The 72089-nt window shown below is 36.3% G+C and overlaps 1 long non-coding RNA gene across 1 annotated transcript; it reads right to left on the reverse strand.

Moving 5' to 3' along the window:
* Positions 1-6069: 6069 nt before the first annotated feature.
* Positions 6070-47857, reverse strand: LOC145509584 (uncharacterized). Its single transcript, XR_014056213.1, has 8 exons — positions 47533-47857; positions 44397-44480; positions 41668-41813; positions 23058-23176; positions 22395-22565; positions 16763-16814; positions 8932-9071; positions 6070-6843 (listed from the first exon to the last, which is right to left on the reverse strand). It is a non-coding gene; the product is annotated as an uncharacterized LOC145509584 (long non-coding RNA).
* Positions 47858-72089: the final 24232 nt, after the last annotated feature.

Consider the following 72089-nt stretch of genomic DNA (forward strand, 5'->3'; position numbering starts at 1 on the left):
TCAACCCCAGCGGAGTCAGACTGGCACAGATTTGCAACCCCATTTATCTTCATAAGGACAGCCTGACTGTGACACCTCACCTTACATTCTTCAAAGAGGCTACATGTAATATTAAGGGATTTTTACAGAAAATCATGCAGTTAAAAAAACAAAAAACAACCTCTCTGTAACAAATCAATGCATTCCAATGCATCCACTCAGTAGCTGTGGCTTAAATATGATTTGACAGATGTTGCAAAAAAGAAAAGGAGAGAAGGAAATGAAGGCAAGAGAAATGGGAAGGAAAATGAAAAAAATGATACCACCTAGCTACAAGCTGTAGAGGGAAATTAATATTCAAAAGGTTAAGGTGTCTGTGAAATGTATGTAATGAGTAACACTCATAGTTTGTTACTATAGGTTCATTGCCTCTAATGTTGAGGACAGCACATGGATAATTTACGATTCCCATTGTCCCCTCTGCAGGGATTAATTCTGAATTATTTATGTACCTATATACGCAGAGAACTGAAACATTTTAGTTAAAGTCAGCCACTCACTCATAGTCTTGAAATTATGCAGCCCTTGTTGCTAAAAATGATGTTAGCCTCTTGTGATTTAAGTCATAACATTTTATTTTCAGTCCCACTGAGAGAGAAGGCATACAGGAGGGGGAAAAAAGATATAATTTTCCAGAATATATTTCAGAATGCATTTTTTAAAGATGTAAATAGATAATGGTAATTTTGTTGAGTCAAATTATTGTTGTAGAGAGCATGTAAATAAACCTTTATTTTATTCATGATTTGTGATTTTGTGTTGGAATACTCTAAGTCTTGTTTTCATACTGGGATCTTTAAATACAAAGCCTCTGTGTTTCAGTAAAGGGAAATCCACCTACGTACTAATTAATCAAAGAATGAAATTTCATTTTTGGAAAATTGTTCTAATCCATTCAAATTTCACACCAAACCATTTCATTTAGTCAACTGAATTCAGAAAAAGTACTATTTCCACTTACACTCCTATGATTACTCACTGCTATTAAAGGTTCCTTTGACTACCTGAGAGTTAATGAAAAAATGCACGTATTACACACTTCCCTGAAAAAAAAAATAGATTATATTCTGAACTGATAATGTGCTTGATAGGTGCTAACCTTTTCAGCATAAGGCTATCTTATGATTTTTAATAAACTGAATTTTAAAACAGTGTGTATATATAACATGCATTTTTTTTTTTGCATCTTTTAGTGTAAATTAAAGGTTTCAATAGCAAAATTTCAATTGAGAAAAGTAAAAATGTCTTCTATGCAATTCTTTTAAGAAAATAATCTTAATTCAGAAAGTCTCCAAACAACTGACCCTGGGCCTTTGGAATTCAGATTCCTCAGTCTCTTCCGATCTTAGATTCATGTTTCCCTAATAATTAGGGTACATCTCAAGTAGACACAATGCTGGATAGGGTATTGAATATGAAAATAGGTAAGGAATTTGAAGTTTGCAAAAGCCAAAGAATTTATACATACATACATACCACCCATAGGACATCAATTTCCCTTTTAGCACCCACCCCATACAATTCAACAATTGCTAATAAATTAGGAGGAGGGGCATATTGATGTACTGCTTGACTCTAACACAAAGAAGTGTAGTTAGCAAAAAGCTGCAGTGGGTAATGAACAGTATTTTAACTCGGCAGTTTAACCTCCTTGTCTGTCAGCTGTGACCTTTTACCAACCCCAATGAGAGTCTGATTTCTCACTTTTGCTACTCACTGCTGGATGAGTGAATGTAGAATTTGACAGCGAGAGGTTTTACATGAAAAGGAAAGGTACTTAAAAAGCATGTTTTGTGATGATAGGCTACATTTATTCACTGTTCATTACGCTGGGTGCAGCAGCAGCCTTGGTGGATTGATTGGGTGTGAGCGGCTTGTCTGCTGTGGAAGTGAAGAGGCATTTATTGACCTGCATGGGAGCCGGAGTGACCTCTAGATGACCCCTTTTTCACCTGAAATTGACCTTGAAAACAACCTAGGGTTAATTCCTATTTTAAATACAGGGAAATTCTTCAAACAGCATGTGAATTATTAGAATTGATATATTGAGCATTTCCTTTTTTCTTTCCTCCCTATTTTTTTTTTTTTTTAACTTTTGCAGAGGTAAATGTATGTAGGGGGTAAGGCGAGTGTTGGCTTTTAAATCTCCAGACCCTGCAGCTGCTCTGCTTGGTGTTTGTCCAGATTTATGGAGGGGGCCAACCAGACTTTGGACTGCTTGATGTAAAATTTTACCATTCATCATTATTGATTAGAGTCCACACTCTGTGACAGAATCCAAACCTTACTATGACAATTGCTATTTCAGTTGTTATGGACCATAATGGGCCATAGGGATGATTTAAAGGAGCACAATAGCTATCTGTAATTACACATGAATAATCCATGAATTCTACACCACAATGCTTATAATTAGACCCTAACAACCAAAGCTTGAAACATTTATTCTTGTTCTTTCTTTGGCACCTGTGCCAAAAGTTGCCCATTTACAAAAATTTCAGCACAACAAACTTACCCCTCCCATGTTGAAAGTTAAGTTTTCATTCTTAGTTAAAAATAAATCACACTGTAGGAAAGTGATATAATACTGCCTTTTTACAGATGGTAGACACAATAATTGAACTTGCTTATTAGGAAAAGATGCTCATTATTTCATCTATTAGCATTGAGTAAATACATTATTTGGTAGAATAGAAGGTAGAACCAGAAAAGAGAAAAGAGAATGTTTCTTATTATTGTTTTCACTTTTAAAAAAATGTTTCACTTGAAGTCTTTAGTCTTATATTTGGCCAAAGAGTTAAGGGGAATAAAATGAAGACCATAAATTATGTTTAAGTACAATAGAAATGTCTTACACAAGTTTTAATAACTGTTGAAACTAATACACTAACCGAGGGAGTCACATCTTATACCTCAACAATAAATTATTCTCTAATTTCATGTGGAATGAGGAAATGGAGAAAACGTTAGCCCACTGAGCTTAAGTTTTTGTGCAAGCCCTAAGGTCTGGAGGGCTGGCACAAACACACCTAATTTTTAAAAATCACGTATGTTAGTGTCTCCTTAAGATATTCCCATGTCTAGAATATATCTTGAAGTGAAGCCCACTCTATGGATATTGTAGTTTTACAGATATTAAGAGTGGCCATTTTTTCCCTTGGTATTTCCAGAAGACTCCAACACTTGTAGATCCAAGAATGGAAATCTACACAAAGTTTTTGCCAGCTTGCTTCTCCTAGCTCTTAGAATTCGCACAACCAACTGCTAGATTTAGTCCATTTTGAGATTTTGACTTCCTGACAATTTAGGGAACTAGTTTTGGCAGTGTTTTGGGTCTGTCTATCATGTACTCCAGAAAAGTGTCCCTTCTGCCTAGTTTATGACAACATTTCAGTAGTTCAACCTATCTGGGGCATAATAGTGTTGTTTAACTCTGAAGCATTTTTCATACTGTTCAAATATTTACATGCAGGGCTACAGGCTTATTAGCAATCTGGTGAAGTATTTGTAAATCTGGATCAAAATTCTGACAGGATATTTACTGCATCGACTTGACCTATTTTCTGTCTAAAGCCCTACTCCATAATTCTTGTTTCATTTTATGTTAATCCTATGCATAAAAGGCAGTAACCACGACATTTGTACAGTTACACTCTAGCATCCACACAGGAGGATTCCACTAATCTGATGTCCCTCCACCTTCCTCAGTGTGTGAGGTACTTACACCTGTGACTCCTTCAAAGCTCCATGAAGCCCTGGTTTAGCCAATGCATGTTATCTATTACATTTTATCTTCCTCTGCTCTCATTATACTGATGAACCACTGCAAGGGTCCTCAGCAGGTTAGAGAACCTGCAAATTGCAATTATTCTAATTTAGAATTATAGCATGCTTTTTCAATCCTTGGGAACGTTTTTTCCCTTTCAAATCATTCTAATATTGAAATGTGTTTTGAGAATTCCACTAAGTGGGTTTCACTGCAAGACTGAAATATAACACTTAAGTTTTTAAAAGTAACTAATTTAATATTAAATAAAAGATGACAGTTTTTTTTTCTGAGTCATGTAAATAATTTTTTTTGAACACTATTTTTTTGAGTGCTATTTTCTTCTAACTGTTCCTGTTTGTCTACACATCAAATAAACTCAAATCAGGGGTGTGTTTTCTTCAGCAGCAAATTCTATATGGAATACAACAAAAATAAGGACTTGGCAATTCTTATGACATTAGAAACCCATGTACTTATCTAGTCGGCTTCTATCTCATCTTTGTTCCTACCTCTCTATAAAGGATAAGGCAGTTTTGCCCAAAGGAAGAAATAAAAGGGAATCCTCGTTAAAAGGTACATTAATGGAAAAAAAAAAAGAATGGCTTTATTGGGGACATGTGCAAAAAGGGATGTTTGAGTGGTAAATGATAATTTACTTTTGAGGTATATTAAAAAGGTTTAATCTTACTGATCATGAGTTAAATTGGATGTTTTAATCAGTTAGCGAGTGCCAAAAATAATTATGCCAGAGCGCTTAGTCTGCAGAACGTGTACACAAAGCATATAAATCCTTTGCTTCCCCAGGGGTTTCTCAGAATAACACACAACTAAGAGACAAAAGCGATATCAAACTCATATAAATTAACATTGCAAATGATCTGAAAAATATAATAAATAACATGATCCCATCACTTTGAATATGCAGCACAGGGAAGGGTGTCCAACACAAATATATGCATTAATCTTCTGTATCCTTACTAAACTTTTTCAGTAAACTTTTCTTCCTTTTACTTTCTACAGTTCAATTCAAGGTCATTCCTTTCATTGAGAGAGAGCTGGGCAGGGTGACAGAGCATAGAAATCTGTGTTCCCTTTAGCAACGAATGTGAAAAATAGGATTATTTTCCTAATGAGTCTTTATTGAGGAAGTAAAATAAAGGAGTTGGACCCAAGGACCTTGGGAGTTCTTTGAAGTTCTAAAATTTCTATGATTTTAAGATTAATATTAGCTATAATTTTGATACTATCAAATAAGTAAGAGACTATAAAAATATGGATAAAATCATTTAAACTCTTGCATAATGAGTTTTGAACTGAAATATTTCTAAACTACAGGTTTAAAAGTTGGGATAAGTCATAAACTTTATTTAATTTATATCAAAAATATAAATAATATGTATAATTTTATGTGTTAAATTTGCCACATCTCCTTAAATCCTAGTTTAGATTTCTTTTTACAAATATTACATGCACTGAATACATTTTGATAGTTTGGTTCATTTATAACATTATAGTTTGAAAATACTGATATCTTTACCATTTTTTCTGTTGATAATCAGACAACATTTTATGTGCCAACAGCATTTCCTAACATAAGTAATAAAATCTTCTGGGGCATAGATTATTTCCAGTTACTGTTTAAAAGTATTTTTGAAGTTTAAAAAGCAAAGTTTAGGTAGCCACTCAGAAAAAAAAAAAAAGTTCCTAAAATGTGTGTTTCTCTTTAAATAGCAGAATTCGCTCTGGAATATTTATTCATGTTTGATGTAAAAGCTTATCATTTTCTGGAGATTGATGATTACTGAGAGCTAAAAGAAGAGTGGGATGAGGTTAAGTGAATCATCAGTTATAAATCTGATGCTTTTCCCATTCTGTAACTTAATTGGTTTACACTGATTTCGTACTAGAGTATTCAGGGACAACGTGGGGGCTTTTCTGCGGATCTGAACAGCTGCCTGATTTGTTAATGAACAAGGTTATCAGTAGCCAGTTGCTCACAGTTGAAAAAATGCATGCTCTTGGTTAGTCCATTGGAGAGAGAATTTTTTACACGTGGCTTTTGTGTTTGACATTGTCGCTTTTCAGGTGATTTGGGTATATTCACTTGTCCCTTTTGTAACTCAGATTACAAAACAGAATTACTACATACAAATTTTTACTCTGTGCAATGGGTTTAAGTATGCACTAGAATTATTCCTCTTTAGAGCATAGGAATAAATGTACCCCCCTTAACATACATCATGGATCAGTTATCACTACTATTTTTGTCAGCCAAATATCCCTTTGGGGAGCTTATAAGTTAGGGACCTCTACCAAGTTTGTGTATAAATACACAAATACAAGTGCAAAATTTTTGCAAGCAATATGAAGATATTCATATATGTTGGGTTAAGAGACTTTCAACAGAATTATTTTGAATTGACTTCGTTTAATGCCCAAAGAATGCTACTTTAAAGAGAAAATAATTTCGAACCAATCATATGGGAAAGAAGTACTTAGGTACCATCTTATAAAGTCAAGAAAATAAAATTTTTTGCTTCAAATAATGGGCCATCCCTCATGGACAACAAAAAATACATTTGCAAAAGGAATATGTACATTCGTGTTACCTCTTTCAGGACAAGGATCATTGAAAAGCTATTTTTTCTTGTTTGAGAGATATGATACTTTACTGAATATGCAGTTTTCACTTTTTTCTAGATTTTTAGTATAATTTCAATGGTAAGATAAATAACAGATATATTCGTATATAGTTCTAATAACCATCCTGAAAATGAAATTTTAAAGTGAATTTAATGCTCTTCAGTTTGTTATTTGTTATTCTTTCCTATTCCATTGATTTCCTTAAATATTATCTGATCCAGAAGAGATACCTCAAATGACTGGAGGAGTCATTTGAGGAGTCACTGGAGTCATAGACCTCATTTTAAATTTCATTACTTTACTTACCCTGGTAGTTAATAATTCTTCCATTCAGTGAATTCACACTAAATAATCAAATGCTGAAATGTCAATGGTGATATATTGTTGAAGTTCTAAAGAACAGATGAAGAAATTTCATAAACACATTTGAACTTCAAATTTCAAATTAAACTTTTATTTGGTATATTATTATTAATGAATACATTATTATCATCATTCCATTTCCAGAGAATATTAGTTTACAAAAATAAGAATTCTGTTTGATTTTTTTTTTTAACAAAACTCTATGGTCAAGCATCACAATTATTTCCTTGCATGTACCTATAATTCCTGTGCCTCTCTCCTGATTTTGGTTAAAACCAGATTTATTCTTCCTCTGCTCCCACATCTGTAGAGTTGAAACTAGCTAGAGAAAAATACCCCATCATGCTGACTAGTCTCACTTTATATTGCTGTTCATAGCTTACAAGTGGACCATTAATGATGTCATTAAATATGTCTCCAGTCCATTCACACTTGTATTCTCCTAGACAAGTATTTGACATCTTCTCACTCTTTAGACCTCAACATCCTCTTCCCTGTCCTAACTCAGCTGATCATTTTTTTTCCTTCACTGATAAAAAATTGAAGCAATCAGAGAACTTCCAAAGAATCCACCATTCACATTCCCCAGTACATAAACTTGAATACTCTTCCTTCCTGCCTGATGTTATTCATGCAATTTCCAAGCTCTTTCCTCGGTGAAAGTCTGAATTTCATACAAGTTCCCATCTTTGACTCCTCTTCGAGAGCATAGCACCAGAAATTCTGCTCCTCACTTTCTCCTATAACATCAACTACTCACTGTGTGCTAGACTGCCCTGGTGGCTCAGACAGTACAGAATCCACCTACAATGCAGGAGACCCGAGTTTGATCCCTGAGTTAGGATGATCCCTTGTTGGAGGGAAGGCAACCCACTCCAGTATTCTTACCTGGAGAATTCCACGGACAGAGGAACCTGGCGGGCTACAGTCGATTGAGTCACATAGAGTTGGACGCCACAGAAGAGACTGAGCTCACACAGCACTCCCTCTGCTAGACCACTCCCATAAGCATATGGGAGATACTATGCTGATCGTGATAATATTATTTGTCACATCTTAGTACAAACTTACTATGCTGATCATGATAATATTATTTGCCACATCTTAGTACAAACTTTTTTTTCATCTTTTTGCTCTCTTCAGCAAAACTCCTCAACAGACTTTTCTATTCTATATCTAATTTCTCTCCTCCCATTCTGTATTAATGTTGCTTTAATCTGGACCACCACCACTGCTGCCAAATTCCTCTTTGGTCACAACTCCATAATTTCAGTAGTAGACCCACTGATCAATTCCAAGTCCCTGTCCTACTTAGTTTATCAGCAATCCAGAGCTGATTACTCTCTCTTCCTTGAGACATTTCCTTCACCTGAGTTCCAGGTCACAGTCTTATGATATTCATCCTCCTGGACTAGTGCCTCCTTCTCTGTCTCCTTTACTGGTTCTTCCTCTTCTCCTAGGCCTCTTAATTTGAATGATTCCCAGAACTCATTCCTTGATCTCCTCTTTTCCACCTATGCCTCATTCCTAGGTGATACCACATTGCTCCATGGCTTTAAATAGCATCTATGTACTTATATTTCCAGTTCAAATATCTCTCCTGAATTGATGACCTGACATAAACCATGTATATTTCTAATAGACAAATCTAATATATGTCCAAATCTGATCTTCTCTCTCAAATCTGTTCTACCTACAGCCTTTTAGACTCCAGTCAATGACAACTGTATCCTTCAGTTATTTAGGCCAAAAACCATGTTTAATCTATCTGCAAATCTCATTGGCTCCACCTTCAACTATCTAGGATCTAGCACCTGTTACTTCTCAACTCTCTGCTACCATCCTCATCAGAGCTCTATCTTCTCTCATCACCATGGCAGGTCTCCCAGCAGGATACCCCTCTTCCTGATAGTTTATTTAGTTTATTAATACTACAGCAGAACAGAGCAGTACAATGTAGTCATGACCATGTTCTATCGCTGTTAAAACTCAGTAGTGAAATGACTCTCCATTTCAAGTTAGAGTAAAAGCCAAGATCCTTACAACAACCTAAAATTCCCGACATAAACTGGAACCCACTTCCTCTCAATCCCACTTTCCATTCTTCTCCCTCTTACCTGCTCATCCCACTCCGTCTCCATTTAATCGCTTGGGGCCATTGCTCTAGTTATTTTCTTTATCCAGACCATTCTTCTTGCAGATATTCATTAAACAAATACTTTTCTTTCAAGTCTTTGCTCAAATCTTGTTATGTGGCCTAGGAAACACATTCAATGCTGAAAATGTAACTTCTTTCCTCCAAACTATTGATCCTCCTCAACCTGCTCTATTATCTTTTTATATCTATAGCGCTTATCTACTTATAATTTATTATATGATTTACAAACTTATTACATTTATTTTTAATTTGTTTCCTCTTATCACTAGACTATAAATTTCAGAAGGCACCAGGCATTTTCTGTTTTATTAACTGTTGTATTACCACTTTTCAAGACCACATCTGACACTTATCCATGAATATCTGTTGAAGAATTTTTGTTTAAAAATTAGCAGGAATGGAAAACATACGTATATTTCATGTCCTTTTGAAAGTTCTCATTAAATATCTCAAAAATGCTTTTGGTTTGCAAATCTTAGTTTTAAACCTAACATTTCAGTTAAATAATCCACTAGTTTCATTTCTTCAAATATTTATTAAACCCAGTCCCTGCAATAGCAGAGTCTAATTTCAAGGAATTCATAATAAGAGAGAAGAGAGAGACAAATGTCTACCATAGCATAATAAGTGCTGTCATAGAGTTACACACAGGATATTACGAGAGTATAGAAAACTTAACCTGAAGAATTCTCCACCAGCTGGCAAAAAGAGGGTGTTGAATTGGAGCAGAAATAGGAGGTGACATTTAATCAGTTAATACATAGCGGTAGTGGTGGTGTAGTCGCTAAGTCTTATCTGACTCTTGCTACCCAATGGACTGTAGCCTTTCCAGGCAAGAATACTGGAGTGGGTTGCCATTTCCTTCTCCAGGGGATCTTCCTGACCCAGAGATCGAACCTGGGTCTCCTGCACTGCAGGCAGATTCTTTCCCAACTGAGCTGCCACGGATAGCTGATACATAGTATGCACATACTACATGTCAGGTGTAGTGAGAGTCATAGTGCAGAAGTTGTTCCAGCAAGCTGATTCTGAAGTACGTATGTGATATCTAAGTCACAATAACCTGTTGACTTTTTTATGCACAGGTCTGAAGCCCAACAGAGTTGTTTGGGCTGGAAATCATCACTATATAACTAACTAGTGGTTGAAGTAGTAGGCATTTGTGAGCTTTCTTAAAGAAATAGAGCTATAGACAGAAATTAGAAAATATAAGATCTATCATAATTTCTAAAAACATTTGCTTTATTAAGTATATAATTCAAATCAGATAAACATTAAAAAATAATCTTAGAAATGAGGAGAAAAAATCACACAGCATATATCCTCTTCCACTCTCCCAATTCTAAGCCAGATAAACTTTTCTAAGGCTTTGAAAATTTTTTCTGAATGTGTATATATTTTATAGTGCTAATTTTAAATATTTTATAGAATACATAGTTTAATGACATTTAAGAATTTTAAATGTATTTATTAGGATTACATATTTTGTGACAATATTTTTCTAATATGTTTTATTTAATAAAGTGATACACCACTCTCTATATACTGTAAGTATACATTCAGATCTTTGATAGTTAAAGCTTATCCATAACAGACAACAAAGGTAGAGTATAAATTTCCAAGCTATCCATATAATACAGTATTTAAAATAAAGTGAATAAGTCAGTTAAAAAAAATAGGTCCTATCAGGTGGAATTAAGTTGATTCTGGCAGTCCAAAGTTCTCATGGAGAACAATTGGGAGAAAGTGATAAAACACATAAATCATTTGTTTGAAGACACTGGAGAGCTGCTGAGCCACCAAGAACTGGAGGGTCTAAAATTCCAGAGAGAAGAGAACCTTGAAAGATGAGCTGACTTTTGCAGCTACTTGGACATCAGTGCTGGGTGTTCAATGGAAGGACTGATGTTGAAGCTGAAACTCCAATACTTTGGCCACCTCCTGTGAAGAGTTGACTCATTGGAAAAGACCCTAGTGCTGGGAAGGGTTGGGGGCAGGAGGAGAAGGGGATGACAGAGGATGAGATGGTTGGATGGCATCACCGACTCGATGGACATGGGTTTGGGTAAACTCTGGGAGTTGGTGATGGACAGGGAGGCCTGGCGTGCTGCGATTCATGGGGTTGCAAAGAGTTGGACACGACTGAGCGACTGAACTGAACTGAACTTACTATGGGGCTTTTGCCCATTCTAGGCTTGAGCAAGACACTGAGAATTGGGGTTTTGAACTAGTAGAGTGTTACTTCCAGGAAACAGAAAAACCAAAAGAGCTTCTGATTGAGATTCACAAGGGAGGCTAAAGTATATGGCTGGGCTTTACCTCAAATGACTGACCAAATTCTGGGGCTTTACAGAGTAGGAGATTAAAAGCTAAAGCATAAATTCTCTGAAAAGTAGTTTGAGGATTTTATCAGCTTCATAAAATGAAAGAGAATGAGACCTGCCAACAGAATGGGGCCACAAATTCTAGGACTGAAAAATGAAATATCTGAAATTCATATTAAATGGTATCAACAGAATGTTAGAGATAGCAGAGAACTGTTCAACAGAAAGAAAATGTGCAGGTTAGCAGAATATATCCAAATGACGAATAAAGGCAGGGAGGAGGAAAAATACATTAAAAACAAGAAAAGGCATAAGAAGAATGTGGGAAAAGTGAAAAAACTCTAGCATATAAACAACTGGGCTCCTAGAAGGAGAGGAGAGAGAGAGAGAACAAGAAATTGAGGGGGGGGAGGGTGCAGAGAATGGGGGTGGGAATGGGAGACAAAGAATATTTGAAGAGACATTGGCTGCAAATTTTCCAAAACACAAAAGACATCAGCCCATAAATTTGAGAAGTGTTATGAATACCATGCAGAATAATTACTAAGAAAGTTATACCAAAGGACACCCCAAGAAGACTGCTCTAAAGCAAAGACAGCTGAAAATTAATCAGCAGTGAAAATGAATGAAGCACCCCATACACACACACACAAAAAAATCTGAGTCTAAAGACATATTTCTCTATGTTCTGCATAATTGCATTTGTATATAAAAAGTTCAAAAATGGATATATGCAATCTTTAGTGCTAAAAGTCATGAGGGAGGGCAGTAACTACAAAAAGGTACAAGTGGTATCTGAGGTCTAGTAAAGTTCTAATTCTTAATCTTGGGACTGGTTTCAGAGGTGTGCTCATTTTGCACAAATCCATGATAGATGTTTAGGATACTTTACTTTTCTGTATGCATTTTATACTTTACTGAAAATTAACATTAAAAAAAAAAAAAATGGATGCTATAGGAGCAGAATACAACCCCAGACCAATGGGGTGGATGAAAACTGGAAGAATCAACTAAGAAAGTTAGATGTGACTATTGGAATTGTCTACCTGAAATATGACTTAAAAACAACAAAAATAATTGAAATTATCATAATTATTAAATAGTCTTGGGAAGTTCTGTAATAAATATAACTACCTGTAAAAAACATTTGGTTAAGAAATGGTCAACCACCCTACGTTTTGATTTCTGGATACAAGTAATGCTTTAGCTAACACATTTTGAGTTGGGTAAGAATTTTAAGATTTAGTGTTCTAAGAAATCAAAAGGAAGCAAACAAAATAATCATCTCACTTTTAAAGAAATAAATACGTACAATTTTATCATTTTTTACACAGTGCTGCCAAGTGTATAATTTTCTGGTTGATTTCCTTCTTTCCAGTCTTTCTTGATTGTTTGACAATTTTTAAATAATGGTATTAGAATTTGAGTGAAAATGTGAAGTGCACAAGTCAGTGGGTGTGTGTATATTTAGGCAGAGAATTAAGATGCAAATTTTTGTAAAAGGATATAATTCTAGCTTACTTATGGGGATTACAGATATGGTACAAGATAAGAGATGTGACAGAAAAACTGGTTCAGTAGCAATAATAGTAGGTGACATATTAGCAATATAACTAAGTGCCAACCAAAGTCTTTCACAGTTACTATGCCAGGACTAAAATAGAAATCAGACACATGTTTCTATCAGATGGGGGTTCATTGGTAAGATGCAGCTGTTGTCATCACTGCAGAAATTGAAGATAGATTTATACTTGAAGAGGTTACAGCTTCTTCTGATGATCTAAATTCAAGTTTCACTTTAAATGACACGAAGCACCAAATAATGAGATGTTAGGTGATTTTGGACACCTTGCCAAGTGGTGATTCTCAAAGCATATAACAAAAATCTCTACATAATCATTTCTTTTCAATTCAATTAATTCTTAGGAAGTACTGTGAAAAAACTGTTGTCTCTCAATATTTATTCCTACCTTGTTTTTTAACAATAGAATTCCAATTATTGATGGGCTGTCACGTGTTCAGTTAAAGACTGCATTTCCCAGCTTCCTTTGCAGACATAGCTATAGGACTGAGTCAGTAAGATGAAAATCCAGTATTTTATACTTGAAGAGTGGGAGTCATCTTTTATCTCTTCATCCCTTATCCTGATTTCTAGAACATACATATAAACTGGAGTTCCACTAGCTACCCTGGATTCCATGGGCACATCCTAGGAGTAATAAAAGGATGATCTAAAAGGAACTTAATATCTGAAATAGTTTTGGAGCTGCCAGACCAGCCCTGTTCTGCCTACCTCAAGGAATTTTAGACACTAGAGAAAAATTAACTTTTTAGCTCATTATTATTTAGAAGAGGTATAACATGAAGCTAAACCTAAATCTGATGCAAGTATTAATACACATTAAATATAGGAAAGTGGTGTGTGCTCGCTGTTCCAAAAAAAAATACAAAAGAGAATTAAAGCTCACTTTTGCACAATGGAAGGAACCTTATAATTTAGCTTGAGTGTTCATGCTGGTCTCCAGTAAGTGAAAAATGATACTTTGCTCAGAAGTGCAATTTAATCATATTTTTCTGATATAATCTAAAGAAGGTAATTTAGATATATTATCTGCCACAATTAAGAAGTTAAATAAAGATTAAAACTAAAATAAGTGAAGATCTCATTGGCTAAAATATCTAGACCACGCTATGAATACACTAGGCAACTGAAGAGTGAACTCAGATAATCGCTCCCATTCATTAACTGTATTATGTGGGATGCTTGATCTTTGTATTGTAATCTAATGACAACATAGAGACAAGCCTAATCAGTTGTGGACAATACAAAATACCAACCCAAACTGGCCACTCCTTAATTCATGTGATTATATAAAACTGTGATTGACACTTAAAATAAGAAAGCCTTAGAACTATGATTCTCTTCTTGGGATCACCACAAAAACAATTCTATATTCTCACCTTTCTGCCCTCTTAAGTAGCACTTACAAAACAAAAATCTAAGATATAACTAGATGTGTGCTCAGTCGCTCAGTTGTGCTCAACTTTTTGCAAAGCCATGGACTGTATCCCGACAGGCTCCCCTACCTATGGAATTTTCCAGTCAAGAATCCTTGAGTGGGATGCCATTTCCTACTCCAGATAACTAGATAAATCCAAGATAAAACTGACTCCAACACATAAGAAAAAAATACCCTAGGATTCTGCAATCCATGCATAATTGGCTTTTGCTCATGATCCTGAAAAAAACAATCCTTTTGAAGTTTGTTTTTCAAGGAAAGTATGTAGTATTACTTGGGAGGAAACACTCCCAGTTCATACAGCTTTAGGACACAAAGTCCAGTACGAGTTCAGTTCTTTTGTAACCAAACTACTTAAAAGCTTGTTATAGCTTCACTGACTACCCTGAAGCCTCTGACTGTGTGGAGATGGAAATACCAGACCACCTCACCTGCCTCCTGAGAAATCTGTAAGCAGGTCAGGAAGCAACAGTTAGAACTGGACATGGAACAATGGACTGGGAAAGGAGTTCCAATTTTCCAAATTGGGAAAGGAGTATGCCAAAGCTGTGTATCGTCACCCTGCTTATTTAACTTATATGCAGAGTACATCATGTGAAATGCCGGGCTGGATAAAACACAGACTGGAATCAAGATTGCCTGGAGATGTATCAATAACATCAGATATGCAGATGATATCACCCTTATGGCAGAAAGTGAAGAGGAGCTGAAGAGCCTCTTGATGAAAGTGAAAGAGGAGAGTGGAAAAAGTTGGCTTAAAACTCAACATTCAGAAAACTAAGATCATGGCATCCGATCCCAACACTTCATGGCAAATAGATGGGGAAACAATGAGAGACTTTATTTTTTGGGGCTGCAAAATCACTGCAGATGGTGACTGTAGCCATGAAATTAAAAGATGCTTGCTCCTTGGAAGAAAAGTTATGACCAGCCTAGAAAGCATTTTAAAATGCAGAGACATTACTTTGCCGGCAAAGGTCCGTCTAGTCAAAGCTATTGTTCTTCCAGTAGTCATGTATGGAAGTGAGATTTGAACTATAAAGAAAGCTAAATGCCGAAGACTTGATGGTTTTGAACTGTGGTGTCGGAGAAGACTCTTGAAAGTCCCTCAGACAGCAAGGAAATTAAACCAGTCAATCCTAGGTAATCAATCCTGAATATTCATTGGAAGGACTGATGCTGAAGCTGAAACTCCCAATACTTTGGCTACCTGATGCGAAGAACTGACTCATTGGAAAAGATCCTGATGCTGGGAAAGATTGAAGGCAGGAGGAGAAGGGGACGACAGAGGATGAGATGGTTGAATGGCATCAGTGACTCCAGGGACATGAGTTTGAGTAATCTCCCAGAGATGGTGAAGGACAGGGAAGCCTGATGTGCTACAGACCATGGGGTCACAAAGAGTTGGACATGACTGAGCAACTGAACAACAACAGCAACAACATAGCAAAAGAAATGAAGAAGTAACACTTTCAACTCTATATATATACATATGGAAGATGTATAATTCTGTTATATATATGAAATCACGCTACCACTGAAAAATCCCTATTTAGGCCTCATTCTGTAAGTGAATACTTCCCACAGACATATTTAAACATATACCAAACATGCACAGGAATAACACTTCAAATATCTGCACTTACTATAGGCACTCACACTTTGCCTTGAAAATTAGAGTTTTCTATTCTCTAACTCTCATAAAAAATGCTCTTGGGTCTCTAATTTCAATACCCACTGTTGATTCAGTGACTCTGGTCAGCTATATGTCCACAGATTCTTTTCAATTCTTCCCAAAGGGGAGTGGGTCTATTTCCCCACCCATTGCATTTGGGCTAGCTTTATGATTTGCTTTAATGAATAAAATATGACAGAATTGTAGTTGTAAAACTACTCAACCCTGGACCTCAAGTCTTTGGCTTCTGGCAATGTTGCCCTAAGACTGACATTTAAGGAGCCAATCTAAACTCCTATTGATAACAGTCCATGAAGTACTGAGACTCTCCAGCCAACAGTCTACACCATCAGCCATCTTGGACATTCTAGCCCATCATATTCTCCAGTGAAATGTAGTTCCCTGAGAAACCAAGAGGCAAAACATCAACAAAGAAAGTTCCCAAGCTCAGGATGGATGGTAAATGGTTCCTGTTTTAAGCCATACAATTTAAAGTTGGCTTGTTGTCAGGAAAACAGTTGATATAGTACCTTATCGTCCTCTCTCACAGAAGACTCCCAGATTAATGACTTGACTTTGGGCCACCGAACTTAGTTCTGGCTTTTCTCAAATATCTACTATTAAAACACAACTTGAGGATAATTTTTGCCCCATCTTCATGGTCTGCAGCCATGGTAAAGATATCTCACCCAGGGATCTATCTTTCTAGGCCCTGTAACTGTCCTATTTATTGTCTACCTCCTTCTCTGGGTTGCTTCTCTGTGTACTCACCAAAATGGAATCCTTAGATATCAGTCCGATTTACTCGGTAAATTTCTTCTTTCTTAAAAAAAAAAAAAAAAGGTTAACTCTGTACTTGAAAATGACCATATAAGGATGAATAAGCAAAGACAAAATTCTTACCTTAACTATAGAGAATTAAGTAAATAAATAATTTAAGAATAAATATATAATGTAATAGATATTGACTGACATACCAGAAATTATAAAATCTTGAAGTATACATGTCCTGTGGTTTGGGAGCTAACTACCAAGCTTTCCTCATCTGGGGACTGGTGAAGATTTTAAGTTTAAGTCCTCAAATACCTTGGAGAAGGAAATGGCAACCCACTCCAGTGCCTGGAGAATCCTTGCCTGGAGAGAAGAGCCTGGTGAGCTAGAGTCCATGGGGTCACAAAGAGTCAGACACGACTGAGTGACTAACACACACACACACACACACACACACAAATACATAGGTCTTCATTATCCTTTGATTAGAATAGGTTTGCTTTTATCCTCTCAACAAATTTTAATCTTCTAGTTCTCAAACTGATTTGTCAATTGCAGAATAAGCTTGGCATATCACTAATTGTTCAATTCCTAGTCTGAACTTCATACAGACTATCAACCAAGATACCATGGTATAAACGTTTCTGATCCTGAATACTGGTGAGCACATCCATGTAATTACAATAAATATTCCTATAATGTTCTAGGATTCTGCAAAAGTTTCATTGAAAACAACGTTCATGAAGTGACTGATGCAATTGTGACTCCAGCGGTTTCTAGAGCATTTGTTTTCTATCAAGAAAAATGTAATAGATTGATTGTGGCATTGGAGAGTTTCTCTTTGACTCAGTTTCTCTCTTAACTGTCACTTTTTATTCATAATCAATTGCCTGTAGATTTGGTTCAAAGCATTTTGTCACATAACCACATATATCCATTACAGACTATTTGGTCTTTCACCTATCAGCCGCTTCTTCTAATTGTCTGCCATTCCAAATTAAACTATTTAACCACTACTTAACCACTGTTAAGTTTTTGTGAAATTTCAGTGTATAGCTAAAAAAAGTTAATAATATTTTTAATATACTTCTCCTCTTCTGTTAGTAAATCCTTAAATACTTTCTCCTTTCATGGACCACAGAGAACATAATCTACTATACATTTACTAGAGAATCATGTAAACAATGCATATTTTTTGCAATCCTTAGGCCAAAATGAAACTCAAGTAATACACCAAGTCTAGAAATACAATGATATTTTTTCAAAATAGCTCACATTTTGTGCATTCAATAATAGAAAGACAAAATTAGACCCTTCTGCAAACTTCCGTTTTGCACATCTGGGGCAATTTAACAATCAATGCTGCCCCACTTGTTAAGTTAATTCCTATTTCTTGTCAAGGGGAGAATATAATGCCTACTCTAGAGTAATGCTATGGTAATTCTACATAAAGTCAGACTTGTGATTTTTTTAATAGGATTCTGGAACCCAGTAACCACCATAGGAGTCAAGAGTGTTTCCCACGCCAACAAGCAATCCTGACACCAGCTGAGAGTCCTAAATTTAACTCAATTCTGACATTACCTGGAATAGAGTTAGATTCCACAGGGTAAGGGGTTTTGCCTTACCCTGTTCCCCCCCCCCCATCCCCCAACCCCCATGCCGAGACTCACTCATTTCAGATGTCAGTCTCAAGGCCAGGTTGTTACTGCACTTTTGACCAACTGGCTATACATTAGAGAGTCCCACAAATCCCACTCAACCCTTAGGCTCAAGTAATTTGCTCAAGTGGCACACACAACTCAGGAAACCCATTCACTTACCAGACTACTGGTTTATTACAGAATATAACTCAGGGAACAGCCAGATGGAAGAGATGTACAGGGCAAGGTGTGGGAAAATGGCACAGAGCTTCCAGGCCCTTACTGAGTGCACCACTCTTCTACACCTCCACCAACTCAGAAGTTCCCAGAACCCTCTCCTCTTGAGTTTTTAAGAGGCTTCATTACACAGGCATGATTGATTAGATCATTAGTCATTGGCCATTGACTGAACATCTGGCCCCTTCTCCCCTCCCCAGAAATTAAGGGATGGGGCTGAAAGTTCTATCCCTCTGTAGTTTGTTCACCTGGCAACCCACCCCCACACTGAGATGCTTTCCAAAAGTCACCTCATTAACGTAAACCAAGTTATGGTGGTTAGGGGCTTATCATGAATAATAATCCTTTGCCTTTATGACTCTGAAGCATTTTCAGGAACTGAAGACCAGAGACTGACTATTGTACAAAAGATCTTCCCCTTATCACCCAGGAAATTCCAAGAGTTTGTGGAGCTGGGAGCCAGGAACTATGGACAGAGATCAAATTCATGTGAAAAATATGTGTTTGAACATCTGAATGACCAAATATGTGTTTATTATAAACAAGGTGCATGCATGAGTGCTAAGTTGTTTCCATTGTGTCCGACTCTTTGTGACTCTATGGATTGTAGCCCACCAGGCTCCTTTGTTCTTGAGAATACTGGAGTGGGCTGCCATGTCTGCCTCCAGGGGATCTTACTGACCCAGGGATTGAATCCGCGTCTCCTGTGGCTCCAGTATTGCAGGTGGATTCTTTTACCGCTGAGACTGGGGAAGCCCTTTATAAGCCACAATGTTGAGATACTATAATTTGTAGCCCAGGTTTCATCATTGGTCTCTGGATAGTATTCTGAGCCTAGAATTTCACCTTACTTTTAAGTTCTCCTTGGAGTTCTTTGGCCATCTGACATGAAGAACTGACTCATTGGAAAAGATCCTGATGCTGGGAAAGATTGAAGGCAGGAGGAGAAGGGGACGACAGAGGATGAGATGGTTGGATGGCATCACTGACACGATGGACATGAGTTTGAGTAAACTCCGGGAGTTGGTGATGGCCAAGAAGGCCTGGCGTGCTGCAGTCCATGGGGTCACAAAGAGTTGGACATGACTGAGCAGCTGAACTAAACAGAACTGGAGTTCTGTGTCCTCTGAGAACTAAATTCTGTCTTGCTCCTTCCAGGGATGTAGATTAGGGGTCACAGACTTAAATTTCCACTGACACCAGCAAGACATATAGTGAGATTGGCAAGATGCAAGGCAGTAGAGAATGTTGAGGCTTCCATGTCCCATGTGAAAAGGACAGCTGCTTAGCTGTGACAGATTGTTGCCATATAGGAAAACGAAATCCATTATTTTCTTATCTTCCAGTTATTTCAAAAAAAACCCTCATAAAATCCATATTTTTTCCTAAGAAATTTCCCAAAGCTTTAAATGTTGTCAAACATTTGTCTATGTTTGACTTGTCTATGTTTGACTAAATTTGTCAAACATTTGTTGTCTAATGTAATAACAAGAACTTTCGTCACACACTCACGCACACACACACTACTATGGGCAAAATCTGACTCAGGACTCCATTTCGCAAATCTGTGATGAGAGCTTCATCTCAAAAACCTTGGCTATCTGGTAAGTTGGAATCTGTATGAATAAAAATATTAGTAATAGCAAATTTTTCTTTTTGGAAATGTAGAGGTATTTTCAAGTTAGAAAATAATCTTATAAAACCATTCTGAAACAAATGATTCAGTACATTCTGGGGTGGCAGCGTGGTTGAGAATTGGAAGTGGCCAGCTCTGGAGCCACACTCTCTTTTGTTTGCTCAGTCATATCTGACTCTTTGTGACCCTATGGGCTGTAGGATTTTTCAGGCAAAAAAACTGGAGGGTGTTGCTGTTTCCTGCTCCAAGGGATCTCCCCAACCCAGGGATCAAACCTGCGTCTCTTGGGTCTCCAGCACCCCTGGAACCGCACTGATCATCTCTAAATCCTGCTTCTGTAGCTTATTAGTCATGTGACCATGGGCAAGTTAATTAAACCTTCAGTGCCTGACTTTGTTTTTAAAGTTGAGGTGATTCCCTGGTGGTCCAGTGGTTACGAAACTGCCTGCCAATGCAGGGGACACAAGTTCAATCCCTGGTCTGGGAAGGTCCCGCATGCCTCAGAGCACCTAAGCCCGTGAACTACAACTACCAGCCTGCCATGGAGAGCCCTTGCTCCACAAGTCAATCCACCTCAGTGAGAAGCCCACACATATCCACTAAAGAGTAGCGCCTGATTGCCATAATTAAAGAAAGGCTGAGTGAGCAACAAAGACCCAGAGCAACCAAAATTAAACATAAATAAAGTTGAGGTGATTATAAAAATAGCAATGCCAACCTCATAGTGCTCTGAGTTAAAAGAGCTGATTTTTTGTGAATCTCTTAAATCAGTGACTAAACTGCTGTGTATGTGTGTGTGTGTGTGCGCGCGTGTGAGCGCTGGATACATAAATTTCACATATATATGTTGTCACTGAAACATTTTTCTACTGAAAAGTTTGAATGAATAAATTCAAAAGTCCTAAGGGACTAGGTAAGCAGTAAGTCTATCATCCCAGATCACTGGTGGAGAAGTGACAGCGTGAGGAAAGCATCACATCACAAGGAATTTCTGCAAGGACGCTTAGAATTATTCTCCTTTTTTCCCCCTCATTAAAATGGCAACTAGGGTTGTTCAAAGAATCAGGTTATGAGTCAATAATCCCTTACTACCCAAGAGAAGTTTCTATAGCATGAAAGTGAACAGAATTATTCTATTTAAATGACCTTCAAGAGAAATCAGAACTTATCTAAGTTATGAAGACAGATACATTCACAAAATAGCTTTTAACATCTCAGAAGCAGTCAATCTCTGGGTCTACAAAGTAGTTAGATCGATGAGTAAGGAGGAGTAGAAATTATCTCCTTTCTGATGTCTATATGAATTGTCAATATAGTTACAGGTGAAAAGGCAGTCACAGGTGCAAAATAAGAGATGAGCATTCATAAAAGACAGGAAGGCCTCCTATCGCTGGTGCCCATCATCGGGAGAAGTTGTTACATGGAAATGACTAATTCTTGTTGTCAGTTTTCATTTCCTAGATTCATTCTTGATAAAATCAAGATGTGAAGTTTCCTGGTAGATTGGGAATTGAGATAATATCTGACTTTTACTGGACAAGTGTTCTAGGTTATTGAAAAGAATGTACTGAAAAATGTGTTTTATTCTATGCAGGAGTTAGGATTTGACTAAGATTCAGCAGTTCTAAATGGGGGAGTGATTTTTCTCCCCATGGAATATTTTGGTTGTCACAAGTGTATAGGAAGCTGCCTTTGGCATGCAGCTTCTAATGGGAAGATGCCAGGGATGATCCTGTACATTCTACAGTGCATAATCTCCAAAACAAAGAATCACTTGAAGCCCAAATTTCAATAATGACAAAGATGAGAAACCCTGAAATGAAATGGAGTGGTGTTTAATACCCTATCTTGTGCTGAATTAGAGAGACGATAATTGTATTTTAACAGAGTTCCACTAGATAATACTGATAATTTTGATTATGCAGGGTGATATAAAGCAAAGAACATGATTTAATTTCAGGTGAAACTGGTTTAAATCCTATCTCCTCCACTTTTCTAGCTATGTGAACGTGGATCCTTCTGTGTCTCTGTTTTCTTATATGTAAAATGAAGATATTAATAGCACCTAATTCAAAGAGTAATTGTGAGAAATAATAAGTTCTTGTATACAAACTACCTAGAATGGTGGCTGGACTGAAGGAAGTTCAGTTCAGTCACTCAGTTGTGTCCGATTCTTTGCGACCCCATGGACTGCAGCACGTCAGGCTTCCCTGTCCATCACCAACTCCCAGAGCTAGCTGAAACTCATGTCCATTGAGTTGGTGATGCCATCCAACCATCTCATCCTCTGTCAAAAGGAAACACTATATTAAATGTTAGCTAAAAATGAATGATGATAAACAAAACAGATGGAAAATGCCTATCATCCTATAGCAAATTCCTCCTCTTTTAACCTAGTTGATGAAATAGAAAATATGACATTGATTTTAGTCTTAGCAAGGAATATAATCATTTTACAAGACCGCACCTATTCTTCAGTTCTTTCCATTGTGTTCCAGTCAGGCTCATCCCTACTATTTACACAGCACTAAGCAACGCAAAGATGTAAAGTATGATTCCCATGTCTTTTCCTCTGTTCAGGCATTCCTAATTATTGAAAATGAAAGTTTATTTTATATGGGATATTTCAAGCTTTGTTTCTTTTTACTACAGCACTAATTCAAGAAAGGGTCAAATGACATAATAGTTATATACAATTTTTTGATATATTTGCAAAGATTTTTTTTTTTAATGGAAAGACTTGGTACTCTATAAGGTAAAGAAAGATATACATATTCACCAAATTGTTTGAAAAATTGACTGGCTGTATTTTTCTAGCTCGAGTTTCTACTTTTTCTGTCTTTTTCCCAGTGTTCTTCCCAATGAAGACACTTCAGGGTATCTTCACTTTTCTGGAGGCTGAAATAAGAGTTTGAAAGTGTAGTGAAATACTCAGCCATCATGATATTTATGGTAGAGTCATGTTCTCTTTAATCGGGGCTTACATTCATTGGGAATAAAAAAATCTGTTTACTCTGCTGGAGAAATTAGGCACTGAAGAGATTGTTTTAGTTCTCTTTGTTTATGATGATTTGTTAGCTCTCAACTGCAGAAATAATTTTGTTGTTTACATTAATCTATGGTGGCAGTATTAACTTCACATCATACATAAATATAATTATTGATCATTACCAGCTTTAATTCAGTGTTAGAATTACAGATTTACATAATTGTGCTATTAAGTATAAACTTGAACTTCATATCTGGGGTCACAAATAACTGGAGGCAGTAGAAACAGAAAATTCTGATTATATGTCATTCATATTTTAATACACACTGTTGCAATTTTGATCAGTGTTAATGTAAATATTTTTATGTATAATACTTTACAGCAATGAGATGCTAATGGGTGGAAATTACAGCAATATTGATCTAGCTAATAAAATGTAATACATTAGTAAGAAAGGATATTTATTCTATGCTTCAACTATTAGTATACATCATCTGCCTAAGAAATGTGACCTCCATCACCAGAGAAGAAAGATTTTTGAATCAAACACTATAAGCTTCTTCTCATTCATAATCATGGTTTTCCTCTTCTGTGTCTTTTACGCTGATGTGGATTCAAAAAGGGCAATTTCACTTCTGTGACATTAAAATATTCTCTCTTGATATAACTAATACATGAAAAACATTCTATGGTAATCAATCAACAAAGTTGAAATTCGACTTGTCTAGAAATATTAAGATGCTATGTATGTCTGTATTATTTAAGCCTGAATAAATGGATTACATATAAACAATGCTGTAAAGGCCTAAATTCTACCCTTAGAAATTCAATGGGCTAAAATTTTTCACAAACATCAATACTTGTGAGCAAACTTTCAAATAAAGCAATTTGGATTATGATATCAAAAACTCAGTTAGATCTCTTTTTTTTCTATTTTTTAAATTTATTTATTTTAATTGGAAGCTAATTACTTTACAATATTGTAGTTGTTTTTGCCATACATTGATGTGAGTCAGCCATGGGTGTACATGTGTTCCCCATCCTGAACCCCCCTCCCACCTCCCTCCCTATCCCATCCCTCTGCGTCATCCCAGTGCACCAGCCCTGAGCACCCTGTCTCATGCATCGAACCAGGACTGGCGATCTGTTTCACATATGATAATATACATGTTTCAGTGCTATTCTCTCAGATCATCCCATCCCCGCCTTCTCCCCACAGAATCCAAAAGACTGTTCTATACATCTGTGTCTCTTCTGCTGTCTCGCATATAGGGTTATTGTTACCATCTTTCTAAATTCCATATACATGCATTCAGTTCAGTTCAATTCAGTCACTCAGTCGTGTCCAACTCTGCAACCCCATGAATCTCAGCATGAAAGGACCCCTGTCCATCACCAACTCCCGGAGTTTACTCAAACTCAATCCATCGAGTCGGTGATGCCATCCAGCCATCTCATCCTCTGTCGTCCCCTTCTCCTCCTGCCCCCAATCCTTCCTAGCATCAGGGTCTTTTCCAATAGGTCAACTCTTCGCATGAGGTAGCCAAAGTATTGGAGTTTCAGCTTCAGCATCAGTCCTTCCAATGAATATTCAGGATTGATTTCCTAGGATTGACTGGTTTAATTTCCTTGCTGTTTAAGGGACTTTCAAGAGTCTTCTCCCACACCACAGTTCAAAAGCATTAGTTCTTTGGCACTCAGCTTTCTTTATACTCCAAGTCTCACATCCATACATGACTGCTGGAAAAACAATAGCCTTGACTAGATGGACCTTTGTTGACAAAGTAATGTCTCTGTTTTTTAATATGCTATCTAGGTTGCTCATAACTTTCCTTCCAAGGAGTAAGCATCTTTTAATTTCATGGCTGCAATCACCATCTGCAGTGATTTATACTGCACTGGTCGTTTTCTTTCTGACTTACTTCACTCTGTATAATAGACTCTACTTTCATCCATCTCATCCATCAGCAGACCTCTAACTTTTTAAACTATATTAAGACTATTTTTAGAGCTATCTTTCCAGGGTTTCATAAAACTAAAACTTGAAAAGGTTATAAATATTAATGAACTTTTGTTTTCTTTTACTAATTCCTGTATATTATTGAATTGTATGACATTGCCATATTTGTGGATCAAAACTGATCAAATATCAGCAATTATATATGATCCATCCTGACTATATACCTATCTATCCGTCTGCTTATCTATTTATCTACCTATCTATATCAATTTACCTTTCTAAATACTTCTTCCAAAGTAAAGATAACATAATTTATGGACAAAATTTCCAAATAAAAACAAAGATAAAAATCAAACACAGACTTAATTTTCCCAGTACTCTCTTATCCTTTGTTAGTTTTGTGCCCAAACTAAATTTTCAAATTATTATTTATCTATTTGTATAAATGATGTTATACAAACAGCTATTATTCTGAAACTGCCATTTATTTAAACTTTTCAGTTCAGTTCAGTTCAGTCGCTCAGTTGTGTCCAACTCGTTGAGACCCCATGGACTGCAGCACGCCAGGCCTCCCTGTCCATCACCAACTTTCAGAGCTTACTCAGAGTCATGTCCATTGAGTCAGTGATGCCATCCAACCATCTCATCCTCTGTCATACCCTTCTCCTTCTGCCTTCAATCTTTCCCCGCATCAGAGTCTTTTCGAATGAGTCAGTTCTTGAAATCAGGTGGCCAAAGTATTGGAGTTTCAGGTTCAGCATCAGTCCTTTCAATGAATATTCAAGACTGATTTCCTTTAGGATGGACTGGTTGGATCTCCTTGCAGTCCAAGGGACTCACAAGAGTCTTCTCAAACCCCACAGTTCAAAAGCATCAATTCTTTCATGCTCAGCTTTCTTTATACTCCAACTCTCACATCCATAAATGACTACTGGAAAAACAATTGCTTTGACTAGACAGACTTTTGTTGGCAAAGTAATGTCTCTGCTTTTTAATACGCTGTCTAGGTTGGTCAAAACTTTTCTTCCAAGGAACAAGTGTCCTTTAATAACCTGGCTGCAGTCACCATCTGCAGTGATTTTGGAGCCCAAAAAGATAAAGTCTGTCACTGTTTCCACTGTTTCCCCATCTATTTGCCATGAAGTGATGAGACCAGATGCTATGATCTTAGTTTTCTGAATGTTGAGCTTTAAGCCAACATTTTCACTCTCCTCTTTCACTTTCATCAAGAGGCTCTTTAATTCTTCAATTTCTGCCATAAGGGTGGTGTCATCTGCATATCTGAGATTATTGATGTATCTCCCAGCAATCTTGATTCCAGCTTGTGCTTCATCCAGCCCAGTGTTTCTCATAATGTACTCTGTATATGAGTTAAATAAGCAGGGTGACAATATACAGCCTTGACGTACTCCTTTTCCTATTTGGAACCAGACTGTTGTTCCATGTCCAGTTCTAACGGTTGCTTCCTGACCTGCATACAGATATCTCAGGAGCCAGATCAGATGGTCTGGTATTCCCATCTCTTGAAGAATTTTCCACAGTTAGTTGTGATCCACACACTCAAAGCCTTTGGCGTAGTCAATAAAGCAGAAGTAGATATTTTTCTGGAACTCTCTTCCTTTTTCGATGATCCAGTGGATGTTGGCTATTTGATCTCTGGTTTCTCTGCCTTTTCTAAATCTAGCTTGAATATCTGGAAGTTCACGGGTCACATATTGCTGAAGCCTGGCTTGGAGAAATTTGAGCATTACTTTGCTAGCATGTGAGATGAGTGTAATTGTGCGGTAGTTTGAGCATTCTTTGGCACTGCCTTTCTTTGGGTTTGGAATGAAAACTGACCTTTTCCAGTCATATGGCCACTGCTGAATTTTCCAAATTTGCTGGCATATTGAGTGTAGCACTTTCACAGCATCATCTTTGAGGATTTGAAATAGCTCAACTGGAATTCCATCACTTCCACTAGCTTTGTTTGTTGTGATGCTTCCTAAGGCCCACTTGACTTCACATTCCAGGATGTCTGGCTCTAGGTGAGTGATCACACCACTGTGATTATCTGGGTCATGAAGATCTTTTTTGTATAGTTCTTCTATGTATTCTTGCCACCTCTTCTTAATATCTTCTGCTTCTGTTAGGTCCACACCACTTTTGTCCTATACTGTGCCCATCTTTGCATAAAATGTTCCCTTAGCATCTCTAATTTTCTTGAAGAGATCTCTCGTCTTTCCCATTCTATTGTTTTCCTCTATTCCTTTGCACTGATCACTGAGGAAGGCTTTCTTATCTCTCCTGGCTATTCTTTGGAACTCTGCATTCAAACGGGTATATCTTTCCTTTTCTCCTTTTTTCCTCTTCTCTTCTTTACAGAGCTATTTGTAAGGCCTCCTCAGACAAACATTTTGCCTGTTTACATTCCTTTTTCTTGGGTATGATCTTTATCACTGCCTCCTGTACAATGTCACGAACCTCCGTCCATAGTTCTTTAGACACTCAATCAGATCTAATCCCTTGAATCTATTTCTCACTTTCACTGTACAATCATAAGGGATTTGATTTAGGTCATACCTGCATGATCTAGTGGTTTTCCCTACTTTCTTCAATTTAAGTTTGAATTTGGCAATAAGGAGTTCATGATCTGAGCCACAGTGTGCTCCCAGTCTTGTTTTGCTGCCTTTATAGAGCTTCTCCATCTTTGGTTGCAAAGAATATAATCAATCTGATTTCAGTGTTGACCATCTGGTGATGTGAATGTGTAGTCTTCTCTTGTGTTTCTGGGAGAGGGTGTTGGCTATGACCAGTGCGTTCTTGTGGCAAAATTCTATTAGCCTTTGCCCTGCTTCACTCTGTACTCCAAGGCCAAATTTGCCTGTTACGCCAGGTATTTTTTGACTTCCTACTTTGCATTCCATTCCCCTGTAATGAAAAGGATATCTTTTTTTGCGTGTAGTTCTAGAAGGTCTTGTAGGTCTTCATAGAATTGTTCAACTTCAGCTTCTTCAGCATTACTGGTCAGGGCATAGACTTGGATTATTGTGATATTGAATGGTTTGCCTTGGAAACGAACAGAGATCATTCTGTTGTTTTTGAGACTGCATCCTAGTACTGCATTTTGGACTCTTTTGTTGACTATGAGGCCTACTCCATTTCTTCTAAGGGATTCTTGCCCACAGTAGTAGATAAAATGGTCGTCTGAGTTAAATCCACCCATTCCAGTCCATTTTAGTTAGCTGATTCCTAAAATGTCGTTGTTCACTCCTGCCATCTCCTGTTTGACCGCTTCCAGTTTGCCTTGATTCTTGGACCTAACAGTCCAGGTTCCTATGCAATGTGGCTCTTTACAGCTTCGGACTCTACTTCCATTACCAGTCACACCCACAACTGGGTGTTGTTTGTGCTTTGACTCCATTTTTTCATTCTTTCTGGAGTGGAGTTATTTCTCCACTGATCTCTGGAGTTATTTCTCCACTGATCTCCAGTAGCAAATTGGGCAGCTACTGACCTGGGGAGCTCATCTTTCAGTGTCCTATCTTTTTGCCTTTTCATACTGTTCATGGGGTTCTCAAGGCAAGATACTGACGTGGTTTGCCATTCCCTTCTCCAGTGGACCATGTTTTGTCAGAACTCTCCACCATGACCCGTCTGTCTTGGATGGCCCTACACAGCATGGCTCATAGTTTCACTGAGTTGGACAATGCTGTGGTCCACGTGATACAACTGGTTAGTTTTCTGTGATTGTGGTTTTCATTCTGTCTGCCCTCTAATGGAGAAGGATAAGACGCTTACGGAAGCTTCCTGATGGGAGAGACTGACTGAGGGGAAAATGGTCTTGTTTGATGGGCAGGGCCATGCTCAGTAAATCTTTAATCCAATTTTCTGTTGATGGGCAGGGCAGTGTTCCCTCCCTGTTATTTCACCTGAGGCCAAACTATGGTGGAGGTAGTGAAGATAATGGCTACCTCCTTCAAAATGTCCCATGCATGCACTGCCACGCTCAGGCCCCCAACCCTGCAGCAGGCCACTGCTGACCCACGCCTCCGCTGGAGACTCCTGGACACTCACGAGCAGTCTGAGTAAGTCCCTTGTAGAGTCACTGCTCCTTTTAACCTTGTAAACAATTCTTATAAACTGTGGTAAAATCATATCACATTAATTTACCATCTTAAGCATCTTAAATGTAGAGCTCAGTAGTAAGTATATTCACATTATCGTGCATTCAATCTCCAGAACTCTTTTCATCTTGCAAAACTGAAACTCTCTACTCATTAAATAATTCTCTGTTCCTCCCTCCTCCTGGTCTCTGGCAACCATCATTCTACTTTCTGTCTCTATTTTATGTGGAATCACATAGTATGTGTCTTATTTTGCCTTTATTATTTCACTTAGTATATGTCCTCAAGTATAGATCAGAACTTCCTTCCTTTTGGTGACTACATAATATTCTATTGTATGCACATACCACACTTTGTTTATTCATTCATCCTTCATTGGACTTAAGTTGCTTCCACCTTTTGGTTATTGTGAATAGTACTGCCATGAACAAGAGTGTGCAAATATGTCTTTGAGACCCTGTTTCCAACTCTACTGTGTAGATACTTAACGTTGGACTTGTCGGATCTTATGGTAAATGTATTTCTAATTTTCTGAGAGGAAGAGAAACAAACTATTTTTCATGGCAACTGAACCATGTTACATTCACACCAACAGTGCACAAGCATTCCAATTTCTCCAAATCCTTGTCAAAACTTCTTTACCGCTTTGTGACAAGGATCACCTTTCCAATAGTTTCCAGTAACACGTTCCTCATATCTATCTGAGATATCATCACAATGGCCTTTAATGTCATATTTCTATCAAAAATCTGTTATGGGTAATGTGGGATTTTTTTTGTCAGTTTTGAAATTAGAGTTTTATTATTGTTCAGGGCTAAATGTTTTCTTTTTATTTTTAATTGGAGGATAATTACTCTACAATATTGTGTCAATTTCTGCCATATATCAACATGAATGAGCCATAGGTATACATATGTCCCCTCCTTCTTGAACCTCCCACCCCATCACATTCTTCTAGGTTGTCAGAGATTTCCGAATTTGAGCTCTCTGAATCATATAGCAAATTCCCACTGGCTACGATTTTACATATGGTAATATTTATGTTTCAATGCTACTTTCTCAATTTGTGCCATCCTCTCCTTCCCCCACTATGTCCACAAGTCTCTTCTCTATATCTGTGTCTCCCTTGCTGCCCTGCAAAAAAGTTCATCAATATCATCTTTCTAGATACCATATATCATTGCAGGAGGATTCTTTACCAGCTAAACCAAAAGGGAAGCCCCCACCTAGGTTACTTCCATACCCTAGCTATTGTAAATAGCTCTGTGATGAACATTGGGATGTGTGTGCCTTCCAATTATGGTTTCCTCAGGGTGTATGTTCAGTAGTGGGATTTTTGGGTCATATAGTATTTTTATAGCACGTTTCTCAAAAGTCCTCCAGCCTCTTCTTTTTATAGTTTCAAAGCTATTCTATACATTGGAAATGTACTCTATACATTTCAAATCTGCTTCCACATTTTAAAGTATTTGATGCAGAAGCACCCCCACACATATACGTCTCAGAACCAAAATCTGTATCCATTAGCTTAAGTTGCTATAAAAACACCAGAAACTGAGTGACCTAAGCAACTGAAATTTACATTTTTACAGTTCTGGGGGCTGGGAAGTCCAAGACCAAGGCTCCAGTAAGGTTCAGTTGTGGCTGAGAGGTCTCTTCCTGGCTGACAGATGGCTAACTTCTTGCTGTGTTCTCAACTAGCAGAGTGAGCAAATTCTTTGGCTGCTCTTCTTTAAAAACACAAAATCAAAGGATCAAGTCTCCACTCTTAAGCATTATATCACTCAACTATTATTATCTGTTACTTCAAGTACAATCATATTGGGCATTAGAACTTCCATGTATGGATTTGGGGAGTCAAAATTCAGCCCATAGCGTACTTAACTTTTATGTTGCTATTAAAAATGGGATTTTTAAATTTTTATTTTTATAGAAAAGGCATGAACTTTTTGTATTGCTCTTTAAAAATTATTTTATTTATTTCTTTTTGGCTATGCTGGGTCTTTGTTGCTGCTTGGGCTTTTCTCCAGATGTTGTGAGGAGGGGCTACTCTCTAGTTGTGATGCATGGGCTTCTCATTGTGGAGGCTTCTTTCTTGTTGTCGAGCACAGGCCCTATGGTGCACAGGCTTCAGCAGTTGAGGCTCCTGGTCTCTAGAGCACAGACCCGATAGTTGTGGCACACAGGCTTAGATTCTTTGCAGTAGGTGGGATCTTCCCAGATCAGAGTTCAAGCACCACCATTGCTTTTGTAATGAGCAATCTTAATATTTTATCTTAAAGTTTCGAATAGTTTTGTGGTAAAAATAATCTGGCCTTTCTTGGCATAAAATCATATTATCTGAAAATAATATTTTCTTCTTATTCAACACTCATATTATAATTTCCTCTCATCTAATAGTACTCTGAAGAACACTATTAAAACAGTAAGGTTAGTTGGCACCCTTCTTTTTTACAAGAGAGAAAAATGAGATCCAGACAAATTGTTTCTCTCTCAAAGGTATACATAAAACTATTTTCTGAGAAGGAAAATAGCATGTTATAGCTCATCAATCCCTTTGTTGTTTGTTGTTGTTGATAATGATGATGTTCTTGTTCTAGTTATCGTTATTATTCTTGGGGAGGGAAAAATACTTGAGTAAAATTCATGTACCATAGATTTTGATGTTATTTATAGGCAGGAGTTTCTGGACTTGTAGTTGTAGAACCAGATTTTCACAAGCAAATTTGATACTTTACAGATTAAGAGAATGTTAAACACTGAAACAGTTCTACCTCCTCATGAGGACAGTGATACAGAAAATGCTTAAGCGCCTCAAAATTCATCGCCTCCCAAATTTTTTGCTTTTCCCTCTCTAATAGTTCCCTCACAATTCTTCCAATAGGTAGTATATAAGGAGAGAAAAACTCATTTGACTGCTAATCTCCCATTAGCATCAGTATGAGTACTTTTCAGCATCAGTACTTTTTATTAAGAAAAGTTTTGAAGTCTGTCTACAAGTCATTCAGCAAGCGAACTTAGTCACTTTGACTAGGTAACAGATAAGCGTAAGAAGAAAAGAGGCTCCATAGTGGCTAGAGCAATACTGGTAGCCATAATGATAACAACAACCCAAGTTTATTACATTTCTGAATAAAGAGAAGTCTCCATATACTGCAAATACTTGGAAAACCACTCAACTTTTCTACAAATCAACTCCTTTCTCTGTAAAACTAAGAAACTTGTGCCATTCGAAACAGTCTGCCATTTGATTCCCTTTCATATAAGGTTTATTATATATGTTTGTAACATAACATTTGTTGTTGCTGCTCTTGTTGTTCAGTCACTAAGTGGTGTCTGCCTCTTTTGCAACCCCTTTCAGTTCAGTCACTCAGTCGTGTCCGACTCTTTGAGACCCCATGAACCGCAGCACACCAGGCCCCCCTGTCCATCACCAACACCCGGAGTTTACCCAAACCCATGTCCATCGAGTCGGTGATGCCATCCAACCATCTCATCCTCTGTCGTCCTCTTCTCCTCCTGCCCCCAATCCTTCCCAGCATCAGGGTCTTTTCCAATGAGTCAACTCTTCTCATGAGGTGGCTAAAGTATTGGAGTTTCAGCTTCAACATCAGTCCTTCCAATGAACACCCAGAACTGATCTTTAGGATGGACTGGCTGGATCTCCTTGCAGTCCAAGGGATTCTCAAGAGTCTTCTCCAACACCACTGTTCAAAAGCATCAATTCTTCGGCACTCAGCTTTCTTCAAAGTCCAACTCTCACATCCATACATGACTTCTGGAAAAACCACAGCCTTGACTAGAAAGATCTTTGTTGGCAAAGTAATGTCTCTGCTTTTAAATATGCTATCTAGGTTGGTCAGAACTTTCCTTCTAAGGAGTAAGCGTCTTTTAATTTCATGGCTGCAATCACCATCAGCAGTGATTTTGGAGCCCAAAAAAATAAAGTCTGACACTGTTTCCACTGTTTCCCCATCTATTTGCCATGAAGTGATGGGAACAGATGCCATGATCTTAGTTTTCTGAATGTTGAGCTTTAAGCCAACATTTTCACTCTCCTCTTTCACTTTCATCAAGAGTCTCTTTAGTTCCTCTTCACTTTCTGCCATAAGGGTGGTGTCATCTGCATATCTGAGGTTATTGATATATCTCCTGGAAATCTTGATTCCAGCTTGTACTTCTTCCAGCCCAGCGTTTCTCATGATGTACTCTGCATATAAGTTAAGTAAGCCGGGTGACAATATACAGCCTTGACGTACTCCTTTTCCTATTTGGAATCAGTCTGTTGTTCCACGTCCAGCTCTGTTGCTTCCTGACCTGCATACAGATTTCTCAAGAGACAGGTCAGGTGGTCTGGTATTCCCATCTCTTGAAGAATTTTCCATAGTTAGCTGTGATCCACACAGTCAAAGGCTTTGGCATAGTCCATAAGGCAGAAATAGATGTTTTTCTGGAACTCTCTTGCTTTTTCGATGATCCAGCAGATGTTGGCAATTTGATCTCTGGTTCCTCTGCCTTTTCTAAAACCAGTTTGAACATCTGGAAGTTCATGGTTCACATATTGCTGAAGCCTGGCTTGGAGAATTTTGAGCATTACTTTGCTAGCGTGTGAGATGAGTGCAACTGTGCAGTAGTTTGAGCATTCTTTGGCATTGCCTTTCTTTGGGATTGAGATGAAAACTGACCTTTTCCAGTCCTGTGGCCACTGCTGAGTTTTCCAAATTTGCTGGCATATTGAGTGCAGCACTTTCACAGCATCATCTTTGAGGATTTGAAATAGCTCAACTGGAATTCCATCACTTCCACTAGCTTTGTTCGTAGTGATGCTTCCTAAGGCCCATTTGACATCACATTCCAGGAAGTCTGGCTCTAGGTGAGTGATCACACCGTCGTGATTATCTGGGTCGTGAAGATCTTTTTTGTACAGTTCTTCTGTGTATTCCTGCCACCTCTTCTTAATATCTTCTGCTTGTTAGGTCCATAACATTCCTGTCCTTTATTGAGCCCATCTTTGCATGAAATGTTCCCTTGGTATCTCTAATTTTCTTGAAGGGATCTCTAGTCTTTCCCATTGTGTTGTTTTCCTCTATTTCTTTGCACTGATCCCTGAGGAAGGGTTTCTTATCTCTCCTTGCTATTCTTTGGAACTCTGCATTCAAATGGGAATACCTTTCCTTTTCTCCTTTGCTTTTGGCTTCTCTTCTTTTCACAGCTATTTGCATCCCCTTTACCTAATTTTAAATCTTTTTGTTTACGTTAACCTGTGGATTTCAAGGGGATTTTGATTGGTTTTGCTTTGCCTTCAGTAGTCTCTCAGCTGATCATTTAATACATATAACTGGAGGGAGAGGGAAAGGAGATAATAGAGGACCAATCAAATAAAGGATCAAGTTTTTGTTCTGGTGGCTGTAGTTTGGTTTTCTATTTTATTATCTGATTACTTCCCTGGTGGCTCAGATGGTAAAGCATCTGCCTACAATGTGGGTTTGATCCCTGGGTTGGGAAGATCCCCTGGGGAAGGAAATGGCAACCCACTCCAGTACTCTTTGCCAGGAAAATCCAATGGACGGAGGATCCTGCTATGCTACAGTTCATGGGGTCACAAAGAGTCGGACATGACTGAATGACTTCACTTTCACTTTTCATATTAGTTAGAGCTTCCTTTGGGAAGTCAAATAGAGATGGAAGCCTCTGACCCTTCTCACCTCTCCTAAAACTAATATTCTCATCCTCCTTCACCATCAAGCCAACAGCGCCAGCACCATCCTTCTTGGCCATCTTCTCTGCCAGTATACTACACAGCCATAATTACAGTATTCTTAATTTTCCAGATTATGTGGATCTATACTTTTTCTAGTGACTTCCCTAGTGGCTCAGATGGTAAAGCATCTGCCTCCAATGTGGGAGACCCGGGCTCAATCTCTGGGTTGGGAAGATCTCCTGGAGAAGGAAATGGCAACCCACTCCAGTATTCTTGCCTGGAGAATCCTACAGACGGAGGAGCCTGGTAGGCTACAGTCCATGGGGTCGCAGAGAGTCAGACACGACTGAGCGACTTCACTCATACTTTTTCTACTAATCTTTGAAGCCAACTGCCTATATCTTCTGAGTTTCGGCCTTGCCTAATTACTTGCAATCTACCAGACTTTTTCATATGTCCAAATCTTTGTCCACCAAACTTTCTCTGTTTAGTATATTTTTTCCACACCTAATCCTTTCTCTCTTCGGTCAGCCTCCACCCTCCAATCCCTTCAGTTGTCCTACCATCTTCTCTCTAACTCTCAAACAAACATTTACTCATTTAACAATATTAAATCCAAATGGCACTTCATCAATGTCCTGCAGATATGTAAGTACTGGCTACCTTTTTCTTGCATGTCCCATCTATATGCACTCTATCCCTCTTTTATCACACTACCTTTAATAGTTTTTTATTAACTCACTGGAATATCTGCTAGATAAAGGCAGGATTTTTTACCTCTTTTGTTCACTGTTGTGGCCCTAAAATCATGCCTGATGGTTGGCAGGTGGCTAACAACTATTTGTTTCATATTGTTTTAATTTGTTGACATGTTTATATCCTTCCGCTAAACTATAAGTCACTTAACACAGAAACCTTGTTCTACTAATTTAGGATTTTCCTTTAGAAGCCAGAACATAAATAAGGAATTAATTAATGCTTGGTGAAGTTGCTTAAGATAATCTAATGTTATTCTATAATATTTTGGAAATCCTACTTAATTTGCATTGAGATTATAAACCAAAGAGACAAACGAATTTCCCAGCCTCATTAGCCTTTGAAATTATTGTTCCCCTTTGCCCTACATGGAGCACTACAGATGCTTCAGTAAAGAACAGACAATGCTTCCTCTGATACGCAACTAAGGATCCTCTAGGAGGCTACCAAGTTCCCTATCATAGTTCTAGGTGCAACAGCTCAGCCTCAAGGATATAATGAAAGTTTAGTATAGGAGACAGAATGTAATGGGAATGAAAAAAACTCTCTTTTCTATTCCTTCCTTAGTCTGTGGGCTTTCTGAAAATCTGCATATGGAATGAAACTTTTACCTCTTCATCCAAAAAACATGAAATCATGCAGCATCAGATATGCACAAGTCATTTAAAATGTTTTTTAGTTGTAACCTGATTTTGCTTGCAATGTGAATTACTGTCCTTTGCATTTTAAGCTTCCTCATTTGTGAAAAGGGATAACAGTGCAGACTTCTTCACAAGATCACTCTGTCACTTAACTAATTAATACTGTAATTATAAAGTACTTAGAAAATATAACACACTGTACAAATGCCAAGTGTTGTTATTAGAATGATTTGAATGCTCAGCTCATCTAGATTTACTACGTTAGCAAGGCAAATAATTCTAAACAGTAAGAAAGCCTCCACGATACACACTAATTAATCTAATTTAAACATTTATTATGTGCTGTAAATATGCCTTGTTAAAATATACATTTTAGTTAAGGCCACCATTAAAGCCATCCTTCAGAAATCAAGTTGCTTGAGGTCTGCATAAAATGATTTCTGCTTTGGCCTTTCATAGTGATGGTTTATATCACATTTATCTTACAGATAATTTCCTTGTTGATCGATTTGTTTATTTGACTGCATACTGATTACAGGGATTCAGCTAATATTAATTTTTAAGTGAGAATAAAAAAAAGGAAAATTGGCACACTCTCTTTGTCCCTATAGAAAAGATCTGAAAAGAAACAATATATTTTTAACTGCCACGCTATTCAAATCTCTAATATTCATTAGGGGGACATTTATAGAAAGGAAATACCCAAGTGTAGAAGATGGAAACATGATGTGTGCTTTTAGGGAAAACTTGATTTTGGCAGTAAAAGTCACACAATCTCTATAGGTTACATCTGCAGGTCCCAGAGTGATAGAACATTAGCAAAGCTGAGTGCAATCTGTATGTGGATCTTTATTGACACAGTACATCATGAGAGAAAACAAAATGACTAATTCTCCATGTAGAATAAAGAGCTTCTATGAGGGTTATTTTTTCCCTAAATGAATTCACTTTAAAAAATTAACTTGTTCCTAGTAACAGCCCTTTACCCACTACAGTCAAAAGCTGAATTCCTTGGTTAGATTTTTAGCTTCTTAAATTTAAAAAAAAAAAAAAAAAAAACAAGCTAGCTGGTCAAAAAACAAGCTAGCTGGTCAGTTGAATCAATATGTAAACCTTTTTCTCCATAGAACTCAAAGTAAATTGCTATTGCTGAGTATAAAATACATTTCCCCTGTGGAATATTACCTTCTGATCCCTGTAAGTGTCCTCTTTCTGTCAGAAATCTAAAGACACATATTAACAGTTGTAAAATAGTAATAAAATATAAAAAGAAATAACCTGAGGCTTTTCTGGATTCCTTCATATTCACATCAACGAAAATGTTGTTTGACCTCTAATTATGCTTCATTTTCTAGTGCAGACTGAACAACTGCATTGAAAACTATAAATATGCCAATAAATGAAGTTATCACCCCACCTACTGACTCTGTTCTAACAAATACTGTCCTGTCACAAAACAATGTACTTTCACAAATGACCGCTCGTTGGAAATGGCCACCCCTCTACAGCTAGAAGTGAGCTAAGAACTGGAAGTAAGAGACTATACATCAGGAAAGAAAACTACAGAAAAAAGAAACTTTGATTGTATTTACTTTTTGCGTCTTGGTTGCCAGACCCATCAGGTAATTTCAAGTTTCTGAACCATTACAATGAAAGAAAAGCAAACTCGATCACAGTTTCAGTTTGCAAATAAGATGTATTTTTGAGATTAAAAAGCAATGTATTGGAAAATGTGTTACAAAGGGGAATTACATTTTACTGGAATTAATTGTAGTTTCTAAGTAACAGAATAAACATAATGATATAATTCTCTGGAATATTCCATAACCTTGTGAAAATAAAATATTCTGAAACAAATTTACCTTTGTCTTTATCTTTCCAGCTCCTCCCTATACAATTATCTTCTATCTATCTTTTTAACTTAATTACATGAGTAAGAACATTAATTTTAAATGCAGTTAAACTCTGAAATCACTGAATTTCATTTCAATACTTTATTTACTGTTAAATACAAACATATATGATCCTTCCAAACAGCTTCATGTCATTCAAATGACCCCTTAGACAAATTTTCATTGTGATAAAAAACACATTTAGACTACTCGCATTTTTCAGCAACTTGACATCTCCATTGATGATCATATAATTTTTATAATAAGGGCATCTGAGGCAGCTAAGGAAGCATTTATCATCAAATTTAACTACTAAGTTTACACATATTTTAATAGAAAGCAGAAATTGCCTTTCTATAATAAAATATATAATTAAATATTATTAGTTTTCTTTATATATATATATTTTGTTTCTATAGTGATGGCCTTTGATGCTATATAGTAATATCTTAATTTACAGATTTCCTAGGAGTTGAGCAATAAAAATTCAGAAATGCAAAAAAAAAAAAAGAAACTGAAAAAAATTATTATGTCATGTAAATGTAAATGTTGCTCTTTGTAACTTTACCCATATGACAAAAACCTCCGAGCACACATTAGTTGAGATAAAAAAGCAGGTCCTGAGGAAGTCATGAGGTCTGATAATTTGTCTCCAGTGCAAAGAGTTCTTTATTTGAAGCCCTATCTCATCTATTGATGACCTTTATTTTCTCCTGTGTTCTTAAAATTATATTCCCCAATTAAATAAGGAGAAATTTGATTATTTTCAAGGATTGTGTTGATTGGGCTCTTAACGCAAAATGCTCCTTGTAGAATGACTAAATTGATACCCATCAGGTACATGACTCTTCAACATCACAGAGGGACTAAGATTAGGACTTAACCCACACAGCTTTTTCCTGTCCTATGGTGATATTCAGAGCATCGTTAAGCAAAGAGACAGAAATACGTTTGACCGTTGCTTAAGTTATTTGGTAGCAGTTCCTTCTATGGTGTTTGGAAGCGACTCTAAAGGCAAGTCTGATTGTAGCTTTCCCACATCAGTTGCTGGAGTGGAGAGCTGGTCTTTTAATTTCTAGTTTTCTCCAAACAAAAAAAAGGTTATTGTTTGTGAGTCTTGTTTATTAATAAAACTGTTACTCTACTGGTATCGCTTTTTACCTTCCCACTTAGCCCTCTTGTAACTAAGCACAACTAATAACATACGTAGTATAATTTTAGTAGAAATAAGATTTTATCCTATACACTGAAGAGGGGAACAAATAATTAGAGAAGGTCAAACCGATGGGCAGATAATAAACTCAAGGTATTTGACTAATAAAGAAAGTCTATAGTAGACAATGATTTCCTGCACATTTCCAGGGCAGCAAAAGTCAGCTAATACTCGAGTTTGATCCTTAACTTCACTAAGTCATTTCTAGACCTGCTCCAAATTACTCTTAATCACTTTTATCTTTTAAAATCTCTGAAAGGGGCTTGGCAGGTGCTGTTATAGAAAGAAAAGTAGTGTGTAGGAGTGGGCTGAAAAGTGAAGAAGGTTAAAGATGAAAAAGGTCTCAACCCTCTGGAAATTCATTTAGTGAAATTAAGGCAATAGTACATTACTATTAAGGCAACAGTACAGTACTATAGTGTGTAGAATTACCACACTTTAATACAGAATATTGTAAAGCTATAAGGAAATTAGTTTAATGGTTTGCCTTTATCTTTTACACAGTCAACTACAAATATCAAATACTGAACAAAACTTTGAGTTTTCAAGAGTACATCAGAAACCTGTGAAAATCATGCCAAAAAAAAAAAAAATACCAAAATGTCCTTGGGTAAATACCTTTTAGGCTACTAGCATAGTCTAATACTACTTAAGATGCAATCAACTCTTCCATTTCAAGGATATGCTTTTCCTCCAGGCATGATTTTGTAAGGAGGAGATAGTGCTGACTTTTGAGTGGCTTTAGCTTTGACTCTTTCTCAATGAAAAGTTTTATGATTTAAAAATTACCTTTTTCTTCTTCCTTGCATGTATTTCTGCAAAATTTACCAAATCCCATTTGTTACTCTTTCTCCACACTTCAGTAGGAATTATTAGGTATCTTGTTACACAAATCAAGAGCTATAAATCTGAGAGGATTAGTTCCATTGCCACAAAGTGAAATACATGGTTTTTAGAAATTTGATCCAACTTCATCCTGTTCTGCCATCTAGTCTATATAAGGCATCTTGAGACTTCGTGTGAATGATTTATACTATTTAAATCAGATTCTTGTAAAGTAATGGAAAATAGAGGAGTAATAACAACAATACAGTTGACCCTTTAATTAAAGGGGTTAAGAACTCCATGGGTCAAGTTACATGCACTTTTTTTTACTAAGTACCTACTACAGCAGTTCACTATCTGAGGTTGATTGGCTCTGCAGATATAGAACCGTGGATAAGCAGGGCCAAGTGTAAAGTTGTTATAAAGATTTTTGCTCAGAGAGTGGGTGTCCCTAAACCCTGTGTTGTTCAAGAGTCAAATGTAATAGTAAATATCATTTTGTAGATCTTCATGCTAATTCAATGTAAGGATTTGTTTAATCCCCAAATGGTCTGAAACATTATTTTCATAATTTTATTTCCAGCTTTATTGAAGTATAATTGGCATATAACATTGTATAGGTTTAAGGTATATAACATAACTTTTCATGCATATATACTGCAAAATAATTACAAGTTTAGTTAACACATCCGTTACCTCACATAGTTACAATGTTTTTTTTGTGATAAGAACATTTAAGATCTCTTCTCTTAGCAACTTTCAAATATATAATATAGTATTGGTAACTATAGTCACCATGCTGTGTATTATATCTCCAGAATGCATTTAAATTATGACTGGAAATTTGTACCTTTTGACCACCTTAACCCATTAACCCTACCCCTCACACCTAGCTACTACCAATCTGTCTCTGTTTCTATGAGTTTGCTTTCTTTTTAAATTCATGTGTAAATGAGATCATATAGCATTTGTTTTTCTCAACTGACTAAATTCTCTTAGTATGACAACCTTAAGTTTCATGTTGCTGAAAATGAGAGGATTTTCTCCTTTTATGGTTGAATAATATTCTAGTGATAATGTATGCCATATTTTCTACATCCATTCGTCTGTCCATGGACACTTAGGTTGTTTGTATGTCTTGGCTGTTATAAATAATGCTGCAATAACCATGAGAGTGTATATATTTCTTTGAGATAGTGATTTAATGTCTTTTGATTCCGTACCTAGAATATGATGGCTGAATTGTGTGGTAGTTCTATTTTTAAGTTTTTGAGAAATTTCCATAGTGTTCTCCATGGTGACTTACCAATTTACTTTCCTGCCAACAGAGGACAAGTGTTCCCTTTTCTCCACATCCTTGGCAACACTCGCTATCACTTGTCTTTTTGATTGGAGACATTCAAGCAAGTGTAAGGTGATACCTCATTTCTTTTTGGTTTTGATTTGCATTTCCTAATTGTAAGGGAAATACATGAGCACCTTTTCATGTACTTTTTGGCTATTTGAATATTTTCCTTAGAAAAATATCTATTCAGGTCCCCTTCCTGTTTCTTAATTGAATTACAGTTTATAGTCTATACTTGAACAACACAGGCTTGAACTGTGTGGGTTCACTTAGTTATTTTCACTAAATATATACTACAGTACTATAGGATTCAAGATTGGTTGAAATCACAGGTACAGAGAAATTGCATATAAGGAGTCCTACTATAAGTTATATGTAGATTTTAGACCATTTGGAGGGTCAGTGCTCCCAATGGGAGCACTGTTGTTGTTCAAGAGTATACTTTATTCATTTTTTAATACTGATATATTTTGAATATCAAGCCATTATCAAATATATGGTTTTCATCCAGACTTTACCTCAGTATAGATGTCAAAAATATTTGACTTGTTCTTAGACTGTCAAATAGACTTTTTATAAAATATTAGATGAAGCAGAAAGACACAATAGACAAACTTCCTTATACATTCTTGACTTTAGAATCATCCCAAAATCTCACATAAATACTGGAAAGAGTGTGTAAATTTTGGTGATGCAATACAGAGAACTATGTCTAAAGGAGATTACATTTTTCATTCATAAAGTATAGCTATAGAATTTATGTATCAATACCAAATAAAATCATGTTGAACTAAAGAAACAAAGTATACAGATTCATCAGATCTAATAAAATAGATAGACTAGTACTGGGATGAATATCCATGAATCACGAAATGTCTAGTTGAAAATGTTATTTAGTAATATTCTAGTTCCTTTTTTAAATCATAAGCATGAACATTTTAAAAAACCATCCTGTATATCCTCAATGATTAATGCACTATGCTTCAGGAAAACATATTTAATTTTAATTGTCTTGAAAAATCCATTTCCAAGAATGGTAGCAATATACAAGAAGGAAGAGGATGAGTAGTATTCTATTATATGCATATACACACACACACACACACAAACACCACACACACACACATAAGTGTTAGTCACTCAGTCATGTCTGATGCTTTGCGACTCCACGGACTGCAGCCTACTGGGCTCCTCTGTCCATGGAATTCTCCAGGTGAGAATACTGGAGTAGGTAGCCACTCCCTTCTCCTGGGGATCTTTCTGACCCAGAGATCGAATCCAAGTCTTGTGCATCGCAGGCAGATTCTTTACCATCTGAACGACCAGGGAAGGCCATATATACCATATCTGCTACTGCTAAGTCGTTTCAGTCATGTCTGACTCTGTGCAACCCCATAGACGGCAGCCCACCAGGCTCCCCCGTCCCTGGGATTCTCCAGGCAAGAACACTGGAGTGGGTTGCCATTTCCTTCTCCGATGTGTGAAAGTAAAAAGTGAAAGTGAAGTCGCTCAGTTGTGTCCGACTCTTAGCGACCCCATGGACTGCAGCTCACCAGGCTCCTCCATCCATGGGATTTTCCAGGCAAGAGTACTGGAGTGGGGTGCCATTGCCTTCTCTGATCTGCATCATCCATTTGTCTATTGATGGGCATTTGAGTTGTTTCCATATCTTGGCTATGTAAACAGTGCTGCTATGAGCACTGGGATGCAAGTGTCTTTTTGAATTAACATTTTCATTTTCCCAACATTTACACAGAATTAGAATGTCTGGATCATATAGTAGTTCTTGTTTTAATTTTTTGAGGAACCTCCATACTGTTTTCCATAGTTGCTGCACCAATTTATATTCCCAGCAAAAATTTAGGAGAGTTCCCTTTTCCTCCACATCCTCTCCAACATTTTTTATTATTTGTAGATCTTTTAATGACAGCCATTCTGACTGGCGTGAGGTGATACCACACTGTGGTTTTGATCTGACTTTAATAATTAGCTACGTTGAGCATCATTTAATGCGTCTGTTGCCCACTGTATGTCTTCTTCGAAAAAAATGCCTATTCAAGTCTTCAGCTCATTTTTTAAACTGGGCTTTTAAAATTGATTTATATAAACTGTTTATACATTTTAACCCTTTATCGTATCATTTGCAAATGTCTTCTCCCATTCAATAGGTTGTATTTTTGTTTTGTCAATGGTTTCCGTTAGTTGTACAAAACTTTTAAGTTTAATTAGATCATATTTGTTTATTTTTGTTTTATTTTTTTTTTTCCCTTAGGGGACAGATCTAAAAAAAAAAATTGCTATGATTCTGTCAAAGTATTTTCTGCCTATGTTCTCTTTGAGGAGTTTTATGGTTTCAGGTCTCAAAAACAGAATAGAGATCCCAGAAACAAAACCTTATGGTCAGTTAATCTGTGACATAGGAGGTAAGGATATACAATGAAAAAAAGAGAATCTCCTCAATAGCAGTGCTAGGAAAACTAGGCAGCTACATGTAAAACAATGAGATTAGAACATTACCTCACATCACATACAAAAATAAATTCAAAAAGGATTAAAGATTTAAATGTAAGACCTGAAACCAATATTCTTAATTGGATTAAATAGATCATAATAAATAAGTTTGGCTTTAATTCTAACAAACACTCTGAGTCATAGTATAAAGGCTACTGGCTATTCTTTCCCCAAAGTACCTGCAGTCTGAAAGGAGAACAGGATCAAGGGGAAAGTTGACTCCTTCTGCCCAGATTTAGGTCTCGCATGCTTCATGCTTATCCCTGGAGAAACAAGAGAAAACAAACTTTCCCTCTTATAACCATTTTTGCCTAATATTTTGGTGAAAACAAATAATATACTTCATCCGCTGGAGAGCCATGGAACAGAAGAGACATCTCTAAAGCTCTCCCTTCACCATAACTTTGTTCTCTCCCAGGTTAAGGAGCTCTTTGTGCTAGTTTCAAAATAAGAGGGCTCAGAGACCATGAACATTTCATTCAAGGTCAATCCCTGCCAGAAACATTTGAATGTTCCCTTGATGCTCCCTGAAGTTTGTCTCTTTATGTCAAAGTCACAACAGAATCCATCTTCCACTCCTCCAAATTTTTACCTATGGGAGAACCAGTAACCTAACTAGCTGGAAAAAAAAAAAAAAAACTGATTAAAAATAAATAAATAAATACTTAAGTACATTATGCTGTATGCAGAGATATATATTAACAAAACTATGCTGAGACAGCCCACACAGTGGGATATTCCAACTCCTTGCAGTGGATTGTTCTCCAACAACAGCTACTCTTTACTCTTTTATTTTTTTCTTACTTTTGGTGCCTCGTCACATTTTGAAGGTAGCATTTGAAAAAAATTTTTTCAATTAGGAAGCAAAAACCTTCATACTTTTGTTCTCAATGTAATTCTAATAATGAGTGTTTAGCACAGCTGTTCACACTCCATAAAATAAAGTTCCCATTCTGATAAAAACAATGGAATTTAAGCCTATGTTTTGCCAGAGATTTGGATGTGTAACTCAGAACTCAAAAGAGTTGAAGACATGAAATCAAATACAACAGCTCATAGATTAAAAGTCACAAAAACTTAAGCCATAGAAAAGTAGCATTAAAACTTTCATCTTAAATATTTAGAAATGAAACATTTGGACATCCACATTAGGAGATATGTAATTAACAAAGTATTCCTTTCAAGTTATAATTGTTGGCCACTTAAAATAATTTGATTTCACAAATTAAAAGGAAAAAAGTAGTGAATTCTAAATGGATGCTTCGTGAGTCTTTGTTCAATTCTTATAAAACATAACACTATTTACTACTTCAGCAATAGTTTCCATATAGAATTAGAGCCAAATTTAGTAATCAGAGTATTTTGTTTTGAATGAAGCATGAAACAGGATTATGTGGAACTGGAAATATCTAGATACACATTATTACTACTGATAGAAATGGAATATTTCATATGAATAGATAAAACAATATGCATCTTTCATTATTTATAATTATCTTTCAAAAATTTGCAATTCTTTGGGAAAAATAAAATCCAATAATAAAGTACAAATAGTCTATTTCTGTAGTATTATCTAAATGCACTGAAGCAGTAGATGTGAAATTTAGAACTGTAACTTACTGCATGGATTAAGTCAGATACAAAGGAAATAAATTTCTTCTATCTTTGCAGTCCTCGCATTGCACATTATTTTACAAAAACATAGCTCTTAAGAGTATTTGTGAAATTGGTTTTCTATAAATATCAATTTCATACTGGATGTGATATGGCTACTTATCCAGTATCTAAAAGATCTTTAAATTGGGGCTCAGATGTTTTAAGTGGGTTGCTTCTTTTCCACAAATAGTTTAGCTATAATTCAGATTTTTGAAAGCAATCGATTTTTGAAACCAATGACTATATGACACACAAATTACCCAATGTTTCTACATAATAACTTAAAGTGTAAGGATCTAATACAATTTGTCTATTCATTCCCCATAAAAATGGCTTTACAGAGTATACATACTCTTTAAACCATTTTTATAAGATAAGGTGACAGTGACTAAGAAAATAATTGACATTTTAAATAGATTTCCATTGCAGGTACAAAGAGTGAATACTTAATGAGAACACGACTGAAACCTAGCAAAAATTCTGGAGACTCACAAGCTTGAACCTATTTTGTCTAACTTATTACCTTGGCTCCTTAGAACCTATGTTGTTTCCAAGGTACATTGTTATGTAGTGCATTTTTCAAAAAACCTCAATTTATCCATGTATCCATCACAAACCTAACTTTCATTACCTGACACAATAATATTTATTCTCTTCCCATAATAATAGTAATTTTAATTTATAATTCTTTTGGCAAAATAAAATCTTTGTCACATACCATTTTTGATATGCCATTCCCTACTGAGTGACTATGTTCCTTCTTATATATCCCTAATATCACTAGGAAGGCCCTAAAACATTCTAAAGAGAAGTACTTGAAAAGGTATAAAATAGCCATAAATATCCTGGTGTTGGTTTATTCATTTGTTCATCCAACACTAATTGAGCGTCTATAATGTGCTGGGCACAGCGAGCATTTCTGTGAAAGCTGCTGGTGATGAAGAAGTGATGAGGCAAACCCAGAAATGTTCCCTCCTGTATGTTACTCCCTCATGGAGGAGAGAGACAGTAATGATCGAGAGAATGGAACAGCCAAAGACTATCAGGAACACCTGCAGTTGAACAAGTATCTGTTGCTCGTTGCAAGGAGAGAGAACACATACCTTAGGAACTGTGTGGTGTGTCTCAACAAGGGAATTAGAAAGAAGGATCATAGGGTTGGGGCTCTGATTCGGTAATACTGGCGACTGTCATAAAGAAGCAACAGTTTTATTAGTGGATATCTCAATAAACCTTATCTATAGAGAAGGCGGATTAAGGCAAGGATAAAGCTGTAACTGGCTTTCAAAAGCTCTGGGTCACTCATATAAGAGACGGGGAAGGTGGCTATTCTGTGGGTTGCGTGAAGACCCTCCTGATGGGAACATTCTGTGGGATCTTACTCAGCAGGAAAACAACATGGCTCAGCTGTAAAAGGGAGATCAGTTTTTAATGACATTGAAATTGAGGTCTAGGCTTAAACGTCTTATCAGTCCCTAGGCATCCAGGGTAGCTTTTTTTTTTTTTTTGTCCTTATAGAATGTTCAGAAAATAAATAAGATAAAATAACAAGTTATCGCTAGGATAAATTTATATAATGTGGCCAAAAAAGACAGCTTTGTAAAGTTGACATTAAGCCAAGACCTGACACATAGTGATATGAGATTAAAAAGAACCTACCAGGCAAAGACAAGTGCAAAGACCTGAGGAGAAGGACTTTCCTGGTGGTCCAGTGGTTAATAATATGCCTTGCAATGCAGGGAACAACCGCTTCCTTCCCTGGTCGGAAGTATGATTCCAATGGTCCCTGTGATAAATCCTATGACTTTGGAGTTAGAAGAGATACAGTCACCTACTGCAGCTACTGAAGCCCACACGTTCTGGGGCCTGTGCACCACAAACTACTGAGCTCCTGCGCCACACCAAAGATGCTGTGTGCCACAAGGAGGATCCCGCGTGAAACGGCAGAGATCCTGCGTGAAGCAGCAGAGATCCCGCGAGAAGCAACAGAGATCCCGCGAGAAGCAACAGAGAACCTGAGTGATTCAAGGAAGACCCGAAGCAGCCAAAGAAATAAATGGAAAAAAAGAAAGAAAAACATCTTCTAAAGAGTAAAACTTAAAAGGAAAACAAAAAAGAAGCAAGGAGAGCAGGGGTTGGACATGTTTTCAGAACCAGAAGGAAGATTAGCACGTCTGAAAATAGCAATGGAAGTACTGAAAGCATATAAATGTGAGTGTGGAATGACTAGTTGATAACTTCATGCTAGGTCCAAACACAAGTATCTGAGTGTTATGGGGTGAATTATGTCCCCTCCAAATTTATATGTTAAAGTGCCAACTCAAAGTACCTCAGAATGTGATCGTGTTTGGAGATAGGGCCTTAAAAAGGTACTTGAAATGAGATCATTACCAATGTATGGGCCCTACTTCATTATGACCAGTGTCCTTATAAGAAAAGGAAATGCTATAAACAGGTACGAAGGGAAGACAATGTGGAAACACAAGATGAACCAAGGGGAGAGGCTTCAGAATAAACCCACCCTGCTAACACATTTATCCTGGACTTCTAGCCTCCAGAATTGTGAAAAAATAAATTTCTTTTGTTCAAAATTCTGCCATTTAATAAATTTGGGTGGTATCTTGTTGTGACTGCCCATCAAACGAATGCGCTCAGTTGCCAAGACATCACCTTTCAATGCCCAAAGCTATGAAATCAACGTAAATGTTCACTGAATCTATGTTTAATTTTGCCTGAAAAATAAGGTCTTATATAATTAGTGGCTCCAAAGATATTTACCCCTCTGGGCTTCAAATCTGTAGAGAAGACTTAGGACAAGAAGGTGACTCTTCTAACTCCAAAGTCATAGGATTTATCATAGGGACCATTGGAATGATACTTCCAAAAACACAGCTCTGTATTTAGATCATATCTTTCTTCTAAGCAGTTCAAAACACTTCAAAGACATTTTCATATCAATTCTCACAGCATCCTGTGAAGGCAGGTAGGAGGGAAATATTATCATTCCTATTTGACATTTCTATACACCTACTCACTTGATTATAAGATCATTTTAACTGAATGTATAATTTTTTCAGTGAAAAGAATATATGCTCAGAAAAAAAATGATGTTCTCAAGAAAAATAGTTTAATTTTTCACTGTCACTTTTTGTGATGAATGACCTAAACATTTATAATATACAAAGTAACCCTTAAGATTTTAATTTAGGTGCTATTTCTCCTTCCTCTTTATACTCCCTTAGAAAAAAAGATAGGAATATTAACAAAACGGTAGCATATTTTTTAGGTAGCACCAGCTCAGTTCAGTTCAGTTGCTCAGCTGTGTTCAACTCATTGAGACCCCAAGGACTGCAGCACGCCAGGCCTCCCTGTCCATCACCAACTCCTGGAGTTTACCCAAATTCATCTCCATTGAGTCGGTGATGCCACAACATCAGTCCTTCCAATGAATATTCAGGACTGATTTCCTTTAGGATGGACTGGTTGGCTCTCCTTGCAGTCCAAGGGACTCTCAAAAGTCTTGTCCAACACCACAGTTCAAAAGCATCAATTCTTCAGCACTCAGCTTTCTTTACAGTCCAACTCTCACATCCATACATGACTACTGGAAAAGTTGTAACTTTGACTAGATGGACCTTTGTTGGCAAGGTAATGTCTCTGCTTTTTAATATGCTGTCTAGGTTGCTCATAGCTTTTCTTCCAAGAAGCAAGCATCTTTTAATTTCATGGCTGCAGTAACCATCTGCAGTGATTTTGGAGCCCAAGAAAATAAAGTCTCTCACGGTTTCCATTGTTTCCCCTTCTATTTGCCATGAAGTGATGGGACCAGATGCCATGATCTTAGTTTTCTGAATGTTGAGTTTTAAGCCAACTTTTTCCACTCTTCTCTTTCATTTTCATCAAGAGGCTCTTTAGTTCTTCTTTGCTTTCTGCCATAAAGGTGGTGTCATCTGCACCAAACTGAAGATATTTGGTCTATTTTATCTATATATTTGGTATAACATGTTTTTTTCACTTTTAAAGAGAGTATTGAAATATTTCAAAGCCCAAAAAACTAAAAAAGTCACTTATTCTTATTTTTTATTTTAAGTAAAATGTTTGTATACTTGATGTCTTGTAATGAGAAATGCATTTTTGTCAGGAAAGTCAGTGTTAAACAGAAATGCAATATCAAATTTTCTTATATTGAAAAAAATTCTACACCTCAATTTACATCTCTCCTCCTTTGAGAGGACAAACACAAGCATCAGCAACTCATGGTCATTCCTTATTTCACCAACTTTATTTTATAACACTCTCCCTCCTGCTTCCTATGCTTCAGATTCACTGAATTCCATGCATTCATTTATTTATTCATTCAATAAATATTGATTCAACATTGTAAGACATGGAAGTAAAATATTGAATAAGGCCAATTTTTAAAATGTAAAAAAGAGAAAATCTTGCCATTGCAACAATACAGATGGACCGTGAGGGTATTATGCTGTGAAATAAGTCAGACGAAAAAGACAAATACTGTGTGATTTCACTCAAATGTGAAATAAAATAAACAAACCAAACAAAAACAAACATGTAGATACAGAGAACAGTAGTGTTAGCAGAAAGGAAGGGGTAGAGGAGGATGAAATAGGTAAAGGGAATCAGCTGTACAGTGATGGATGGAAATTAAATTTTGGAGGTGAGCATGCTGTAGGATATACAGAAGTAGAAATATAATGTTGTATACGTGAAACTTATAATGTTAAAAAAAATCAATCTTACTTCACTTATAAAAAGAAAGCAAGCAAGAAAGAAAATAAGGTTTCTCCCTAAAAAGAGTAGACAAATAATAGACAAGTAAACAAATAAGATAGTTCCATGTTGTCATGGTTGCTGTAGTGATAATAAGCAGTGACATGGGTGAAGGTAAGTGGGCAGAGAGACTATTTTTAGAAATGGTGGTTAAGAGCATTTATGAGAAGGTGAAATTTTTTTTCTAAGATCGCAAGAAACAGGACCAGCTGTTTCAAGTTGAATTAACAATTTGAAGCAGAAATAACTGCAACTCACAAGGATATAAGACTGCTGCGGGTCATCAAAATGGGTTACAAAACTAGAAGAGCCAGAGCAAAATGCAAAAGTCCTTGTTTTAAAATCACTAAGAATTCCGATATGGTGACAATAAAACACTAAACCAAGCATCCAGCATGTCTCAGTAGAGCCCGTGTGGAACTGCACAGGCCGTGTCCTGTGATGCCAGGTCAGGTCTGAAAAGGGTGACCATCGTGGATTAGAGGTCCCTGAGATGAGAGTATGTAAAAGAGGGAGCCCTGGGTGGTGGAATGGGCACAATGTGGTAGGGCTGCTTGTTCTGGCAACTAATGACCTGGAAGACCGAGACATCCACAAGAATGTGTGATAAGTAAGGATGCCCAGTCCAAGGAGACGTGTCCCTCACTGGGAGCAGGGAGTTAGGTCAGCCTCAAAGTGATGCTGTCTCCTGCATCTACAGCCGTGTTGATCCATGGACCTGGGAATCGGGTGAGAGTACCATTTTCTTTCTAGTGTCTGGGCTTTTGCAAGTCTGGAATAAACCCCACTCTCCAATCTGATTTCATCATTACTATCAGTTCCAGGGAGGTAAATACCAAGTCTGACTCATTTGCCTCCCCCACTCTTAGCCCATAGTATTACAGATTTGTAATTATCTATTCAATTAACCAATAATTTGAGCAGTAAATAATTCCATCATGTGGTAAGTGACTCTGAGAAATTTTTGAAAGGAAATAGAGTCAACATTGGAAATTTTTTATATTCTGAAGTTAATTTGAGAAATAGCTTATCAAAAGAGGAAGTTCCACTTTACCACTTATAAAAACCTGTTTGTTAGAGTAAATAAATGTATTTCCATCATAAGGGCAGATAGGATCAAACACCAGACTGATTCTGACTAAATCCAAAACTGCTAGATGATTCTTCATTCTGATTTTCTTAGTTCTTTTCTTCTAAGAATAGGATAGTTAGTGATTAACATAAGATTATAAAAATATTCCAGAAGTATAGTAAGAGCTATTAAAATATGATGACAGACCATCAATCTAATCTATCATTTTTCATGTAATTTGGTTAACCATGGAAATGCAAGTCCTTAGAACATCTACTAAAAATTACATAGTGAGTTCAAGATATTCCCTAAGTATTCTTTCTGTGATTTGCACAAATAATTCAGATTATTCAGAATTTGTGATGGTCTTCAACTTTATCATTAACACAGACTGGAACTTACTCACCTAGAAGAAATGAGCTCTCTACATTGCCTTTAAAATGAGAAATAGAAAAGTAAATACGGTTTAATGATATATAGAATTCTGACTGCTCATAGATATTGCCAAAAGGGCTTAGGTTCTGGTAATAGTTTGGGATTATGATATCCAAACATATCTGGGAACATCACTTGAGATTCTCTTTTAAAAAACACAGATTTCCAAACCCCTCCCTGGGGATTCAGCTTCAACATGTATCGAATGGGAACCAAGACTATATATATATATATATACACACATATATAATTTAAAGTTTATGTTTGGGAAATTCTGGAAAAAGTTGTATTAGATCTTTCAAGACAGACAAAGCTGATCACACGTCGACAGAGGAGTGGTATGAATGTATACATTAATCTACATATGATTTTTCAAAGAGATTTTTAAAACACCATTAGAAAAAAACTGAAAAAAAAAAACCCAACAACTTCTGTTTTTTCTATAATGACTTTACTAAAATGTACAATGAGTTTGTGTTTGCTGCTGCTGCTAAGTCGCGTCAGTCGTGTCCGACTCTGTGCAGCCCCATAGACAGCAGCCCACCAGGATCCCCCATCCCTAGGATTCTCCAGGCAAGAACACTGGAGTGGGTTGCCGTTTCCTTCTCCAAGGCATAAAAGTGAAAAGGGAAAGTGAGGTCGCTGTGTCGTCTCCGACTCTTTGCGACCCCATGGGCTGCAGCCTACCAGGCTCCTCCGTCCATGGGGTTTCCCAGGCAAGAGTACTGGAGTGGGGTGCCATTGCCTTCTCTGAGTTTGTGTTTAACAATGTCTTATTCTTTATACATTAATTCTCTCTGTGCTGTGCTGTGCTAAGTCACTTCAGTCATGACCAACTCTTTGTGACTCTATAGACTGTAGACCTCCAGGCTCCTCTGTCCATGGGATTCTCCAGGCAAGAATACTGGAGTGGGTTGCCATGCTCTCCTCCAGGGGATCTTCCCAACCCAGGGATCGGATCCATGTCTCCTGCGGTTCCCACGTTGTAGGTGGACTGCTGAGCCACAGGAGAAGCCCCCTTAATTCTCTCCACCTTTGTCCGAATGTGAACTACATTCAGATTTCTATGAATGAGTGTCTTTCCTGGATGGCCTGCAGCATGTGTTAGGAAGTCTCTCTGACTGCTAACCTTCTTCTGGGCACCAAAGGCTAGGATACTAAGATGTGCACTTTCTAAGCCATGTGAAAAAATAACTGCTATTACTTGGAAATATGCTGCTAACTCCATGTACATTTTTATACACACACATTTTGAATTACAAAGAGTATATATTAGATTATTAGAAAAGTGAACAGTCCTTACTTTTGTTTTCCCCTTCTTGCCTTCACTAGTCATTTCCTGTTGTCAGTGAGTCCAACTGGGATCACACATATATTCTGATTAACTCACAATACGAAGTTGGCAAGTCTTTGTAGGCATAGATGGTATTTACAGTACTTTCATGAACATATTCTAACCATACTATTATCTTCATACATTTTGTACCATTCTATACCACCAGGTGAAAAAGAGTCGGGTTCATTATGTGCCTTATATGTATATGTGAAAACTTCCAACAGAATCAGAGTAGAAAACACATCTCTGAAATTCCTGGCATCTGGGCACCCGTGTTGGCAAGATTTGGAAGGGCTATACAGTAAGAATGATTAGTTTTCAATTTATAGACATCCATTATCTATGGAAAAAGAGCCAGAATAAACCCCTCAAACTGTAGGCCTTCTTCATATAAGATCCTTCCAGCTGCCAATTTAGCCACTAATCACAAGAACTTCATTAGGCAGAGTCAACCCATGTCTAATATTTTATAGAAAATGCGTACAGAAATTAAGTGGTTTGCCACACAAAATTATTAGTGTATCTAGTATTTATGACTCAGAGTTACTGAGTTTCCAACAACTACACACTGCTTTCTCTTTTTGTAAAATCTACGTCACTCTGATAGTGTTGGACTGGACCTCTTCAGTGAATCCAATCAATGCATTTGATCTTCTAAAGACTGAAAACCTGATCTTGTTTCCCCACCAGACTTTCCACTTTAGAAAGTACACTGTGGGATTCTCCCACAATTTCTTTTCCCTCCACTATAGAAGTTTCTTTTTTCATCACTCTACTTATTGGAAATATTAAGGGCCTAATATTATTGCAGTCATAGCCCTTTTTTTGGAAGGCATGATTGCCAGGTTCAGCAACTGTATATTAGATTTGAAAGAGAGAGATTCAAATGCAGTAGTGCTGCAAGAAGATAGCTCCTGTGCTGATTTAGAGTCAGTAAAATGCATGACAGGAAAGACTATGTGTTGGCAATAGGACTTGATACATGTTTCAAGAGCAAAATGGAAACTGTCTTCCCATGGTTTCCAACTATCAATCACTAAAAAGATCTTATAAGCAAAAGGCTGCAGAAGGCTTGCCTTCTCCTTCCTCTTCTCCCAGGACAGAGACGTAGATTTCAAAATTAGATGTGTCAAACCTTTCACAAGTCGTTGCTGAAGTATGCCTAAAGCTGTCTCTTATTGAAAAAATATATTAATTATATTTCTGCTTTTTTATCATGTAAATTTAGAGCTCATGAAAGGAACCAGATGGACAGCTTTTGGAAGTGAATCCTCCCTTTGATTAGAGATGAGGAATAACGTTTCTACATGCTCTGTCTCTGAAAAGCATCCTCCTAAAAATTTTAGCATCATTGAGATGGTTGGAAATCGTGAATACTAGGTTTCCACTGGTGTGTGTATATGTAGAGGAGTAACTATTAGTGCCAGCAACAATCTAAGTGCTTTGATAAATATCATATTTATTGGACTATGGACCTTTAAAATGGAAGCACTGTAATTCATTAAACAGCATTCCATACATCATGTGAATGCAAAAGTTTAAATTAAGTACATGTAACTCAAACATTTTGAAAGTTATTCTTCCTATATTGAAATCTCTTACTTATTTTATCAGATTTAATTTATTTGTCAATTTTGGCTACTAAACAACTGGTCTGAGTACTAGAAATATATTTTTTCAAAATTTTTATGAAACATTTACTGAATACCCATTCTATATCAGCCCTACTGTAAGATATTAATACAATGGTAGATAATTCATATTCAGAGGGCATTGCATTCTAGTAGACAATGTCAAAAGCGAAGGCCACAGAAAGTGCAAACTACTAGGATATCAAATGAAGGAAATAATTTACTCAGTTTTGGGGGGTCAAAGAATATGAAAAGGATAGATGCAAAAATTTGGCATCTTGCAAGAAATCAGCTCAGCATATCTGGCTCAAAGAATGGCTTATTTGGGATTTGGGGTGGTTTTAGGTGAGTTGGTGGAATGTGTTTCATATTAAAATTTAGAAATTCACAACTTAGCTTTGTTTATGAGGCTCTGATGCCAAGATGTTACTGTATCTGGGGAAAAATGAATAAATAAGTACATAAATAAAAGCATTATTGAAAAAAGACTATAAGGAAGCCCATCAAGGGCTGAGAGGAAGCTCTCATCATCATCAGGATATCTCTTAACAATATATTAGTATTTTAAAATAGCTCACATCTTACAATCCACCTTGGAGCAAGGTTTCTACTTTGACCTTATCCCTTTTCTGGTCACATCGGCTTTGTGACACAGCCTAACCCAAGAGATAAGAGCAAAAGTAAAACTAAAGACGGCTTACATTAATGTCCTGGCTTATTGATCTCATGATAAAAAACCAAAAACTCCTGGCATAACAAATCCTTTCATTTTATCCAATTTGATAGAGGTTCTACTGATTTTACTGGCTAATTATGAAGATTAATAAACTCTAGTATTTAATTCTCAGGTAGTGACAAAATGCTAACTTGTATATTTGGTGATACTCTGTTGTACGCTTCCTTCAGAAACTGAAAAGTGAAAGATTTTACTTAGTTACTGCTATCCTGGGTTTGTTGTAAGCCTCAAAACCTTAGTTTTCAAATGTGTGTGTATTAGTCACTCAATCGTGTCTGACTCTTTGCGACCCCATGGACTGTAGCCCACAAGGCTCCTCTGTCCCTGGAATTCTCCAGGCAAGAATACTGGATTGGGTTGCCACTTCCTTCTCAGGGGGATCTTCCCAACCTAGGGATCAAACCTAGGTCTCCTGTATTGCAGGCAGATTCTTTACTGTCTGAGCCACCAGGGAATATTAGCTTTTAAAAACCCAGGCCCAAAATAATAAAATGAATTATACACTATACATTCTATAGTACTCAATCTGAGTTTTGTTCTTAAGAATCACTTTTTCTAGATTGATATAACTTCCATCCACAATGATTTGAGATGTAAGAGCATTAAAATAACAATTGATTTCATATGTTTAAAAATTACTCTGCCTTCTAACATGATGTGGTTTTAATTCTGAAAAGGATTTCATGAAATGTTTCTTCAGCTGAATTGATTTTCATGGTGTAAAGTATAGAAAATTACACTTCCTTTGGATTAATTTTGTTAGCATCATCTTGGAACTCTACATCTCCTAAAATGTTGCTTATTTTCTGCAAAATCCTTCTTACCTGCCCCTAAACCCTTGAACAGTCCTTGAAAGTAGAAAACGTCACTACCTTGTTCATCAGTGTCTTCCCAACACTTACAAGGACTCATAACAAGTGCTTGATATATATTTATTATTCGAATGAATGATGGGTGAGTGATTCCATGAAGTGTACATAACCAGAGTTTAGAGTCACTCTATGGTTTCTGTGTGAATAATAAAAATGAACAGGAAATTTGTAAGGTTGATAAAAACTCATTTTTCATTGTACTTTGATATGTTAACAGTATATCCTATATTTTCATTTGATCCTCATAGTTATTCTGTGAAGAAGATGGTCTATAATTTGCCCTTTTGTATAAAAGTTGAAACTTAAATCTGTGATGAAACTTAAACCAGTGATAGTATGAGAGCACAAGACTTTTGAGGAAGCAGAGCTGGAAATCGCTGGAGCCTTTGGAGAAAGCCAAGTAGTTATTAAGGCTTGGACTAGGGAACCTGCTTCTTGGAGTGAGTGACTCTTGACTCTTCCTGTTATAAGTGTGAGCCCTTGGTGAGTTATCTAAGCCCGTGGTGCTTCAATGGATTCATCATAGATTTACTGTGAGAATCAAAGTGAAAAAGTGAAAGTCACTCAGTTGTGTCCGACTCTTTGAGACCCCATGAACTATACAGTCCACGGAATTCTCCAGGCCAGATTACTGGAGTAAGTAGCCGTTCCCTTCTCCACGGGATCTTCCCAACCCAGGGATCGAACCCAGGTCTCCTACATAAAGCACTCAATATTTATAAATTACTTAAAACAGTGCCTAGCAAATGGAGAACACTCCGTAGATAGGAGTATTTATTTCAACCCAAGGGTCCATCCTACACTGGGCTAAAAAGAAAGGGCTTTCTTCAAAGTTTCCTTTAAAATTTGCCTCCAAATATCTTTATGATACATTTTAAATCATAGAAACATGTGCAATCTCTAAATGCTATACTTAGGTGATTCTAATATTTTATTTTCTATTTACAGTTTTATATTGGAATATATGTATATATAATATATATAATTTATAGAAATTTTTAAGTTTTATTCATTCACATATATATAATTTATATAATATACATTATAAAAGTATATATTATATATAATTATACATATTATATTATATATACATAATTTATAGGAATTTTCAGGTTTCATTTTAATTTAAAATACTTTATCCAGAAAGGAGAGGTAAATGAAGAGAATTCACTTGAAGTAGATGATGAAAGAGAATTTTATTGGAAGTAACAGGCAAACAAAAGTGGGCAAGATGTCTGTCCTTTCAGATAGCTGACTGTGTCAATATGCATCTGTAAGGACAATGTTCCTAATTCATCTTCAAGTAGGAAACAGATCTTATCCCAATTTTAATTGATCTGGTGATGTGTAATAACTAAAGGTGCTTCCCTGGTGGCTCAGCAGTTAAGAATCTGCCTGCAATGCAGGAAATGCATGCAGGAAATGTGGGTCCAATCTCTCAGTTGGGAAGATCCCTGGAGAAGGAAATGGCAACCCACTCCAGTATTCTTGCCTAGGAAATCCTGTGGACAAGAGGAGACTGGCGGGCTATATAGCCCACAGAGTCGCAAATAGTTGGACATGAATGAGCGACTAAACAGAAGCAATAACTAAAGATTGTAAAATTGTCACGAATGAGAATACTATGCCAAATACTTCTAACAAATATATGTATTTTTTCAAAATTAGCTGAAATCCATTTCTATTACTCCTGAGTGGTATTGACTAACTTCAAACTAGACTAGGGAAGGAAGAGTTTATACAGTCACTATTGTTGGTACAACTGAGGAGTCATAAGGATGAAAAGAAAGTGCCATATTTAGCGTACTATGAATATCAAATGGAATTACAAATGATTTAAATATTTATTTAAAATTAAAATCAAAGAAGTACTGAAAAAAACTTAGATAAATAATTTTATAATTTGGGGGAGGAGAGGATTTCATGACCAGAGCATCAAAAGAAGAAACCAATAATGATAATTTTATAGATTTGATTACAAAAAAGTGAAGGTTTTATATGACAAAGAAGCATAAAATATTTTAAACCACAGAAAAATGTATTTGAAATATTTTTAAAGTATAAGAAAGACAAATTAGTAACGTTAATAAGTAGACCAATTTTATCAATTAACATTAAACACAAACCAGTCAATTGAAAAAATGTGCAAGGTAAATGAATAGGCAAGTCACAAAAAAGAAATACAAATGAATGTGTAATAGATGAAGAGATGTTAACCTCACCATGTAGATACTACAAATTAATACTGTTATATATATATTTTTAATATTGACTTGGATTAGTAAGATTGCTATGAATGGTAAGGGTAAATGAGTATTCTCATTATTTAAGAGGAAAGTATAAATTGATACAGTGTTTCTGAAAATTACATGTAAATAGATTTTAAAGAGATAGAAATAGATTTATACATATACTTCAGTATGGATTTATATATATAATTTTTGGACTCAAACCCCCAAATTTCTAGTTACAATTTAGTCTATGTAAAAAAAATAAAATCAAATGTATAAAGGTACATACACATATACATACACACACATATGCATATTAAAGAAAAATTAGAAAAATTCATACTTATAGTACAAGCATACAATAAATTATTACAGTCTGTCAAAAATGGTGATATAGCTCCTTGCTGAATTTAAAAACACCTATTATTTAAGCTCAATTAAAAAAAGATTGTAAGTCAGAGTATAGATTAGGATCTCTTTTATTATATGAATTAAAAAAATTGGAAAAGTGTTATGCCAACATTTGTTTTTTTAACAACCTTTAGTGGACTTATTTTTTCATATTGTAATGTTCACCCATTTCAAGTATATAATTCAAGAGCTTTAGTAACTTTACTGAGTAGTGCAACCATGACCATGAATCTATTGTAGTTCATACCCCTAATCAGATACGTTATGCCCATTTACTGTTAATTCTCCTTTCCATTTCCAGCCTCTAGCAATTGACAATGTAATTTCTATCTTTATAAAATTCCCTTTTCTGGACCTTTCCTATAAATAGACTCATGTATGTTGTCTTTTATAGTGGTTGACATTCAATCATGACTTCAAGTAGTCACTGTTTCTCTTTTCTATTGCTAAATAATATTCCATTATATTGATATAACATATTTTATCTGTCCATTCACTAGTTAATGGATATTCAGCTTATTTCCAGTTTGGGGCCATTATACATGCCCACAAATTAATAACAATTATCTCAATATGCTGAGATTCTGAGTGCTTTTTACTTCTTCCATGTATATTTCTGTATGTGCTTATACTTTAATAACTGAGGTAGGAGGTAATTAGATAGTAGCACTGTTTTTAATGGGGCTTGATATAAAATGATGCAATAACAGATTTGTTTAAAAATTTAGACCTCAGTTAAATAATTTGTATGGCAATTATTTTCTACATACTTATTCCCTTTATGCTGATTTCTATAAAAGGTAAAAAAACAAAAATTTGGAAAAATCCCAACATCTTCTTAAAAATAAGTATGATGACCAATTTTGTCTGTTGACACTTTACTAAAAGTTTGAGTATTTTGATTAGACAGTTGAATGCATATACATACATATATATATAAAGTATTATTTAAATGTACAGAATATATCATACACAACATGTAGTAACATATAAGAATAGAAATGTGAATAAAGAATTTACTTAATGTAAGTGACAATTTGAAGGAAAATGATTCAGTTTTATTTGAATGGTTTTGATTTATTATAGTGTTTGTTTTTAAATCAGTTGCACTCCTTGTCTCCAAACATCAATTTATTGCATATTTTACTGGGTCCCCTATGCTAGGAATTTACTGTGGGAATGTAAATCTCACAGTTCTGCTCTCAGGAAACTTTAAAGAGCTAAACTTATGAAAAGTTAACCTTTGAAAAGATGGATTAAGGTTAAACACTAACAAGAAACAGCATAATTTAATCAGCTGCCGTGTGTTTTGTGTTGTACTTTCAAATCAACCACCAAAACCTAATTCATACAGAATCTATAGGTGAATCAATAAATTCCTCACCAAAAGTAAATTTATCTTTTGTGTATCATCCTCATTATCATCATCACCATCTTTTATAATTTTGAGAATCCATACATTTGAAGTTTGGGACAGTGTTTTTCTTTTGTTTTGGGCTTCAAAATCTGCCTTAATCATGCAACACTAAACTGGAATATCACTAACCTCCTGAAGCCTGGATTAATAAGTTGCTTTTTATAAATCAAGACAATTATGCAAATCCCATTAATCCCTTAGTGCAAAGCAGAAATTTCAACTAGTATATGCAGTATACCCTGTCTCTGGGAGCTGGCACTGCCATTGGCACTTTCTTCTGAGAGTATGAGCTGCAAACTGGGCTGGTGTATTATGTGCCTTGATGACTGGGAAAAATTTGATAAGTTAAATTTAGTGTTAAATCTAGAGAACTTTGAAAACTGTGTGTATTGGGTATTGGGCTAGCCTGAGCAGATGAGGCCATTTCAGAATTGACAATGCAGTCTTAAGATCAAAGTGTACACTTACATAGATACAAATTAATAGTAAACAATATTCAAGCGAGTATTCATCAGTACCATGTTTAGAAAGAAAGCCACCTCTGACACATTTAGGTTGATCTAGTAAAACTGGAATGATAATAATCTACCTCACTGGGTTAGAGTGAGTGAGTGAAAGTGAGTGAAAGTCGCTCAGTCGTGTCCAACTCTTCACGACCTCATGTTCTGTATAGTCCATGGAATTCTCCAGGCCAGAATACTCGAGTGGGCAGCCTTTCCCTTCTCCAGGGGATCTTACCAACCCAGGGATCGAACCCAGGTCTCCCGCATTGCAGGCAGATTCTTCTCTCTCTTGAACCTCCCTCCCACCTCCCACCTCCCACCCCTTATTGCCAAGCAGAAAGATTATAGATGCCTCATCGAGGGTATTTGGAAATTGGTCATATAGTTGCAAAAATTAATAATGTGAAATTGTCAACTCTGGCAAGAATTCACAGAAATGTAACTTTGGACAGGGGCGGGGTGGCCCAGCAACGCCACCATTAAGCTTCGCGAGCAGGTCTCTGCTGCGGAAACCCGGGCGTTGAACATGTCGCCGCTGAAGGGGTTAAAAAAAAAGAAAGGAAAAGAAAAAGAAATACAACTTCAGTTCATGAAACAGTGAGATACTAATTGTCACTGGTTTTCAGGGGTACAAGTTAATTTTTATAGATCACACTCTTTACTGTCCTAGATGAGTGTTAGTTTAGAAGAGTATGAGAAGATAAACATAAGGCATTATTTTCCATTTTTAAATGGGAAAAAGAAACCCAATCCTTTGAAAAATAAAAGTCTTCTTGGACTTAAACAAAATCTTTTATTTTTACCATTGCAAATTTCTGGTGAGCCTATATAATCAGAGATTGAAAATATAGGTGAGCAATATTTGTTTTAATAAGAATGGATCTAAAACATAATAATAAAATATCAGTGAAATAATATTTGTATAAAAATTAGTTACTAAATTAACATTTGAATCAAAAAATTTAGTGCTCTCAGATCTTTGTCCTTGCATACTTTTAACACCTAACATCCTCAAGGTTTTTCTTTCTCCTTCTCCAAAATGAAAGGTATTCATTTGGACTTTTATATCATATCTTAATCTATAGCACCTACATTCTGTTATCAGGTATAAGTCATTTGCAGTTTTAAACAGAAATGGCATTAAAATTGGCTTATTTTTCACAGCAAGAGTTACAGGTAAGTTTTAAGGAACCAAAGCATGAAAACAAAAGATCTAAGAGTTGAACTGCATGGAAATGATGGGCAGCTCATGCTAAAGAAGATGCAATCCATTTGTACCCATGTATTTAATTCTGGGGGTCAAGACCCTCAGAACCCCAAATTCTTATCTCATAATTAATACTTACGGTACTGTATGAGTTTTAGAATTCTAATGCTCAGATATGTGAATGTTTGCTTGAAATAGGACTTTATTTATTTAGTGGGTACACCTTCATTGAAAAAATAGTAGACAATTTTCTATACAATAATATACAGTCCTACCATACATATTTTAAATTACTGTTTATTTATAACCCTATCTTTTCCTGCAGATTATTTGAAGCAGATTCTAGGAAAAGACTTTTAATAAGAAGTAAAAGAGAAACAAAAAATCAGAATCAACTAGACGATTATAACAATATGTTGATGATAAGATACTGCATATCTAACATGATTATACTGCTTAAAATTTGGATCTGAAGTTGCCAGCAGTGAAATCAAAATGAGACACACAGTTATATGCCCTTGTTAAACAGGAGGAAGAATTTAAATTTCTCAGACTTATATATAGGACACTAGTCCCTGAAAACATTGTATAGCAAATACAAACAAATTTTATTTCAAGTTTTCTTAAACAATCTCTAAGAAAACTCGACAACATAGTAATAAAACATACTTTTGTGAATATGACTCCAGGGAACATATTGAATATTCTCCAGAATGAGTTTATAGCTAGCTCTGGAATCAATGGGGCCTCCAATAACAGTGTCTTCCTCAAGGTGAGCAAATGATAGAGCACCCCTTATTTACTCTCCCTGATGTGAATTCCACCTAATGGACACTTCTGATCATCTAAAGTGGTCCAGGGTTTGAGTTAAAAGTATTGTGAAGAATGATTGAATAGCTGTCTGAACCTGACTTTTGAAAAGAACCCAGACTGCTATGATTTTGAGTTGTTGTTTCGTTTCAAAGCAAATGGTCTTCCCTGGTGCTCAGATGTTAAAGACTCTGTCGGCAACATGGGAGATCTGGGTTCAATCCCTGGGTTGGAGATCCCCTGGAAAAGGGTTTAGCTACCCACTCCAGTATTCTTGCCTGGAGAATGTAATGGACAGAGGAAGCTGCCAGACTACAGTCCATAGGGTTGCAAAGAGTCAGACACAACTGAGTGACTAGCACTTTCACATTTTCACATTCAAAGCAAATGCATCTCTAAAACAGATGACAGAGTTTTATGTTTTTAAGTCATAGTAATATACTTAATATTTGAATCCAATTAAAAGAAATTTCACTACCATACAAAGAAGAGGTACTTATGAACAAAGCCAACAATTTCTTCCAGATTGGGTACCTCAAATGTCATAGTTTCGTGTTGAAATTAACCAACTATTTTGGTTGTATCAGCTTACAGTGGCAGGAAGATAATATGGAAGATAACACAGCATAACTAGAAAGTACCCCATCTGGAATCCAAAATTTTTCTTTATCCTCTTAATTCACAATGTACCTTCTTCGTTTATGACAGATTTAAAGTATATAAGTGTAAACATCAGACTACTTTCTTCTTCCCAACTCTGCTTCCAATGTTAATTGTATTGATAGGTTTGGATTTACATTCTTTTCATGTTTTAGATGTCTGGAAGAGAAAAGCACTAATTAATTCATGTCTAGGATGAAAAATACATTTATTTATGTCTAAATGAAAAACAAAAGATCAACTTTTTCTTTCATGAATAAATTCATCACTTAGTGACAATACAAGTTGTTCTTGCTTGATTTAGATACTTGGTCTTGAAAAACTGTATTGAATAATAAGTGGCTCAGGTTATGCAGCAATATTGAAAACAAAACTTCCTTTAATGCATGATTGACAGAAAGGTGACTCTAAATTTCACTGGGAACATTTCTTCATGCCGAATGTCAATGAAGCTTCTGCTTATGTGCTTTTGCAAACAAATAATTAATGTGGCATGATCCTGTCCATATCAGGTCAGGTAAAGGACTCAGAGGACCTCCTGAAGTAAGTTATCTGAATGTGAAAAAGAGGATGAAACTATCATATTTTATCAATAACCTCTGTTAAAATCTAAAACCAACACAACTTATGTATACAGAAACTTGGGATTCCTGGACAGATGAGTATCCAAAGAGGTTTTTAAAATAAACAAAATAATGACTATTATCAGCTTATTATCAGCCTAACTTCAGGTAAAAATGAATTAATCTCAATAAAACATTGTATTCTTCTTGTCAATTCTATTTCTTTGCTCATTTTAGTTTTGTTTTCTCCATACAGTTTAATGTTTCTCTGTGCCCTTCTCTCTCCTTGAGTCTTCTGAAGATAAGAAAAGTATTTGAAATATGCTGTAAACAAGTAAGACCATCTGACAGCTTTTGCTTGAAATCTTACGACTGTGGCTTCAAGCTCTGTTTTACCACAAACTTGCAATTATGCCAAACAAGTTACTTTACCTCTTGGACCTCAACATCCTTGTCTAAATAAGGAGACCAAAACTTATAGGGAAGGATTATGGAAAGAATATGGTAACATATGATCATATTGCTAACGCTTGGTAGGTCCTATATAAATAGTAATGTTATCTGTTTTATATTTCTACTAATGGACTTCTACTTCTGGTAATATACCAGTCAGTAGTACGTAAAGGAAGTTATCTTCCCAGTGGTGGAGATCTCAGTTCCTATGGGTAAGTTTCAATTGGCCTCTCTTGTCCTCTTATAGAATTCATGAGAGCATTCTAAAGGCATATCTATGATCTTGGTTCTTATCACATAAACCCCTTTCCAGAAGTGCATTTGTGCTGTAGGATTGAAGTGGTAGCTAGATGTGTTGGAGGGCAGGGGCCAGGAACAAGAGAGACCACAAGGAATGTGAAAGACAATTTAGTGCTTCCTCCTAGCCTGCATTTCATCTTACCCTTTGCTGTCTATGGACTATTCATCAGCATTAACATGCACTGAAATCTCCTTTGAAATTTTAATCAATTTAACATTGGTGTATCTATAGATTAGATGAAATAACTTTTGCTGTCTCTTCCAAGCACCTTTGTCATTTGAATGGCTTACAGCCCTCATATTTCTCAATATGAATTTCTAGATATCCTTCTATTTCAATCTTGTTTTCAAAGGACAAGGTGGAAGATGACAATGGTAATGAAGATTAACTGAAAGACTAATTATTTAGTCACTGGTGGGGGGATGAGGCATACAGCTAAATCTTTCTGTCACGAATATTCATAACTAGTTCAGTTTAAATGCCAGATTTATGAGAGCAAGTGATCCATCTCTTCATGCGCCGGATGCTTTATTTAAGGTGGGTTCAGAAGAATCTTAATTTTTCATGCAAAGCTATTCACTATATATCAATTCTAAAACATTGCTCTCTTTCCAATTCCCTGTCTATGTCCCACTTACACTTAACCACAGACATTTAGATTGAATCTTAAACAGTGATTATATATTTGGAATCTCAATATTTTTTCAACATTCACAAAGTATTTTTTTTAACTTAAAAACAGTTCATTTGATGGCTGACAAATTTGTGTGCCGCAAACCCAATATGAAGGGATTGTAGACAATTACATAAAGAGGTACTTTATTTTATAGCTACCACCATTTTGATACTATGAGTATTTCAACTATAGCGTATATCTAACATTAAATTAGCACATAATTTAAATGCTGAGTTGGCAATAATAAGTTACTGTCACAACCAATGCAAAGAAGCTTTAATTGTAAACATGTCATTTGTCAAGTGTTTATAACTATGCCCAATTAAAATGATAAACATATCAATTGAAAAGAGATTTTTTTTCTCTTTTATGCTCGGAAAGTTTTTTTTTATCTTGGTTAATAAAAATAATCAAAATTATTCAAGGAAGTATTTAAATTATATGTAAATAAAAATGAAACTTGAGTTTGATATTCGAGAAGAAATGTCTGTTGCTAAAACTGCATTCTAGACCATCAAATTCCCTAAAGCTATGGACTCTACAGTTCTTATATAATAGATAGGAAGTATTGCTCTTGGTCTATATATATTAAGAACATAAAGCAAACATAACTTTTGACCTTTCCTTTCAGGTACTTTTGAGGCATTGCTGTACTGATAAGAGAAAGCACCTGACAAATTATTCTAACAAGTATTTTTCTCAAGTAATTTCTTCATAAATAAGGGAGGGAAATAGCTAATATTTCATTAGGGCTCATCAAACACAATCCAAAGTTCATAATCATGCCACTTAACCTTCAGTTCCCCTGGGCCATTTGCCTTTTCAGTGTGGGATGCTTGTCCAGTTACTAAAAGTTGCTGAGTGCTTTTATCAACTCTAACGATGAGTAAAACAATTCAATTTTTCATAGTCTATAAAGTACCTTCACCAAAGAAATTATTACTGTGTATGGATTACAGTCCAACAGAACACAGGGAGTCTCAAAGGCTGTTATTCCTATTCACTGTGACATACACAGGTAGGAAGTGAAACCTCAAGAAAAAGGTTTGCAATAAAATTGTTTCTTTTGGGTATCTCTTCCCTCAGCTTTTATTCAATGCCTTGAAGCTTCCTTATGGTCTCTGAGTGTTCCCAGTGAATCAGTTCTCCATAATATCTCTAAAGACTTTTCCAGGTCTCTCCAACTTCTAACCACAGCATTCATTCCCTCCTCCAGGGTTCACAGTAAATATTCACATTGATAATTGGCCACAGTGCCTTTTCTTAAGCTTCAACATGGCTTCAGGATCTGTCTCAAACTTGCCCTATTCAACTAGAATCAGCATTGGAGGATGTAATATATACCATTCCTTTGCTTTATACCAACTAATAGTGGGAATACTGGGCAGGTGGAGGGAAGTAAAAGCAATAATTTGATGCTTTTAACATCTCTCAAAGAAGTTGGCTGGTCATAAATAAAGTTCACCTGAATATGCATTGTGCAAGCAGTCCAAATGATTTATGAAATATGGAAGGGGGCAGAGAGGAAAGGAGAAAGGAATTTTTTGTAAAAATTTTGCTTTGGTTTTTATGGTAGTTTCCTATTGTAACACACGATCAGACACTTTGTGACTTAAAACAATTTAAGATATTTTCTTATAGTTCTGAAGGTCAGAAGTTAAAATGGCATGTATAGGATTAAAATCAGGCTGTGGCTACAATTGTTTGTTTTGGAAGCTGTAGGGGAGACTGTTTCCTTGCCTTTTCTAGCTTCTATAGGCTGCTCACTTTGCTTGACTCATAGTTCTTTTCCTCCATTTCAAAGCCAGCAAGTATAGATTAGTTCTCACATCCAATCACTCTGACTCTCTCGCCCCCATCTTTCACTTAGAAGACACTTGTGATTAATTGAACTCATGGGGATAATCTGGGATAATCTTCCCATTTCAAGAACCTTAATCACATCTACAAAGTTCCTTTTTACCACATAAGGTAACATATTCCCTGGAGAAGAAAATGGAAGCCCACTCCAGTAATCTTGCCTGGAAAATCCCATGGACAGAGAAGCCTGGTGGGCTATAGTCCATGCGGTGGCAAAGAGTTGAAAACCACTGAGCGACTAAACAGCAACAACAATTCACAGGTTTTGGTAATGAGATCAAGAACATCTTCGTGTGCTCAGTTGCTTCCATCACGTCTAGTCATGTTCAGAATCCCATGGACAGAGGAGCTCGGCTCTTTCAAAAAATAGTACACTATAGTCCATGCAAAGTGCTAAGTACAATCCTTGGATAATGCTACCCTTCCTTGTCTTTCCTAGACCTGTTCCTTAACATATTCCATAAGGTGCTTTTAAATGAATGGTTTCACCAATGATGCCACTGTTGGACCTAATCTTTTAATATTTAGCTTTCTTTGATCCTTCTTTGTAAAGCATAGGAAATGGCTTAGAATGCTTAAATTCTAGCACTTTGGTCATTACCCCAAATAAAATGAAGGCAAAATTGCACACTTAATTCTGTCTGGTCATTTATCATCTGATACACTAAACAGGTCAGAGATAACTTTTAGATCATCCTGACCATCTTAATAGAGTTAAACTTTACATTTTTAAGATGTGATAAAACACTGGTAACTGAGATGCAGTCTTCATATCATTACTTAAAACCTTATTAAAGCACTGTTCAGGGCTTCCCAGGTGGCACTAGTGGTAAAGAACTAGCCTGCCAATACAGGAGGTATAAGAGACCTGGGTTCAATCCCTGGGTTGGGAAGATCCCCTGCAGGAGGGCACAGCAACCCACTTTAGTACTATTGCCTAGAGAATCCCATGGACAGAGGAGCCTGGTGGACTACAGTCCACAGGGTCACAAAGAGTTGGACCAACTAAGGTGACTTAACACAGCACATCACAAAGCATTCTTCATTGTATGTAGCATTAGCCAGTCAATATTCATTTAGCTAACTAAAGCTTTTAGAGTTCATGCTTCAGTTTCTTTCAATATGACATTTTTTTAATATGACATGCAGTTCCAACAGGAAATTTTTGTTTCGACATGTACAGTTAATACTTTAAAACTGGATGGAATAAAGTTAACTCCTCCATGGCATCAAAGCAGATCAAGAGAAGGGAAAAAGTAAGTCTTACTCTTCCTTAGACAAACTAGAGAGATTACCTCTAGTCTAGTGATTTAAAATTTAAAAGAAAAAATCTTTCTTAATCTGGGCTATGACATATTTAATTGCACTAATGCATTTTAGAACAAACAAATTGATCTAGTTTTTCTTTGTGCTTTACTCTCAAGCCTCTAATGCCTGCCCAAGGAACAAAAGAAGGCAAGGTTTTGAAGGACTGTAGGGCAACCCACTCTAGTATTCTTGCCTGGAGAATCCATGGACAGAGGAGCCCAGCGGGCTACAGTCACAAAAGGGTCGGACACAACTGAGTGACTTAGCATGCACGCAAAGCCAATATATCACACAATTATATTGAACTACTCTATAGGATAATAACAATGGAATTTCTAGAACAGACCTGGACCCAGCCCAAATATATTAATGTTTCTACATCTTGCTGAGCTTCCCTGTAGTTCATCTCTGTCTTTCAGAAAATAAGATCTACACTGTGTTCAGACATTATATGGTTATTCCCCTAGGATTTTAACTCTTTTGAGGTTATCTTAGGGTTGCCAAATTTTGAAAATGTTACCAGCAATCTTAATTTCACCTCATTAAAAAATACAAAATCATCAAAAATAATAATAAATATTTCAGCAAGAAGCGAGACTGGATTGTGTCATGGCTTTTACAAAGAGAGAAAAAAATTCTCATAATTTTTCATTCTGCAATTAAAATGGAAAAAAAATCCTCAATATCTTTTAAACTTAAAAAATAAATTTAGAAGATTTCTATCCAAATTATTTTATTGAAAGTGTGTAGCAATATGAAAAAGAGAACACAATCCTTAAAATATCTTTATTCAACATTGATCTGATACAAGAGACAAAACCCACCTTGTTATTTTGAGTTGGATATGCTATCTGGTAGGCTTTTCCAGGGATTTAGTGGCAATATTTCTAATAATACCAGAGTACCAGTTGCTGACAATTTTTACTTTCATATTAGAGTCAAATTCCAATTACTTAATATGAATCTGAATTCCCAGAAAGCAAATCTATCCAAATAAATTTCAAAGTGATTATGTTTGAACCTAGTGAATCTGATGTTATAAGGCTGATAGAAAGATGACTCAAATGGAAAATGTAATATGTATAAGCTAGTAGAGAATACAGGTTAAATATAAGTAGGCTGAACTAAGGTTACTCATACTAGTGAAAAGATTTTTTTTCTTTTCTTTTTTTTAAAATTAATTTATTTATTTTAATTGGAGGCTAATTACTTTACAATATTGTAGTGGTTTTTGCCATACATTGACATGAATCAGCCATGGGTGTACATGTGTTCCCCATCCTGACCCCCCCCCCATCCCATCCCTCACTGAACACCCTGTCTCATGCATTGAACCTGGACTGGCAATCTGTTTCACACATGATAATATACATGTTTCAATGCTATTTTCTCAAATCATCCCACCCTCTGAAAAGATTATTAGTTGTTAGAATTAAAGGATATTCCTTACTAGAAAGAACTAAAGTTAAGTTGAAACTATTTATGTAAATAAATAATTCATATATATCAATAGATAAACTGAGCTTCCCAAGTGGCTCAGATGATAAATAATCTGCTTGCAATGCAGGAAACCCAGGTTCAATTCCTGGGTTGGGAAGATCCTCAGGAGAAGATAAATTATACACATATTTTGAGGAATTAGCTTAAATTAGAAAGAGTACAGCTAAGGGTAGCTTAATGAAACCATTTTGCCACCTATTTAAAAATGATTAATTAATGTTTGTGTCCCACTGGCCAAAGATGGCACATACAGTGTAAGAACTCCAACTTTTTCTTTCTACTAAGTAGAAAAACAAAGCTCACTGTTTACGAAACATTTTTCCATTATTTCCAACCAAATATCTGGTTTCTAAGCAATTACTGCTAATCTACTAAATTCGTATTAGATAAGAATTATTTCACATCCCTGAAAGCAATTATCTCATCATACCAATTGTTTTCCTGTGAATGTTTGGCATACTTTGGATTTTTGGCGGTAAATATAAATGTAATAGAGACAGAGAGACATATGAAGAAGATATGAAAAGGAGATTAACTGGAAGGATTTTTGACCACCTTACCGTTTTTGTCTATATTTTTAAAATAACCATCAAGAACTCATTAAATCAAGGAAAGTGCTCAGTTGCTCAGTCGTGTCCCACTCTTTGGAACCCGATAGACTATAGCCTGCCAGGCTCCTCTGTCCATGGAACTTTCCAGGCAAAACTACTGGAGCAGGTTGCTTTGAGTCTGATAGTGTTCTAAACTTTAATATATATCAATAACAATCTTTTAAAAGACAAAAAGTCTTGCTTACATAAAGCTTACATGCCAATTTGGAGAAAAAGACAATAATTAATCAATCAATTAATAAAATATACATCTTATTAGGTTGTGATAAGTATGATGGAGAAAGAACAGGAAGGAAACATCCTTTTCATCTCTAACAAGGTAAAGGGTTTAGAGGCTATCATTTCCATCTTTACAACAAGAAAAAGCTAGAAAAACCAGAAAACAATGACTTTTTTTGACCCATTGAAAAATTGAGGTCATAATGCAAACTGCCACCTTGAAATCTGTCTGGAAAGGTACATTCAGAGAAGTGTAACAATGAGAGGTGCTAATATGAAGCAGAAGACCATGAAGTCATAAACCTCACTGTAGAAACACTTAAGTAATAATTTTTACGAATGATCCAAGAACTGTGGTGCAATTTCAAAAGGGAAGAATTGATGCTTTTGAACTGTGGTGTTGGAGAAGACTCTTGAGAGTCCCTTGGACTGCAAGGAGATCCAACCAGTCCATCCTAAAGGAGATCAGTCCTGGGTGTTCATTGGAAGGACTGATGCTGAAGCTGAAACTCCAATACTTTGGCCACCTCATGCGAAGAGTTGACTCACTGGAAAAGACCCTAATACTGGGAAAGACTGGGGGCAGGAGGAGAAGGGGACAACAGAGGATGAG

This window comes from Giraffa tippelskirchi, chromosome 6 (assembly GCF_054371585.1).
Source record: "Giraffa tippelskirchi isolate mGirTip1 chromosome 6, T2T-mGirTip1v1.2.pri, whole genome shotgun sequence".
In the NCBI taxonomy this organism is placed as follows: Eukaryota; Metazoa; Chordata; class Mammalia; order Artiodactyla; family Giraffidae; genus Giraffa; species Giraffa tippelskirchi.